At 31.9% G+C, this 52271-nt stretch overlaps 2 long non-coding RNA genes across 4 annotated transcripts; both read left to right on the forward strand.

The window, feature by feature from the left end:
• The first annotated feature begins 348 nt into the window (after positions 1 to 348).
• Positions 349 to 3870, forward strand: LOC149491684 (uncharacterized). Its single transcript, XR_016319315.1, has 2 exons — positions 349 to 672; positions 3503 to 3870. It is a non-coding gene; the product is annotated as an uncharacterized LOC149491684 (long non-coding RNA).
• A 6579-nt stretch (positions 3871 to 10449) lies between these two features.
• LOC149491685 (uncharacterized) lies at positions 10450 to 27062 on the forward strand. 3 transcript variants are annotated; one of them, XR_016319316.1, is made up of 4 exons: positions 10508 to 11135; positions 17589 to 17798; positions 24252 to 24461; positions 26798 to 27062. It is a non-coding gene; the product is annotated as an uncharacterized LOC149491685 (long non-coding RNA). The 3 variants fall into 3 exon arrangements; XR_016319317.1 differs by lacking the exons at positions 24252 to 24461; positions 26798 to 27062 and adding an exon at positions 20143 to 20407 and having other exon boundaries at positions 10520 to 11135; XR_016319318.1 differs by lacking the exons at positions 17589 to 17798; positions 24252 to 24461; positions 26798 to 27062 and adding an exon at positions 13480 to 13744 and having other exon boundaries at positions 10450 to 11135.
• Positions 27063 to 52271: the final 25209 nt, after the last annotated feature.

The raw sequence follows: 52271 nt of genomic DNA on the forward strand, positions 1-52271 counted from the left end.
AAAATTTTTCAAGGACTTGCCAGTTATTTTTCCAAATAGTGGGGATTAAGTAGTAAATCTAGTAATTTTAATATTTAATCATTCTTATTGCAAGATATATGTGTTTGACGACACGAAGAGGTAAAGAAGTTCTAGTTTTGCAAGAAAAAAGTTGTTCCCCAAGTGTTTCTGAAGTTCCAAATAATTTTAAAAAATATTCATAATAAAAAAAGGAAAGAAAAAAAATTAGAAACAGATTTGTGTTTTCAGATTTTTGTTTTAGCTTTGGTAGCTTATTTAGAACTGGTCCATGCAATTCTTATTTAATTTAAGTATTTCAATCTGGAATTTCATGATTGTCAAGAACTTTTAGTTTTTAATTTTAAAATGTTGTATAAAAAAAGACAACTGAAATCAACTAAGCATCAATCAAGGACTAGTTCGGGTTCGCTATATGAATTTGCTTTCTTCATTCCCCTTGAAAGTAAATATATATTTAAATGAAATGTGTTTGTTGCACTCTGCTAGAACATTGACAATGAGTGTCATTTCTTCTATTTTAAATTTATCTTTTGTATATATATATTTTTTCTCCTCCAGGGTGCAAGCTTTGCTGAAGTTATACAAATGACTGACATCTTCGAGGGTAGTATCATTAGGAGCGCTAGGCGACTAGATGAATTCTTGAACCAGGTAAATTGTTAAAATTTCTTGCTCTATAGAAAATTATGGATAACAGCCTACATGCAATGTGATTCTGTGGCCTTTTTGTGCTATTTCTCTTCAAGCTTTTACAGAATATTGCTTGCACAAGGTCTCATCTATTGGTTTGTTAGAATGTTGTATGTAAAAGTCAAGTCCTTATAGAAACGGGTTAATTGGTAAAACTTCCTCATGGTTTTTGTTTTGTATATTAGTATTGCTTTGAAGTTAGCAACTTTTAGTCCCTTATTTTGGTTGATGACTTAACTATAATCCTTGATTTAAAAATTGTAATATTTTTATTACATATTAATCCTTGTCTTAAATTAAACCATTGCTTGTTCGTTGAATTGTTATATTATAACATTTTTAGCCCCTCAAGATCTTGTATTTTCATAGATGGGATGGTAGTATGGGACTAAATTGCTAGGCTTTGAATGGTATTGATCAAAGTGTATCTTAAAGCAAATCTTAGAGTTTCTTTGTTTTTTGTGGGTAATTCAAAACAGGGAAGAAAAGGGGTAGGAGGATAGAGGAGGTTGATTTCGCTACTAACTTAGGATATGATTTGAAAGGGGTAGGCTCAGTTGGCTTGCTAGTTCAGATCATGATACGAGTTGAAGTATTATTCAGATCGTTTAGGATTTCTTTTTGGGTAATTCAAAAAGGGAGGAAAAGGAGGTAAAAAGAGGGGAGGGAAGAGAGAGAGAGAAGGGGGGGGGGGGGGGGGGTTTGCAGCAGGAGGATGAGTGGGAGATTGATTTCACTAGTAACTTAGAATATGATTTGAGAGGGGTAGGCTCAGTTGGTTTGCTAGTTCGGATCATGATATGAGTTGAAGTATTATTCAGATTTTTTTTTTTTTTTTTTTGTAAAAATATAGTGAAAATTATGTAATTTATAATGATTATTATTATTATTATTATTATTAGTTTGACAAAATAATTTATTTTTAATATATTGGGAAGAGGAAAATTTTACAAGGGTTGCATTTAAATAATTTTACATGGGACGTGCGTTCCAATTCATAGTACAAGGGGGACATGGCAAATCAGGTAATTGTGCTTTAGACTTTATAGGTTGGTAGGGAGAAAAAATGAAGCCTCATAAGAGGCGTCTTTTTGAGTTTCCAGCAGGAACACCTTGAGAAATGGATTATAGATTATATCTAAACTGATTCTGACCTATGATTATTTCACTTCATTGATTATCGATTGTTGCCTTCCTGAATGTAAATTGATAATAGTGATATTTCTTCCAAACAACTTTATCGCTCAAAGATCTAGTGTCTATTTTTTTCTTTCTTGAAATGCTTTGGGGGTTGGGGGGGATCAACTGTTGAGTATTACTTGCTAGTTGTTGATGTTCAATCCTCAAGTTTTCTTTGTTTTAATATAGCCATTGGCTGCTTTGTATAGTCTATGTAGAAAAATTGGTATGTATGCCAAGGCACTTGCCCATGCTTGAGGTAATAGTATCAGAGTTGGAATTTTTAATTCAGAGTTGTACCCTGAGTTCGTTACCTGCCAGGCACTTTACAATATTTCCTAGGATGAAATTTTCCACTTAGATAGTGTTTGATAACATCATTATTAAATTATAGTTGGTTGATAATGCTTATCCACATATCACTTAGAAGTCTCAACTAAACTAAAATCCACTTGAAATGATAATTCCAAAATGTCAACTTAAAGTTTGCAATGATTACTGTACTTAGTGGCCTTTTAAACAACTTTGCAATTTGAAATTTTAGCACTTGTATTTATGCAGTTCTTGAAAATTAGGTCTTCAACTATTTTTCCGATTTACTACATACCACCTTAGTATTGATACAAAATTGTCATTTAGTTAACAACCTTTGGTCAATGTATGTGATGATGGTCGAAGGATGGATATTATCTTGTAATTCCAAAATATCGTTAATTAACCGTTTAACTTTCTGCCTGCAACCAGAAAAAAAAGGAAAAAAGGAATACATGATATTTTCTTGGACAAAAATATAAATTAGAGATGCTAAAGTCCAGGTGAACAAAATCAACGGTCCCAGAAAATTGGCTGAGAAAAAAAATTAAACCAAATTGACCTATTTCCTGTAGGAGCAGCTGGCTGAATTGATCACGCATAATATATTTTCACTTAAAGATTCGAGAGAATACACTTTTTGACACCGAGATTCAAGAGGTGAGAAGCATATGTACACCAAGATATCCTAATGATAAGTGCATATATGACCTGATAATAAATGTAGGTTCAAATTCCCCTCTCCCAATACTCAAAAAGAGGTGAGAAGCACACTGATATTTATATCATAGTCTCAGAAGCCTGTGAGTCTTGGCTCTACCCTCTTCATGTTTCCTTGCTTCACACAATTTCAAACTCCTATTCTTCCCTTGAATATAAGATGTCGTGCTATTATCTTTTGCTTTCTTCTTTGCTCTGCCCCATTCATGCTTTAATGTCATTTTAGTCACTTCATTTGATTTTAAAGGAGGTACCAAAGTGTTCTTATTGTGAAATGTCAAGGATTTAGTTATTTACCCTTTTAATGGTTCATAGTTTCCCTCCTCCTGTTTTTCTCAAAGCGATGTTTCTTGCTAGTAATTCTCCTATTTCACTTTTCTTTATGCTAGAAAATGACACTATATGCTGACATTATGCTCTATGCTTGATATCCGTGTATAGCTAACCTTCTTAAGTCATAATGTCTTGCTGATGCATCCCTTGCCAATTTATATGGAACTATTCAAAGATAATTACCCTAGAGAAACTAAAGCTCCAAGATAATTTTCTGGACATATCTGATTGCCTGATCTTTTTCTAGCTACGTGCGGCTGCTGAAGCTGTTGGGGAAGTAAGTTTGGCGAACAAATTTGGTGCAGCCTGTGAGAGTCTCCGTCGAGGTATTATGTTTGCCAATTCTCTTTATCTGTGACCGAGTGACCTTGCAGGCTCTTATTCGTACAAGAGTTCATATCATGCTGCTGTTCTCCAATCGAGGCTACTTGAGATGTGCCAGGACATACAGATGTACAATTGTAGGATACACCCTCTTTTTGCATCAATTTTTTTTTTCCTCAACAGCAAAATACACATTTTCGCGAAAGTGTTCATAGGATATACAATTATGAAATGAGGAATATGTTTGTTTACAAGCTTCAGATTTAAATGAATATGCTATCGTTCTCTTGAGAGCTTTCTATTTGAATTTGAATTTCTAAATTTTATTTTATCAATCAAGTGTTTGAATGGACAAAAAAATTTTGCCAATATTCTTTTGCCTGGTGCTTTTTATTGTAGTTATTGTAGTTAACATGAATCATTTTGCTCAATTGATGACATTGCAACGAAAAATTCATTTCATTCACATCTTTTTTTTTTTTTTTTTTTTTTTTTTTTTTTTTTTTTTTAATGGAAATTGCTTTATATTGCCCTAGAGTTCAAGTCAATATGATAAATATTGTCATCTTATTTATCGTATAATTTTAAATTGCTTTTATATACCTTACATATTTGTGTACCACAATAAATGCACCCTTTAAAATAGAAGAATAAGTGGAAAAATGAGAATTAATTCTAAAATTTTGGTTTTTTAGAACTGGACATGTGTTCTGGGATAGTTTAAAAAAGTAATAGAGGACGATCCTTTTTGCATGTGCCAAGTGCAATTCCTTTTGCAGGCAGAAAAATACTGCATCCCAAATTGCAATTTTACATATCAATGAAAGTGCAGTATGTTTGTGGTTTTGGAGATGCTATAGAAGAACATAACTAAACTATTAGCAGTCATAAGTTCCATATAATGGGGCCAGTTAAACTGACTTGGCCCATTTAAAACATGTATATAACATTTGTACACCATTAGATTTATTGTTATTACACCTAAACCATAGATTTAAAACTATTGAGTTGTGTTAGATTGAGAATATATAATATTTCTTTTTTTTAATAACTGTGCAAATTTAATAAAATATCTTGTTGGATCTTTTTAAAAATAGTTAAAAATATGATGATGGGTCCAAATGAAGTAATATTTAATTATAGTTAATATAATCTTTTATTATGCAATTAAGCTAAATTATTAATTAATTTTTATTTATTTTAAGTACTAAATTATCTTTTTTTGAAGAATTAAATTATGTTAAATTATATCTCTTTAAAAAGTATTAAATTATTTGACTAAATCCACTTGCATCGTTCCTTAGCAAAATTATTACAGGTGATACTGTAGAAATTTTTTATATTTTCATTTTAAAAAATTTTTGTTATTCAAACATTACTTAACATTTATTTATTTTTTTAAAAATTTATTTAGTTTTTTTAGAATATAAAATTATACAAATTCAAATATATAGTAAGTTGTCACTACATTTTAAAATAAATTTAATTTAAAACTCAAAATATAATTTTAATTGGTGAAATAACTTTATATAATGAATCTTATAAATGATATTTCATGTTTTTATTTATGAAATCTTTCAAAAATATTACAAAAATAATAATTTTTAATTTAGAAAACAAGAGTATTACAACAAATAAAAAATTATTAAAAAGAAGAGGAAAAATGGCTAAATAAGAAAAGAATGTACAATACTTAATATAACTTATTAAATGTGATTTACATGTAAATGTGTCATTACCAGAAAACATGCTGTGATTTACATGAACATGTGTCATTAGTTATTGGATATGTTTAATTTTTTTTAGAAAGCGAATGTAATTAAAATTATTAAAATAAAATAAAAATAATTTATAGAGAGAAATAAAATATTTCTACCAATTTTTTAAAAATATTTATCCCAAAAGAAATTAAAAAATGTATATTTAAAAACAATGGCATATAACTTTTTTCTAAATATGTGATTTAAAAAGAAACTTTTTTCTAAAGAAAAAGAAAGAAATTTGCAAAAAATAAAAGAAAATTTTAACTAACCTATCATGTTTACCTGCTATAGTAGGTTAGTATCACAAATGTCACAAAAAGACAGTTTCTCTACCCATGCAAAATTTTTGAATTCTGTACTGTAGTAAAAGCCTTAAAACATATATACCCTTGATGTATTGCCTTTTGCAAGCAAAAACTAATATTTCATTTACCCAAATAATTGTGATCCACAACACAATCTGTGATAATATTCCAAACTTGGAGACGAGCATAATGATGATATGAAACCCTAGGAAGAGAATGGGCACACATATTGGCTTGTTTCCTAATTCACTGGACACAAACGTCAAACTATGATCTAGGGTACATATACAATCATAAATAATTAAATCAAATTCAGAAATGTCTATCCTAGAAGAGCATAAAACATGAACATAATTTGAGCCCACATACAACCTCCAATTTGGCATGTATTCAAATCAATCCATTGAAGACAATTCTTCGAGGCCAAAACTTAATAAGAGATCCACATCTCTCATTATAGCCAGATAAAGCCTCACCCTTGATCTATTGTCAACCAATAAACATGATTAAGTATATTTTTTCTCAATAATTATTATTGGATAATGTTTTCTGCCAAAATGGATGTATGTAAAGGGATTGATAGGTGGAGAGCGGACGAAAAGGATCACTTTTGCCACAAAATGTTACATTTATTGTTTGGATAAAATTTATTTATTTTATTTTCATTAGTAGATGATACATAATTCCAAACGTAAAATAATTGATGCAACTGAAAAATGATCTAAGCCTGATATTAAGCGACATGGTGAGGTATTAGTCATTTGCTATCGCTAACATGTTGGGTGGCATGAAAGTGTAAGCAATGGAGTTGATCAAACCAAATAAGATTTAAGCTCCTTAAATCTTTTCAGGGATAATTAAATTAGGCTTGCTTGATAGAACTAGGATGAAATAGGATCCCTTAGGTTGATAGATAAATGTGAATATTTGAATTATGTGGTGTGGAATATGTCTCTACATATATGGTATCTTCTATGCTAATACTCAGAGGTGCTCATAAGGAATATTTTCTTGTATGACGATTAGGGTATGCTCAGACTTGCATATAGGAATAGTCAATAACTTTGATTATGAGAATAGGATTAACATTTGGAAATGAGAGAGTGCCAAGGGTAGAGTTGGACTTCACACTTTAAGGTTTAGTGTGGTTTCTGTTAGCTAGTGTGCTATTTTTTTTTTTTTTTTTTTTTTGAAGTATTAGAATTAGATTCAGGAATCTCTTAGAAACTTCAAGGAGGAAGAAAAATGTCTACGAAAAAATATCTAATCCTAGTTAGCAAGACAATTACAACTACTCATGTAACAAACTCAACAAATTAAGAACAAACGCAACTGCCATTTCTTTTCTTTATTAACAAATTTGAAATTGGTGCGAGTTTGAGGAAGAAGAGAAACATTAAAGTGGCAAATAACTTAAAACATTGCATTTCATTAATCACTACAAAAATATCGGCCTTTATTCCATCGGTAAACATGGGAAATCGATCGATAAAATATAATACCTACGGAATACCGATACCACAATTTCGTCAGTAAACTTCTAGATGGTAAAATATATGCTGATGAATGTCCGTTTGTCAGTATTCTGTCAAAAGTACATTGGTAAGTGGACATGAAAACAATATCAAATTGTTGGTAATCCATCAATGATGGTTGGTAAGTCATCGGTAATCAATCGGGAAATTTTCATCACGTTTGGAAGATTTCATCGGTAATTCGTCAATAAATGACTAGCTGTTAATAAGATTCCGTCGATAACCGATCGGTAAATGACTGGTTGTTAATGATAATTCCATCGGTAATCTGTCGATAAATTAAAAAAAATAAATTTATATTTTGCAACAACAAAATTTTCAACTTGCTAAAATATATACAATTATAACAAGCAAACCATCAAGAAAACTCACAAAACAATACTATATGAAAGGAAAATCATTTTGTTACTGCAATGCAAAATAAACATAGAACAACAAAATATGAAAGGAAAACTATCTACAACTAGAAATTAGGATCAATAAGACTAGTATCCTCATTTGTAGTGTGCAGTGTTGGAGGATCTGTAGCAGTAGTGTGTTGTGCTGGAGGATCTGTAGCAGATGAAGCAGGTGCAACAAGTGTACGAAAAGTCCCTATAGCCTGCCGAAATAACTAGAGCATCTTGTGCTGTATATTCTATACTTGATGAATCTCATTTGCTTGTTACTCTCATCAGTCGCATCTTATCAGCCCGTTACTTCAGAAAGCGATCCTACTCCTCAATGCATTCCTGCATAATCTGGGTCGTCCTAGGATTGAGCATCTGCTGTGATTGTGATGGTGCACTAGAGCAGCTAAACCCATAAACTGCGGAAGCTTGCGAACCTAGTCTATAGACTCGCCTTTTTCTTCTCCCTCCAGTAGCCTCCAAATATAACTAGTCATTGATCTATGACAGTGCATCGAGGAGTCATTCTGTTGTTGAGTTTGTTCGACCAACATATTATTGAAGTTTTCTTGTAAATTTCCAAATAATATTTGCATGAACGTAGTATATAAACAGGTCAGCAATATCAAATAAACAAATGGTTCAAATTGGTATGAAAGGTAAACTTATAGAAACACTCCTTGCACACCCATCAATAAAGCAGTTTGGATTACCCTTCTTAGTATGTATGCGAGTGAAAATATCATACCAAACAATTAACTATTGTCGAAAAGCAACTGGAATTAAGCATTGCATGAATTTATGACAATCATGACTTTTCATACCAAACAATCTATACTTCTTTATATAAACACATCAGCTAAAATTGGATGCATATCCACTTAGAAATTTTACCATCGTTAACCATTCGAACAAAACAGCTTTTACTACTCTATCTAATGTGTAATAAGCCTTTGAGTATTTCCACGAGTAAGGGGGCACGATCTAATTCAGGTCGTCGACATATTTCTTTGGTGTCCTCTCTAGCTTTAGCATTATCTTTTGTTTCGCCATGAATATTCATAATTGTATTGAACAAATTATCAAACACATTCTCCTCAATATGCATCACATCTAGATTATGCTGAATCAGGAGATTTTTCCAATATGGTAAATCCCAGAAAATACTTCATTTTCTTACCCGTAAGTCTTAGCAATTACAGCATTGACAATATCGACTCCAATCTCGGTAAGGCCCAATTGTTCAATCTCACATAGAATTTCCTCACCCGACTTTGCCAAAGGGGCCACTTCTTCAACGATCCTGTTGTTAGATTATTTTAATAATCTGTATGTGGCCCATGTGATTAAAGGGCTGGTTCTAATTAAGGTGGCCCAAGATGATGGTTATTGGGTTTAATGGATAAGAGCCAGTTAGGGTTTTAATACCCTTCCTCTGCCTTGTAAAAGATAAAGGAATCAACAGATTAGGGTTAACACAGAAACAAGAGAGTGTGACGGCTCCCTCAAACACATACGAAGATAGTTTGTTTGAGAGAGCTCATAAAAGAAACTCCCGCAGCTGTTGATTATTCTCTGACCATTAAGACAGCACTTACGGACAAAAGGCCAGAGTGAAGAAACGTAGATCTGCTGTTATGGTGAGAATCGAATTGTCCCAACGAGGTAACCCATAACATAGATTTGCCGTTATGGATCAAGGTACGCTTCCGATTATTGTATATTCTTGTCAAACAAATTCTATGAACAATAGATCTGGGCTATATTAAAGTTTATTCAACATGTGGTATCAGAGCCTGTACCTGTTCTAGATTTGTTTGATAGCGTTTTGTTTGGCTTAATTAATGAAAATTAATTTCGTATTGTGAAATTGATTTATATGGTATAAGCGAAGCTAAAATTATAAAAATTTGAAAACTGTTTGTTTTCTTTATGCTTTATAAATTATTTTGTTATTATTTATAGAGCATGGTTATGACATATTATTGGGTTATGTCGTTAAAGTTTTGAGATATTAATTTAATCTCATAAAAGTTTTGCATAAATCAATGTTTAATGAATGGAAAACTTGTTAGTCACCAAAGTGGCCTTGTTTGGATTATTTTAGACATTGATTATGCAGTTTTCAATTGTTCATATTTGTGTGATGCCGTTATATGACATGAAAGTGAAAATTGAACAATTGAGCTCGTTGATTATAATTTGTTAGGTTACCCAAAGGTAGACCATTAATTATAATCAGTGGCATTAAAGAGACTTATCATTATACGAATTAATATGAATGTATATCCAAAGATAACATGCATATTGTATGGAGCATTATTGAATAGTTGAATGGAATAAAAAAAAAAAGGTAACTGGATTGCAGAAAGGAGCACGGGCGTGCTGCAATGAGCACGGGCGTGCTTCTCTCTGACTTGCATAAAGGCTCGCAAGTTGCTCCACAATGAAAGTCTATTAAAGTATTTTTCTTCTTGGCATCATTATTGATTAAAGCTATGCATTTAAATATTACCCAAAGGTGAATCTAGATGCATAATTAAAGTTGTTATTTGTTTGAATCCATTTTATGTTTACTCAAAGCATTAACGTATGAGTATATATGTAATGTTGCAGCTTCCTTTAACATGTTTGCTATGGGCACTGGGTTGATTAAGTTCAATGGATTGAACTATGCTGATTGGTCCGAACAAATCCATTATCAGTTAGGAGTTCTGGACCTGGATCTGGCATTAGTCTCTGAAAAGCCAGCAGCCATTACAGAGACCAGCACTGAAGCTGACAAGTCTCATTGTAACGCCCCATTTTTTTTGTGTCTGAAATAGTAAGTTATCGGTCTGTGAATAGTGCCATCGGTCCGGGAATAATATTATTTTGGTCCGGAAAAATTACTATCTATGTGTTATATTTTATTTAATATTTTTGGAGTATGTATACATTATTTTTATGGGTAGAAAGTAAGTAATGAATATTTTTTTGGAGAAATTAGAGAATTAGTGAATAGTGAATTATGTTGTTATATTAATTAAAGAAATTAGAGAAATTATTTTTATGGAGTAAATTTGAGATGGTGTTATATTAATTAAGGAAATTAGAGGAATTATTTTTAAGGATTAAATTTAAGAATTTTTATGGAGATAAATAATATTTTGAAGGAATTTAATTTGGAGAATATTTGTAGCCATTAGATTGAATTACATTGCTCAATCCTAGCCATCCAATTTTGGTGAAAGGACCAAATTACCCTTTAGTCAACTCCATTATTTGAGCTAACATATTTTCTTCCTTTTCCTCTCCATCTAACGTGACCTTTCTCTTCTTCTTCTTCTTCTTCTTCTTCTTCTTCTCCTTTAGGTCTTCAATTTTTACTTCCTAAACACATCAAATACACTCCATTCAACTTTGATTAAGTACTTAATCTTTGAGATTAAAGCTTGAGAAATGGTATTTGGTGAATAATTTCAAGTAATTTGGAGGACAAAGGGTGGAGAACTTCCTACCAAAGACAAGGGAAAACTAAGGCTTCAAGAGTTTGATTTAAGCTTGTTAGAGCTTATGTTTAAGGTTAGTGTTCATAAACACTCTTATCTTGTTTCAATTTTTGATTTTGTGAAGTTTATACTATTTTGTGAAAATTGGGAATTTTATATGAAATGATTTGATTATTGAATTTTGGTGGTATAAATGTGTTCTTGGGAGATTTCTAAGCATGCTTATATTTTGAATTGATAAGGAAAACAATTTCTTCTTCATTCTTCAAGAGTGGCAGAACCCATTGATGAATAAGGCCTTAAGTTTTCTTGTTATTATTTGTGGATTTATGATCTTAAGATGATATTTGATGAGTATTTAGTATGTGGTAGAAATCTCTACCTTGTATATGATTTAAGTAAGCTGAAATTAGGAAAAAGTGTTATTGGGTGTGATTAAGGACTGTTTTTCGATCCCTTTCATTTCCCATTAGTGTCTGAGTCCTTCATGAAAGTTGTAGGTCTGCTCCTTAGCTTTCCAACCCATCCTCTTGTGTCCAATTTGGATATATATAGCTCAACTTATGGCTGAAACACCCAAACTGACTCTGTTATGACGGGCTACATGCATCACTGAATTGAGTGCCCTTTTTGACCACTATAATGATAAGATTATGTTCTGAGTTCTTCATGAGAGTTGTTGCCCTGTGTCTTGAGACTTCTCTGGTTTTGGATTGGTGTGATTTGAGTGTCTGGATAAGTAGAACTTTGATAAACATTGAAATTAGTTCTGCTGAATCAGGTCTGGACTGTTGGTCTGTGTTCCTAGCTTTTTTTTGCCATCTTAAAGATTGATCTGGGCTGTGGTCCCTTCATAACATTTGTAGTATTTTGTTTTAGCTTTCTAATGAATCAAGCATCACTCAATTTGGAGACACAGAACTTAAGTTATGTCTTAAAAACCCAGCAAAGGTCAAGGTTATATTAATGCTGGAAATTTTCTATGTCATGAATCATAGGTTTATTTGGATAAATGAAGGTATGAATTATGTGTGATGAAGTTCTCTTCATTCTTTGTATCCTTTAAGATTTATTTGACAAAAATAAGACATAAGTTTGAAAAGTGTTGTTGTGGATATGTTTAAATGGATATAAATTGGAAAGGTGTGAAATTGATTTAGATAATGCATGATGAGGCTTGAAATTGATACTTTTGTGCATAAGAGTTGTGTTAGCATGCTTGATTGGAGAAGGAAATTCCTCCCCTTGGTACCACCTTGGTGTAGTAAAGCTTACTTAATTATTTTATATATATGACATAAGTATGATTATTTGATAACTTTTATATGTTTAGAGTTTTAACAAAGAAATGGGTATTTAAGGTGTATGTGCTTTGAATTTGGAATAAGGAAAATATGATTTCATTATGACTTTAAGAAAGTTTTAAAAGAAAAGGGATTTATGATAAATTTTCTATATTAAGTAATTATGTTGAAGTATATGAGTTACTTAAGTTCTAAAGTAAGCTTACATGTATGATTTCATATGATAAGAAATTTTCTATGTTCAGTAATTATGTTTAAGGATGAAATTTTCAGTTACTACGTTCTAAAGTAAGCTTACATTATGAATTTAAGAAGACTAAAGAATAAGACAAGTTTTATGATAAGTGTTATGAATTAAGAATTAAAACAAGGATTTTGGGCTCTACTATACTTAGTGTGAATTTGATGCGTGATTTGATTTTATTCTGTCTGATGAGCATGCTCGGCATTTGATGCCATTCTGATAAGAAGCTATGATCATATGCTAGACACGTGGGTGTCTTCTGTTCTGTTAGGGCGGACGCGCTCTATATGTTCTGAAAAGGTTGGCGACCTAAGGCCATTCTGAATCTGTATCTGAAAACCTATCTGCTTCTCTTTCTCCTAAGTGTATGCGAGCCCTATGGAAAATATCTGTAATACAATTAAACGAATGAGATCATATTATTTTAGTAAACATTACTTTGGAAATTACTGATTATGTTATCAAATGAATTTTCAAAGCATAATATTTCGGTACATGGTATTAAAAATAAAGAGTATATGTATTGGTATAATGTTTAAGTAATGAATTTATGATTTGAAAGAATTAAATTATTTATGTTATTAATTATAAGTTTATTTGAAGGAACCAAAGTATTTATGATGATAAAATGTCTTAAGTAAAGGATTTATGGTATAAAGAATTAAATTCTTTATGTTATTAATTACTAGTATATGTGCTATTTGTTTTGCTATAAATGGAAATGTATGTTGAATTTTAATGCATTTATGATTGTAAATAATTTTATGAAATTTGTTTTTAAGTAAGTTGTCATCGCAACTTTGGTAAGTATGTGAATTATGAGCACCACTGAGTTTTATACTCAGCGCGTCGATTTTTATCACGCGTAGGTTGAAGATCGTGGTTGCTACTTGAAGATTTGAAGAGTAATATCAAAGCAGAAGTGACTAATTTGGTAGTAGTCGATTGAGATTTATATAATGAAGAATGATGGCATGTATAATTGTTACATTTTCAGATATTATGTTATTTGAAATATAATTGAAGTATGTAATTACAAAGTATTTTGATGTATATATTTGGAGAGAAGAATAAGATTTATTAAATGATTGAATATGAAATATTTGAAGTCAGTTGATATGATTAGTTCATTAAGACTTGATAGATATAATGAATGCAATTAATTGATGGATCTAAAATACTATTGAGGATTTATTCAATTATGAAAGTATAAAAGTGTTGTTATGTTATAAAGATTATTTGGAGATGTTGGAAGTTTAGAGTTTAATTGGAAGTATTTTGTATTCACATGTTTGGCGAGCTCAGTTTTTAAAAGGATATTCTTACAATATTTCTGTAGGAATTTTCCCAATGTATATAAAAAAAATGCAAGGAAAATGAAATGAAATTGCTATTATAAAAATAAAAAAAAATTTACTCGCTAAACTTGTGAATACTCAATTACTTCTAATTCATAATTTTAGTTTTATGATTTATATGTTAAGTTAAGACGGTGTCTCCGGCACCGAATGTGGCATCCGCCGTCGGGTCTCTCGGGACTGGGCGGAGGGTGTTACATTTAGTGGTATCAGAGCCTGGTTTAGGCGGTTCTAGGACTATGTGTATATGTGTAGAAATTTATCTATTTTGAAGTGAGAGTATGAGTAATTTAAGTTAAATACATGCCATATTGGTTTGAATTGGAAACAACCAGCCATTGGAAAATGGTGTTGTGGTAAGCGGAGTATATTATTGAGGTTACTGCTGATAATTAATGGTTATATCATTCTGGACCATTGAATGAATTATGCTTGGAGGAAATTCTTAGAGAATAAGGGATAGAGATTCGATGTGGTGGTTATTGGAGATGAGATATGATTGAGGCATTGCAGATTTGTGTTCTTTTTCTTGAGTTGATATGATTTCTAAGTGTTATAAGAATATTTGAGATTTGACTTTTGAAAATGTGAATTTTGTTTATTTCTTTTGAATCCATAAGAAGCATATTGTTTTTATATTGCTTATGGATAAATGATGTTGCTATGAGGATTTTTTTTCCCTTCTTTTGAACACTTTGGATATAATAAAAAAAAAATTACATTAAATGAAATTAAATTTTCAAGTGTGGTTTTATAAACTTTTGATGAACAAAAAGATTGTTTTATAAATGAAAATGAATTCATATGTATAGATTCATGAACTATGAAGTATACTGGTTTACGAAGTAAACAATGAAAATGACATTTATATATAATTTAAGTATGGAAGATGAAGTGTGAACTTGTATGGTTGTGTGGGCAAAAGATATGTTAAGTTATGCATGGTTAAGATTATAAATGTTAAGTTGAAGTTAACTGATGAAAGTATATTATTTTTATTTAATACTTGTTGATTGTGAAATGCATACATAAAATGCATGAATGTGTCTATATGTGCCTGTAGAAGGAGTATGGTGAGAATGAGTTGCTAGTATTATCTAATAAGAAAATTAAATGATGTGGATTTATGGACAATAGAATCTATTTAGAGTATCGATTTTAATATATGCACTTGATGAAGTTTACATGATTTTGGCTAATGGCATTTAGTATGACTATTGTGATAAGCATTCTTTTGGACAGAATTGGTGTATTTACATAATGGATATTTATAAGGTTTAAATGATGAATAATTTGATGTGACTTGCTATAATAATGAGTGATGAGTATTTTTCATAAGAAATAATGCTGGTGGAATAAAACATTATTTCAAGCCATTTATGAGAAGTGATTTCTATTTATGAGCAATAATTACTACTTGGTGGAGTCAAGTATATTGTGGTATTCATCAGTTAGTTTTCAAATGTATGAATATCGGGAATACTATGAATTGTTATGGTTATAAAAAAAAAAGTAAATTGTGATTCTTAGTAAGAAATAAATTAATTTTTATGTGCCTAGTAGTGGATCTTGTATGAATTGTGGCACCTTATGGTTTAATATGGTATAAGTATGAATTAAATTCAAAGAGATTTAGTCTTTTGATGTTTCAAGTATTTGTTAAATTCTAGATGTTATATAAGTTATAAATAAGGATTTTTGTTTAATGAGAGATTCTATAATCCGAGGAAAAAGTAAACGACTCCTGTAAAGAAATTAAGATAATTATGTTATATAAATATTGGGCCCTGATGGTTAAGTGAATTGATGAATGACATCAGATATAGAGAGATAGTTGTCCAACTATTGAATTGATGTTATACCAATAAATTAGATAAGTAAGAATGGATCTAGTCATGTTATTATATTAAGAATCAATTACAAAAAGGTTAAGAATTATGAATCAGTATGATTTAAATGAGATGATAGTCGTTATTTAGAGTTTTAACAAATTAGGAATCATTGATTGTTCAGATTTGATGGACATAGAAGTAATGATATATCAGAGTATACAAGATAAGAATTTCCATATTTTGGGATTTCATGAATATGGAAAAAAAAAAAGTTATGGTTCGTGTTGATCTCACTGTGCTTATATGAGAATAAATTCTAACCCAAAATGATCAAGAGTTTATAAGTGATTATTGTTACAATAGAAAATTTTGGTTAATAGTTAATAGAAGTATTTACGAGTCATGGAAGATTTATGGAGTTATGTGAGATATCTATGATTAAAAAAAAAAAAAAAAGAGGTGGAATTGCTATGACTTAGTGCATTCTATTAAATCGTTATGGATAAATGGTTAAGTTGGGATAGTTTATATGACACATTGCATGGTTTGCATAACTTTGTGATTGTGTATAAATACTTTTATGTATTGAGATTTGAAACTTTGTATTATTTTTCTCTTGAGTGGACCTTGCAAGTGTGCATGTATGACTATATGTATGTATGCATGACAGTGTTTGAGATTAAGTATCATGATGGAATTGAGTTATTAACACTGTTATAAGAATAAGCTATATGATCTTAGGAGAATACTGTTATGAGAATAAGCTACATGATCTCAGTATATGTTCAGATAATCTCATCATGCTTTATGAGAATTGACTTGATGCAAATCTTCGAATATGATATTTAAATTAAATGCCTTGATATGTATCTGATATGATGATATGTTTGGAAAGGGAGTTATATAGGTCCTTGGATTGAGTGTTAGATAGAATAAGAGATGTTTATGGATTTTTCTTGTAAGGGAATTAAAGAGGATATTAAGGATCTAATCGGTGTTATGCAAAGTAAGTTTATGTTATACTTATGAGATTAAAATTTTTAAATATTGAATGGTTAAATTTACTATTATGGATCTTCATTTAGGAGAATCACTTATAGAATATAAGGATAGTAAGTGCTAGCCGATTAAGGAAGAATAAATTAAGTCGGAAAAATATTATGAGATTTGGAATTTCTTAATTCAAGTGAATTTCGAGGACGAAATTCTTTAAGGGGGGTAGAACTGTAACGCCCCATTTTTTTTGTGTCTGAAATAGTAAGTTATCGGTCTGTGAATAGTGCCATCGGTCCGGGAATAAGTATTATTTTGGTCCGGAAAAATTACTATCTATGTGTTATATTTTATTTAATATTTTTGGAGTATGTATACATTATTTTTATGGGTAGAAAGTAAGTAATGAATATTTTTTTGGAGAAATTAGAGAATTAGTGAATAGTGAATTATGTTGTTATATTAATTAAAGAAATTAGAGAAATTATTTTTATGGAGTAAATTTGAGATGGTGTTATATTAATTAAGGAAATTAGAGGAATTATTTTTAAGGATTAAATTTAAGAATTTTTATGGAGATAAATAATATTTTGAAGGAATTTAATTTGGAGAATATTTGTAGCCATTAGATTGAATTACATTGCTCAATCCTAGCCATCCAATTTTGGTGAAAGGACCAAATTACCCTTTAGTCAACTCCATTATTTGAGCTAACATATTTTCTTCCTTTTCCTCTCCATCTAACGTGACCTTTCTCTTCTTCTTCTTCTTCTTCTTCTTCTTCTTCTCCTTTAGGTCTTCAATTTTTACTTCCTAAACACATCAAATACACTCCATTCAACTTTGATTAAGTACTTAATCTTTGAGATTAAAGCTTGAGAAATGGTATTTGGTGAATAATTTCAAGTAATTTGGAGGACAAAGGGTGGAGAACTTCCTACCAAAGACAAGGGAAAACTAAGGCTTCAAGAGTTTGATTTAAGCTTGTTAGAGCTTATGTTTAAGGTTAGTGTTCATAAACACTCTTATCTTGTTTCAATTTTTGATTTTGTGAAGTTTATACTATTTTGTGAAAATTGGGAATTTTATATGAAATGATTTGATTATTGAATTTTGGTGGTATAAATGTGTTCTTGGGAGATTTCTAAGCATGCTTATATTTTGAATTGATAAGGAAAACAATTTCTTCTTCATTCTTCAAGAGTGGCAGAACCCATTGATGAATAAGGCCTTAAGTTTTCTTGTTATTATTTGTGGATTTATGATCTTAAGATGATATTTGATGAGTATTTAGTATGTGGTAGAAATCTCTACCTTGTATATGATTTAAGTAAGCTGAAATTAGGAAAAAGTGTTATTGGGTGTGATTAAGGACTGTTTTTCGATCCCTTTCATTTCCCATTAGTGTCTGAGTCCTTCATGAAAGTTGTAGGTCTGCTCCTTAGCTTTCCAACCCATCCTCTTGTGTCCAATTTGGATATATATAGCTCAACTTATGGCTGAAACACCCAAACTGACTCTGTTATGACGGGCTACATGCATCACTGAATTGAGTGCCCTTTTTGACCACTATAATGATAAGATTATGTTCTGAGTTCTTCATGAGAGTTGTTGCCCTGTGTCTTGAGACTTCTCTGGTTTTGGATTGGTGTGATTTGAGTGTCTGGATAAGTAGAACTTTGATAAACATTGAAATTAGTTCTGCTGAATCAGGTCTGGACTGTTGGTCTGTGTTCCTAGCTTTTTTTTGCCATCTTAAAGATTGATCTGGGCTGTGGTCCCTTCATAACATTTGTAGTATTTTGTTTTAGCTTTCTAATGAATCAAGCATCACTCAATTTGGAGACACAGAACTTAAGTTATGTCTTAAAAACCCAGCAAAGGTCAAGGTTATATTAATGCTGGAAATTTTCTATGTCATGAATCATAGGTTTATTTGGATAAATGAAGGTATGAATTATGTGTGATGAAGTTCTCTTCATTCTTTGTATCCTTTAAGATTTATTTGACAAAAATAAGACATAAGTTTGAAAAGTGTTGTTGTGGATATGTTTAAATGGATATAAATTGGAAAGGTGTGAAATTGATTTAGATAATGCATGATGAGGCTTGAAATTGATACTTTTGTGCATAAGAGTTGTGTTAGCATGCTTGATTGGAGAAGGAAATTCCTCCCCTTGGTACCACCTTGGTGTAGTAAAGCTTACTTAATTATTTTATATATATGACATAAGTATGATTATTTGATAACTTTTATATGTTTAGAGTTTTAACAAAGAAATGGGTATTTAAGGTGTATGTGCTTTGAATTTGGAATAAGGAAAATATGATTTCATTATGACTTTAAGAAAGTTTTAAAAGAAAAGGGATTTATGATAAATTTTCTATATTAAGTAATTATGTTGAAGTATATGAGTTACTTAAGTTCTAAAGTAAGCTTACATGTATGATTTCATATGATAAGAAATTTTCTATGTTCAGTAATTATGTTTAAGGATGAAATTTTCAGTTACTACGTTCTAAAGTAAGCTTACATTATGAATTTAAGAAGACTAAAGAATAAGACAAGTTTTATGATAAGTGTTATGAATTAAGAATTAAAACAAGGATTTTGGGCTCTACTATACTTAGTGTGAATTTGATGCGTGATTTGATTTTATTCTGTCTGATGAGCATGCTCGGCATTTGATGCCATTCTGATAAGAAGCTATGATCATATGCTAGACACGTGGGTGTCTTCTGTTCTGTTAGGGCGGACGCGCTCTATATGTTCTGAAAAGGTTGGCGACCTAAGGCCATTCTGAATCTGTATCTGAAAACCTATCTGCTTCTCTTTCTCCTAAGTGTATGCGAGCCCTATGGAAAATATCTGTAATACAATTAAACGAATGAGATCATATTATTTTAGTAAACATTACTTTGGAAATTACTGATTATGTTATCAAATGAATTTTCAAAGCATAATATTTCGGTACATGGTATTAAAAATAAAGAGTATATGTATTGGTATAATGTTTAAGTAATGAATTTATGATTTGAAAGAATTAAATTATTTATGTTATTAATTATAAGTTTATTTGAAGGAACCAAAGTATTTATGATGATAAAATGTCTTAAGTAAAGGATTTATGGTATAAAGAATTAAATTCTTTATGTTATTAATTACTAGTATATGTGCTATTTGTTTTGCTATAAATGGAAATGTATGTTGAATTTTAATGCATTTATGATTGTAAATAATTTTATGAAATTTGTTTTTAAGTAAGTTGTCATCGCAACTTTGGTAAGTATGTGAATTATGAGCACCACTGAGTTTTATACTCAGCGCGTCGATTTTTATCACGCGTAGGTTGAAGATCGTGGTTGCTACTTGAAGATTTGAAGAGTAATATCAAAGCAGAAGTGACTAATTTGGTAGTAGTCGATTGAGATTTATATAATGAAGAATGATGGCATGTATAATTGTTACATTTTCAGATATTATGTTATTTGAAATATAATTGAAGTATGTAATTACAAAGTATTTTGATGTATATATTTGGAGAGAAGAATAAGATTTATTAAATGATTGAATATGAAATATTTGAAGTCAGTTGATATGATTAGTTCATTAAGACTTGATAGATATAATGAATGCAATTAATTGATGGATCTAAAATACTATTGAGGATTTATTCAATTATGAAAGTATAAAAGTGTTGTTATGTTATAAAGATTATTTGGAGATGTTGGAAGTTTAGAGTTTAATTGGAAGTATTTTGTATTCACATGTTTGGCGAGCTCAGTTTTTAAAAGGATATTCTTACAATATTTCTGTAGGAATTTTCCCAATGTATATAAAAAAAATGCAAGGAAAATGAAATGAAATTGCTATTATAAAAATAAAAAAAAATTTACTCGCTAAACTTGTGAATACTCAATTACTTCTAATTCATAATTTTAGTTTTATGATTTATATGTTAAGTTAAGACGGTGTCTCCGGCACCGAATGTGGCATCCGCCGTCGGGTCTCTCGGGACTGGGCGGAGGGTGTTACATTTAGTGGTATCAGAGCCTGGTTTAGGCGGTTCTAGGACTATGTGTATATGTGTAGAAATTTATCTATTTTGAAGTGAGAGTATGAGTAATTTAAGTTAAATACATGCCATATTGGTTTGAATTGGAAACAACCAGCCATTGGAAAATGGTGTTGTGGTAAGCGGAGTATATTATTGAGGTTACTGCTGATAATTAATGGTTATATCATTCTGGACCATTGAATGAATTATGCTTGGAGGAAATTCTTAGAGAATAAGGGATAGAGATTCGATGTGGTGGTTATTGGAGATGAGATATGATTGAGGCATTGCAGATTTGTGTTCTTTTTCTTGAGTTGATATGATTTCTAAGTGTTATAAGAATATTTGAGATTTGACTTTTGAAAATGTGAATTTTGTTTATTTCTTTTGAATCCATAAGAAGCATATTGTTTTTATATTGCTTATGGATAAATGATGTTGCTATGAGGATTTTTTTTCCCTTCTTTTGAACACTTTGGATATAATAAAAAAAAAATTACATTAAATGAAATTAAATTTTCAAGTGTGGTTTTATAAACTTTTGATGAACAAAAAGATTGTTTTATAAATGAAAATGAATTCATATGTATAGATTCATGAACTATGAAGTATACTGGTTTACGAAGTAAACAATGAAAATGACATTTATATATAATTTAAGTATGGAAGATGAAGTGTGAACTTGTATGGTTGTGTGGGCAAAAGATATGTTAAGTTATGCATGGTTAAGATTATAAATGTTAAGTTGAAGTTAACTGATGAAAGTATATTATTTTTATTTAATACTTGTTGATTGTGAAATGCATACATAAAATGCATGAATGTGTCTATATGTGCCTGTAGAAGGAGTATGGTGAGAATGAGTTGCTAGTATTATCTAATAAGAAAATTAAATGATGTGGATTTATGGACAATAGAATCTATTTAGAGTATCGATTTTAATATATGCACTTGATGAAGTTTACATGATTTTGGCTAATGGCATTTAGTATGACTATTGTGATAAGCATTCTTTTGGACAGAATTGGTGTATTTACATAATGGATATTTATAAGGTTTAAATGATGAATAATTTGATGTGACTTGCTATAATAATGAGTGATGAGTATTTTTCATAAGAAATAATGCTGGTGGAATAAAACATTATTTCAAGCCATTTATGAGAAGTGATTTCTATTTATGAGCAATAATTACTACTTGGTGGAGTCAAGTATATTGTGGTATTCATCAGTTAGTTTTCAAATGTATGAATATCGGGAATACTATGAATTGTTATGGTTATAAAAAAAAAAGTAAATTGTGATTCTTAGTAAGAAATAAATTAATTTTTATGTGCCTAGTAGTGGATCTTGTATGAATTGTGGCACCTTATGGTTTAATATGGTATAAGTATGAATTAAATTCAAAGAGATTTAGTCTTTTGATGTTTCAAGTATTTGTTAAATTCTAGATGTTATATAAGTTATAAATAAGGATTTTTGTTTAATGAGAGATTCTATAATCCGAGGAAAAAGTAAACGACTCCTGTAAAGAAATTAAGATAATTATGTTATATAAATATTGGGCCCTGATGGTTAAGTGAATTGATGAATGACATCAGATATAGAGAGATAGTTGTCCAACTATTGAATTGATGTTATACCAATAAATTAGATAAGTAAGAATGGATCTAGTCATGTTATTATATTAAGAATCAATTACAAAAAGGTTAAGAATTATGAATCAGTATGATTTAAATGAGATGATAGTCGTTATTTAGAGTTTTAACAAATTAGGAATCATTGATTGTTCAGATTTGATGGACATAGAAGTAATGATATATCAGAGTATACAAGATAAGAATTTCCATATTTTGGGATTTCATGAATATGGAAAAAAAAAAAGTTATGGTTCGTGTTGATCTCACTGTGCTTATATGAGAATAAATTCTAACCCAAAATGATCAAGAGTTTATAAGTGATTATTGTTACAATAGAAAATTTTGGTTAATAGTTAATAGAAGTATTTACGAGTCATGGAAGATTTATGGAGTTATGTGAGATATCTATGATTAAAAAAAAAAAAAAAAGAGGTGGAATTGCTATGACTTAGTGCATTCTATTAAATCGTTATGGATAAATGGTTAAGTTGGGATAGTTTATATGACACATTGCATGGTTTGCATAACTTTGTGATTGTGTATAAATACTTTTATGTATTGAGATTTGAAACTTTGTATTATTTTTCTCTTGAGTGGACCTTGCAAGTGTGCATGTATGACTATATGTATGTATGCATGACAGTGTTTGAGATTAAGTATCATGATGGAATTGAGTTATTAACACTGTTATAAGAATAAGCTATATGATCTTAGGAGAATACTGTTATGAGAATAAGCTACATGATCTCAGTATATGTTCAGATAATCTCATCATGCTTTATGAGAATTGACTTGATGCAAATCTTCGAATATGATATTTAAATTAAATGCCTTGATATGTATCTGATATGATGATATGTTTGGAAAGGGAGTTATATAGGTCCTTGGATTGAGTGTTAGATAGAATAAGAGATGTTTATGGATTTTTCTTGTAAGGGAATTAAAGAGGATATTAAGGATCTAATCGGTGTTATGCAAAGTAAGTTTATGTTATACTTATGAGATTAAAATTTTTAAATATTGAATGGTTAAATTTACTATTATGGATCTTCATTTAGGAGAATCACTTATAGAATATAAGGATAGTAAGTGCTAGCCGATTAAGGAAGAATAAATTAAGTCGGAAAAATATTATGAGATTTGGAATTTCTTAATTCAAGTGAATTTCGAGGACGAAATTCTTTAAGGGGGGTAGAACTGTAACGCCCCATTTTTTTTTGTGTCTGAAATAGTAAGTTATCGGTCTGTGAATAGTGCCATCGGTCCGGGAATAAGTATTATTTTGGTCCGGAAAATTACTATCTATGTGTTATATTTTATTTAATATTTTTGGAGTATGTATACATTATTTTTATGGGTAGAAAGTAAGTAATGAATATTTTTTTGGAGAAATTAGAGAATTAGTGAATAGTGAATTATGTTGTTATATTAATTAAAGAAATTAGAGAAATTATTTTTATGGAGTAAATTTGAGATGGTGTTATATTAATTAAGGAAATTAGAGGAATTATTTTTAAGGATTAAATTTAAGAATTTTTATGGAGATAAATAATATTTTGAAGGAATTTAATTTGGAGAATATTTGTAGCCATTAGATTGAATTACATTGCTCAATCCTAGCCATCCAATTTTGGTGAAAGGACCAAATTACCCTTTAGTCAACTCCATTATTTGAGCTAACATATTTTCTTCCTTTTCCTCTCCATCTAACGTGACCTTTCTCTTCTTCTTCTTCTTCTTCTTCTTCTTCTTCTCCTTTAGGTCTTCAATTTTTACTTCCTAAACACATCAAATACACTCCATTCAACTTTGATTAAGTACTTAATCTTTGAGATTAAAGCTTGAGAAATGGTATTTGGTGAATAATTTCAAGTAATTTGGAGGACAAAGGGTGGAGAACTTCCTACCAAAGACAAGGGAAAACTAAGGCTTCAAGAGTTTGATTTAAGCTTGTTAGAGCTTATGTTTAAGGTTAGTGTTCATAAACACTCTTATCTTGTTTCAATTTTTGATTTTGTGAAGTTTATACTATTTTGTGAAAATTGGGAATTTTATATGAAATGATTTGATTATTGAATTTTGGTGGTATAAATGTGTTCTTGGGAGATTTCTAAGCATGCTTATATTTTGAATTGATAAGGAAAACAATTTCTTCTTCATTCTTCAAGAGTGGCAGAACCCATTGATGAATAAGGCCTTAAGTTTTCTTGTTATTATTTGTGGATTTATGATCTTAAGATGATATTTGATGAGTATTTAGTATGTGGTAGAAATCTCTACCTTGTATATGATTTAAGTAAGCTGAAATTAGGAAAAAGTGTTATTGGGTGTGATTAAGGACTGTTTTTCGATCCCTTTCATTTCCCATTAGTGTCTGAGTCCTTCATGAAAGTTGTAGGTCTGCTCCTTAGCTTTCCAACCCATCCTCTTGTGTCCAATTTGGATATATATAGCTCAACTTATGGCTGAAACACCCAAACTGACTCTGTTATGACGGGCTACATGCATCACTGAATTGAGTGCCCTTTTTGACCACTATAATGATAAGATTATGTTCTGAGTTCTTAATGAGAGTTGTTGCCCTGTGTCTTGAGACTTCTCTGGTTTTGGATTGGTGTGATTTGAGTGTCTGGATAAGTAGAAATTTGATAAACATTGAAATTAGTTCTGCTGAATCAGGTCTGGACTGTTGGTCTGTGTTCCTTTTGCCATCTTAAAGATTGATCTGGGCTGTGGTCCCTTCATAACATTTGTAGTATTTTGTTTTAGCTTTCTAATGAATCAAACATCACTCAATTTGGAGACACAGAACTTAAGTTATGTCTTAAAAACCCAGCAAAGGTCAAGGTTATATTAATGCTGGAAATTTTCTATGTCATGAATCATAGGTTTATTTGGATAAATGAAGGTATGAATTATGTGTGATGAAGTTCTCTTCATTCTTTGTATCCTTTAAGATTTATTTGACAAAAATAAGACATAAGTTTGAAAAGTGTTGTTGTGGATATGTTTAAATGGATATAAATTGGAAAGGTGTGAAATTGATTTAGATAATGCATGATGAGGCTTGAAATTGATACTTTTGTGCATAAGAGTTGTGTTAGCATGCTTGATTGGAGAAGGAAATTCCTCCCCTTGGTACCACCTTGGTGTAGTAAAGCTTACTTAATTATTTTATATATATGACATAAGTATGATTATTTGATAACTTTTATATGTTTAGAGTTTTAACAAAGAAATGGGTATTTAAGGTGTATGTGCTTTGAATTTGGAATAAGGAAAATATGATTTCATTATGACTTTAAGAAAGTTTTAAAAGAAAAGGGATTTATGATAAATTTTCTATATTAAGTAATTATGTTGAAGTATATGAGTTACTTAAGTTCTAAAGTAAGCTTACATGTATGATTTCATATGATAAGAAATTTTCTATGTTCAGTAATTATGTTTAAGGATGAAATTTTCAGTTACTACGTTCTAAAGTAAGCTTACATTATGAATTTAAGAAGACTAAAGAATAAGACAAGTTTTATGATAAGTGTTATGAATTAAGAATTAAAACAAGGATTTTGGGCTCTACTATACTTAGTGTGAATTTGATGCGTGATTTGATTTTATTCTGTCTGATGAGCATGCTCGGCATTTGATGCCATTCTGATAAGAAGCTATGATCATATGCTAGACACGTGGGTGTCTTCTGTTCTGTTAGGGCGGACGCGCTCTATATGTTCTGAAAAGGTTGGCGACCTAAGGCCATTCTGAATCTGTATCTGAAAACCTATCTGCTTCTCTTTCTCCTAAGTGTATGCGAGCCCTATGGAAAATATCTGTAATACAATTAAACGAATGAGATCATATTATTTTAGTAAACATTACTTTGGAAATTACTGATTATGTTATCAAATGAATTTTCAAAGCATAATATTTCGGTACATGGTATTAAAAATAAAGAGTATATGTATTGGTATAATGTTTAAGTAATGAATTTATGATTTGAAAGAATTAAATTATTTATGTTATTAATTATAAGTTTATTTGAAGGAACCAAAGTATTTATGATGATAAAATGTCTTAAGTAAAGGATTTATGGTATAAAGAATTAAATTCTTTATGTTATTAATTACTAGTATATGTGCTATTTGTTTTGCTATAAATGGAAATGTATGTTGAATTTTAATGCATTTATGATTGTAAATAATTTTATGAAATTTGTTTTTAAGTAAGTTGTCATCGCAACTTTGGTAAGTATGTGAATTATGAGCACCACTGAGTTTTATACTCAGCGCGTCGATTTTTATCACGCGTAGGTTGAAGATCGTGGTTGCTACTTGAAGATTTGAAGAGTAATATCAAAGCAGAAGTGACTAATTTGGTAGTAGTCGATTGAGATTTATATAATGAAGAATGATGGCATGTATAATTGTTACATTTTCAGATATTATGTTATTTGAAATATAATTGAAGTATGTAATTACAAAGTATTTTGATGTATATATTTGGAGAGAAGAATAAGATTTATTAAATGATTGAATATGAAATATTTGAAGTCAGTTGATATGATTAGTTCATTAAGACTTGATAGATATAATGAATGCAATTAATTGATGGATCTAAAATACTATTGAGGATTTATTCAATTATGAAAGTATAAAAGTGTTGTTATGTTATAAAGATTATTTGGAGATGTTGGAAGTTTAGAGTTTAATTGGAAGTATTTTGTATTCACATGTTTGGCGAGCTCAGTTTTTAAAAGGATATTCTTACAATATTTCTGTAGGAATTTTCCCAATGTATATAAAAAAAATGCAAGGAAAATGAAATGAAATTGCTATTATAAAAATAAAAAAAAATTTACTCGCTAAACTTGTGAATACTCAATTACTTCTAATTCATAATTTTAGTTTTATGATTTATATGTTAAGTTAAGACGGTGTCTCCGGCACCGAATGTGGCATCCGCCGTCGGGTCTCTCGGGACTGGGCGGAGGGTGTTACACTCATTATGAGGCTTGGGAGCGGTGTAACAGGCTAAGCTTGAACTTAATGAGGATGATAATGGCTGAAAATGTTAAGCCATCAATGCCCAGAACAGACAATGCTAGAGAGTACATGCTGAAAATTAAGGAATACTCCCAATCGGACATAGTTGACAAGTCCATCGTAGGATCCTTGATGAGTGAGCTGACGACCAAGAAGTTTGATTGGTCACAATCCATTCATGATCATGTGATTGGCATGCAGAATTTGGCAGCCAAACTGAAATCAATGGGAATGGATGTGAGTGAATCCTTTTTAGTTCAATTTATTATTAACTCACTTCCTCTTGAGTTTGGTCAGTTCCAGGTGAATTACAACACCCTTAAGAAAAAATGGAACATTCAGGAAATCAAGGCCATGTTGATACAAGAGGAAGGGAGATTAAAGAAATTGAAGGAACACTCCATCAATCTCACTTTTCATAATGGAGCTAGCAACAACAATAAGAAATCAGGGAAGAAAGGCAAGAAAAGGGACAGTGCCCCAATGAAGGTTAATGAGGGCCAAATCCGTAAGGAATTGAAGTGCTACTTCTGTAGGAAGAATGGTCACTTCAAGAAGGACTGTCCTAAAAGGAAGATTTGGTTTGAAAAGAAAGGTATACTTTATGTTTCAGTATGTTTTGAATCAAATCTTATTGAAGTGCCTAATAATACCTGGTGGTTAGATTCTGGTGCAACTACTCATGTGTCTCATATTATACAGGGATTTCTTTCGATCCAACCCATAAATGAAACTGAAAAGTTCCTATCCATGGGAAACATAATGAAGGCACGAATAGAAGGAATTGGGACTTATAGATTGATCCTGGACACTGGTCGTTATCTGGATCTTAAAAAGTGTCTCTATGTTCCTGAATGTGCTAGAAATCTAGTTTCTATAGGGAGGTTGGATAATGTTGGTTTCAGTTTTAAGATTTGTAATGGTGTTTTTTCATTATACAAACTTAAGTACTATTATGGTTCTGGTACTTTGATTGATGGTTTGTATCGTTTTAATCATGATGCTGAATTTATTGAATCCCTGTTTAATGTTGAACATAATATAGGTATTAAACGTAGTGCACATAATGAATGTTCTGCTTTCTTGTGGCATCAAAGGTTAGGTCACATATCCAAAGAAAGGATTTTGAGGTTAGTGAAAGGTGGAATCTTACCTCAATTGGATTTCACTGACTGGGACGTGTGTATAGATTGCATTAAAGGTAAGCAAACTAAGCACACATTAAAGACTCCAGCCACAAGAAGCAGTGAATTGCTTGAACTTATACACACTGATATATGTGGCCCTTTTGATGTTCCCTCTTGGGGTGGTGAAAAATATTTTATTACCTTTATCGATGATTTCTCACGGTACGGTTATGTATATTTACTGCATGAAAAGACTCAATCAATGGATATCCTTGAGATATTCATTAATGAGGTAGAAAGACAGTTAAATAGAAAAGTTAAAGTGGTGAGATCTGATAGAGGTGGTGAATATTATGGTAAATTTAATGAAAATGGACAATGTCCAGGTCCATTTGCAAAGTTCCTTGAAAGTCGTGGCATTTGTGCGCAATACACAATGCCAGGTACACCTCAATAGAATGGTATAGCTGAAAGGCGGAATCGTACTCTTATGGAAATGGTTAGAAGTATGCTAAATAATTGTACTGTACCTTTATCATTATGGATGCATGCATTAAAGACTGTTGCATATTTACTTAATAGGGTTCCTAGTAAGGCAGTTCCTAAGACCCCTTATGAACTGTGGACGGGAAGGAAACCTAGTCTGAGGTATCTTCATGTTTGGGGTTGCCCAGCGGAAGTAAGGATATATAATCCACATGAAAAGAAGCTTGATGCTAGAACGGTTAGTGAATTTTTCATAGGATATCCTGAAAAGTCAAAAGGGTACAGATTTTATTGTCCTAACCATAGTACGAGAATTGTTGAGTCTGGTAATGCTCTGTTTATTGAAAATGGCCAAATTAGTGGGAGCAGTGAACCACGTAAAGTGAATGTGCAAGACATTCAGATTGAAAATCCAACTCAGATGGATTTTCCTAATGTCTCTTCTTCGGTTGTTGTTCCACTTGTTGTATCACGGTTTAACAACATGGTTGAACAACAAAACAACATTCCGAACCCACAAAATGACCATATAAATGATGAACCAGCAAATAATGAACAATTCACGAATGATCAAGTGGTTTCACAAGAAATAGAATTACAGAGGTCACAAAGGCAAAGAAGGCCAGCTATTTCTAGTGATTATGTGGTTTACTCACTTGAGCATGAATGTGAATTGAGCATTGATAAGGATCTAGTCTCTTTCCAGAAAGCCATGGAATGTGATAATTCTGAAAAGTGGTTTAATGCCATGAAGGAAGAAATGCAATCAATGAGTGACAATCAAGTCTGGGATTTAGTCGAGTTGCCTGAGGGGTCAAAACAAGTTGGTTGTAAATGGGTTTTTAAGACCAAACGGGACTCTAAGGGCAACATTGAAAGATATAAGGCCAGATTTGTTGCTAAAGGTTACACTCAGAAGGATGGCATTGATTATAAAGAGACCTTTTCTCCAGTTTCCAAAAAGGACTCTTTAAGAATTATTTTGGCTTTGGTGGCTCATTATGATCTAGAGCTTCACCAAATGGATGTAAAGACAGCCTTTCTTAATGGTGACTTAGAGGAGGAAGTATATATGGACCAATCAGAGGGGTTTGTGGTCACAGGAAAGGAAAACTTGGTGTGTAAGTTAAAGAAGTCAATATATGGACTGAAGCAAGCTTCCTGTCAATGGTATCTTAAGTTCAATAATACCATCACTTCATATGGTTTTATAGAAAACACTGTTGATCGGTGTATTTATATGAAGGTCAGTGGGAGCAAGCTCATTATGTTAGTCCTATATGTTGATGACATTCTTCTTGCTGCGAATGATGTTGGGTTGTTGCATGATGTAAAGGGTTTTCTCTCTAAGAACTTTGAAATGAAAGATATGGGAGAGGCATCCTTTGTGATTGGAATAGAAATATTCTGTAATAGATCACAAGGACTGTTAGGATTGTCTCAAAGAGCTTACATTGATAAGGTATTAGAGAGATTCAAAATGGAAAAATGCTCCGCAGGAATAGTTCCAATTCAGAAAGGAGATAGGTTCAGCGAAATGCAATGTCCTAAAAATGATTTGGAACGTAAAGAGATGGAGTCTATTCCATATGCGTCAGTGGTTGGGAGCTTAATGTATGTTCAGACATGTACTCGTTCGAATATTAGTTTCGCTGTAGGAATGTTAGGGCGATATCAAAGTAATCCCGGGATGGACCATTGGAAAGTTGCAAAGAAAGTACTTAGGTATTTACAAGCCACTAAGGATCATATACTCACTTATAGAAAGTCCAGCCATCTAGAACTGGTGGGATACTCGGATTCAGACTATGCCGGTTGTGTAGATTCGAGAAAGTCTACATTTGGCTACTTCTTTTTTCTAGCCGGAGGAGCAGTATCATGGAAAAGTGGAAAGCAGTCTATCATTGCTACTTCCACTATGGAGGCTGAATTTGTGGCATGCTTTGAGGCCACTGTTCATGCATTGTGGTTGCGAAACTTTGTCTCAGGTCTAGGCATTGTCGACAGTATAGCTAGACCGTTGAGAATTTACTGTGATAATTCCGCAGCTGTCTTCTTCTCTAAGAATGATAGGTACTCTAAGGGTGCAAAGCATATGGATTTAAAGTACCTATCTATGAAAGAAGAAGTGCAAAAACACAAAGTGTCAATTGAGCATATCGGTACTGATATGATGATAGCGGATCCGCTAACTAAAGGCTTACCGCCCAAAATCTTCATTGGCCATGTTGATAGGATGGGCATTACAGATAAGTCCTTGTTAGCATGATGCTTAAACTTGTATATATATATACATATGGTTATTTTGCTCATATTATTGTGACACTTGGGAATTCAATTAAAGATGTGTTTTGCTTATTTATGTGTTATCCACATTATAGATGTATACAATAATGGTTTGAGTGAGATAACAATAACAGTTGATTGTAACAATGTATTGATTGTTGAATAGTTTCTCCACTAAAGTTTTATGAATTGAAGTGGTCTGTGATATATGGAAGGAATCATGTCGTTCAATGACTTGTGACCGCCATAATCCGATCATCTTAATTCAAATTAAGGTAAACATGATAGACTCAAGAAATGCACATGGGCCAAGTGGGAGATTGTTATATTATTTTAATAATCTGTATGTGGCCCATGTGATTAAAGGGCTGGTTCTAATTAAGGTGGCCCAAGATGATGGTTATTGGGCTTAATGGATAAGAGCCAGTTAGGGTTTTAATACCCTTCTTCTGCCTTATAAAAGATAAAGGAATCAACAGATTAGGGTTAACATAGAAACAAGAGAGTGTGACGGCTCGCTCAAACACATACGGAGATAGTTTGTTTGAGAGAGCTCATAAAAGAAACTCCCGCAGCTGTTGATTATTCTCTGACCATTAAGAGAGCACTTACAGACAAAAGGCCAGAGTGAAGAAACATAGATCTGCTGTTACGGTGAGAATCGAATTGTCCCAACGAGGTAACCCATAACATAGATCTGCCGTTATGGATCAAGGTTCGCTTCCGATTATTGTATATTCTTGTCAAACAAATTCTATGAACAATAGATCTGGGCTATATTAAAGTTTATTCAACACCTGTTTCTTTTAAACTAATCACGCTTATGCCTCCATGGATGATCTATTGGTAGAAAATTTCAGTGACATTCAAACCATGATTGTTTCCCACCTTAGCTAAGGGAAATCCATTTGTTGTTTCCATGCAATTTGTCTAGCTGTACTCCAACCAGAAAGCATTGCCATGGCTGGGAAATTACTTACAGTCCATAGTAAAGTGCTCTTAATGTGAAATTTTGCTTCAAAATTACATCATATGTTTGACATTCAACTTCCCACAATTCTACCAATTTTGCAATCAATGGTTGTAAAACACAGCCACTTTGAAATTCGGATTCTTTGGTTTAGGTATAATAGTAGTTAAGAACATGTACTTTAACTTCATACACATCCACGGAGGCAAATTATATGGTATCACAATAACTGGCCAAGAAGAGTATTGTTGTCCTGATTGTTTAATGGTTGAAATCCATCGGTACTCAAAGCCAATATAACAATTCTGCTTTCAGTTGTGAATGAAGGGTACAAATGTTTAAAGTGTCTCCAAGCCTTAGAATCCGATGGATGATGCATGGTACCATTCAGACTTATATGCTCGGCATGCCATCTCATGTGCCTTACTGTTGCATCAGAAGCATACAATCTCTGAAGCCTTGGAGTCAAAGGGAAGTTGTACATCTTCTTATATTGTTGATCAACTTTTCAGTTATTTTCAACATAAACCCAAGATTTATACTTAGGGAGATGAAAAAATTTACAAGATTGCCGTTCATTGTCAATTCCCCAATAAAGCATGCAGTTGTTTCTATAACAATCTTTGAACTGGAAGCCCTAATCTTTGAACCAATTTCTTTTCACTATAGAAATTTTCAATCATTACATTATTGGACGACAATGTATCTCTCGCAAATTACACGATTTCATCAAAACATCGTTCTAACAAATGGTGTTCTGACTTCATGTGAAGCAAACGAGCCATTGCAGGCAACTTAGAGTTCTTTGTGCAATTTGGACAAAGCTCTTGTTTTGCTGCACTCAACATGTGAAACAACTTCTGTACATCTCGATTTGAACTTTCTTCAACCGGGCCCCAATAAAAATCCGGACCAGTAGCATCTATACAATTTCTTCATATATGTGCTATTTTCAGTTTCAAATCTAGAAGAACTTCCAACTTCTACAATGATACTAGAGCCTGCCTGCTAATTGTTCCCATGCAGACTCTAATAATAATAATTGGGAATGAATCCTTTTTGTAATAAGTGCAACTTCACGATATCCGACTCCCAAAAATTCCTATTTTGACATTTTCTATCTTACACGGACATCTAACCTTACTTCCATCCGTAAAATCATGATTAGCAATGGCAAATTGGATGAAGTTATCAAACCCTTCAATATAAGCAGGATTCTACAAATCTTCGATTAGTTGTTGATACATCCATTGCCGATTTGAGTCCATCTACGACAATTTTTTTTGCAGCATTTCATCTATATATAAGCCGGTTTTTCAATGCACACAACAATAATATAAGATAAACCTTTGGCCTATGATGATAATCTAATAATCATTTTCTCCAAAATAAGGCTAAAAATAAGAGAAAACCACATTTTAATAGTAATTGTCAAATTGATTGAATTAAATCAATGAGAATGATATTTGTTAATAAGACTAACAAATCCTATGCAAAAGACCAATTCTTAATAGTTTACTAAATAGTTATGTACTAAATAAATTCAATTAAATCATATTATGATCAATTAAAATATAACAGATTAGTACCAGTATGTTGTGACTAATTGTGACAAATTTTTGTTATTGGTGGGGGTTTAGAATTACATAAAAAGCGATACTATTAAAACAATTAAGTCCCAGAATTTACTGTTATTTGTGAACCCTTTCCCCGAAAACACAGGCATGTAAATGCATATGACTAAGGGCAGAAATGCACGTGAATGTATGAGTCGCCACATTGTTTAATTATTTTAGGGTAAACTAGGAAAAAACCCTAAGTGACTCCAATTTTAATTAACCTAATTACTAGATTAATTATCCCAATGTTAAGGCACAATCTGGGAACCCGAGGTGGATCCCGAGACCATGTCATGCTGATGAACTAACCAATGAATGAATGCTTTGCAAAGAAGATGATGTAATTGGACCAATGAAAATGTTTGTGTGATTTCGACTTGCCGCCCGGGGTTAAATCCCGAACGTGCCTACGTACTTTCGTTTGAATGGAAGATCAAAGTCAAAGTAGTTCGATAGGCCTTTTTAAAAGGGCTTTGAATGGGTATGCTTAATGCATGAGTGTGTGTATGCTTCGTGCATTTTGTTTAGGCATTTTGCCAAAAATTGATTGATTTGATTTAGGCATTTGTTGCCACACATGTTGATTTAAGGCTTTTAGCCAAAAAGATTGATTTAGGCAATTGTTGCCAAAAATTGATGTGATTTAGGCGATTGTCGCCAAAATTTGATTATTTGAGGCTTTTAGCCAAAATGAGTTGATTTAGGCAATTAGTTTGCCGAAAGGTGTTGATTGGGCGATTGTCGCCAAAATTGATTGATTTGAGGCAATTTATTTGCCAAAAGTGATTATTTGAAGGCTTTTGCCAAAACTTTGATTTAAGCGATTTGTCGCTAAAAAAATGGTTAATCTACTTATAGGCAATTTGTTTGCCAAAGAGATCAATTGAATTGCAATGTAGGCAATTTATTGCCAAGAAAAACGTGTTTAATTAAGGCTATTTAGCCACAATTATTGATTAATTGGACTTAAGCCGAACTGTTCGAAATAAAGGCGATCGCCATAGCTATTGATTAACTAGGCTTTAGCCAATATTGTCGGATTTAGGCTTTAATACCACGATTATTAATTAACCGGGCATCTAGCCTAAAATTATTTAATTGAGGCAGTTTATTTGCCTAATGATGACGTGAATGCATTTATGCAATTGTAGAATTAGGAGTAGAAGAGAAGCATGCATGAAGTGCTAAAATTAAATAGACAGGGTTTAGTTATTACCTGATTTATTCGACGGCCGCTTCTTAGCTTCAGCTTGAAAACTCCGGATTAAGCTCCTCGTTTGGGGAATATTAATTAATTTAATTCAATTTAAGTGACCAAATTATCACAACAACACAATAATAAAAGCCTATGCTAATGCAGAAAAGCAGTAAGAATCGCAAGGAGCGTAAGGGAGAAGGAGCGTCTGTCAACACAGACTGAATGAGTCAAAACGGAGTGCCGGGGCTGTATTTATAAGCAAAATTCGGACGGAAGGGCGGCAGCTGCCGCCGGTCAGGGCGGCCGCTGCCGCCGTATCCTGTCCATTCGCCAGTTTTTTTTCGTTCCGACGGCTTTTTCGGGAGTTCCGGACCTCCAAAAAATATTCCGAGACCAGTTCCGCGATCCTCGCGACGTCCCGGACGTTTTAAGTACGATATTGGCATACTTCCGGTAAATTTCCAAAATGACCTCCGGTCCGGCCGGACTGTTTGCAGTCCGGGAAAACTGGCTTTTTGAGTCTCAAAATTTGAGTATTCACAATTATTGCATAGAAAATCAATGCTTTTCTTCATAGTTCAAGGAATAAGAATTTGCATATAAGACATGCTTCTAAGTGAAATTGCTTTGTGTGTATAAAAATTTATCATTTCTTCTCAAACATTCAAATAATTTACTTGCAATTATTTATACATCCTACATTCAAGACCGATTCACATTCAACAGATTCAAAGCAATAAAAAAAATTGCACAATAAAATTTACAATCAATCCAACCACAGTCCATAAATATTCAAAGTAATAATAGCCTAAAAAAAAAGAGATAACTCGGGCAATCAGATTGAGGGCGTGGCTGCCATGCCCTGACTTCCAACTACAGGAGCAGTTGGCAGCTGTGCTAATTGGAAACTCAATGGGACCTGTGTTTGGTGCTGTCAGAAATAAAAAATGGGAAATAAATGAAATGGGCAGTCACTAGCTTACTTAGCTGCCAGTGGAGGGAGTGAGCGGTGCTGTTGACCCTTACCTCGACAGTGAGTGACTGAGAGAGAAGAGATGTGGGCTGGAGAGATCAATGGCAGAGTGAAGTGAAAAGTTGAAGAATAGAAAGTCGATAAATACCCTAATGCTTACCGATGGAAAATTTTGTCGGTAAATAAATTAAAACAAAATGACGCCATGTGTACCCTTTCTATCTGTAAAAATCTCACCATTATCCCAACATCCATTGGTATTCCATTAGTAACTCTGTTAGAACATTTACAGGCGACAATTTTCATCGGTAATTTACTGTGCCAAAATTTGATTCCTCACCAAAATTCTATTGCTAAACTATCGGCAAATCTCCCTTAACCTCACGCCAAACTTTACCGACTGCTAGCGTTCCATTAACACTCATCGACAATTATGTAGTGGTATTTCGATGGTAAATCACCTGCCTAAATTTGGCACCAATTTGTACCGACAGAAGTATTCGATCAATAATTCATCAATGTTTCATCATAGAATTTATCCAATGATTTTTTTTGGAAGAGAATTTCCTCGGTAGTCATTGCTAATGCGTTAGTAAATATTAATGCTATTGTGTCTGTAGGTAAAGCCCAATTTTTTTCGTCATGCATAAACAAAATTTTGGCACTTCATTTTGCATTTTGTTCATTATTTAGCTGCGTTTTGGATCCTAACTCCCCCCCCCCCCAACAAGTTGGGGAGTGGATGTTGAGCATACCCAACTTGAGAATCAAGGAGGAGAAAATTGATGGAGATAAGCCTTAGTGTAGATCTAGGAGCTGAAGATGAGTGGAGATGGGGACAGATGAATTAAACCATTGGTAAGTTTATCTCACACCATGTGACAGTCCAATTGTATATGTTTAGTGTGCTCATGAAATGTGGCATTGGTAGCAATGTAAATGCACTTTGATTATCACAATAGATGTTGATTGGACTAGCATGTTCTATGTGAATATCATTAAGTAAAATTTGATCCACTGAACTTCACATGTCGTTGCAGCAAGAGCCCTATACTCTGCCTCTGAGGAAGAGTGGGAAATTGTAGTTTTCTTCTTAAAGCAAAACTGATCAAGAAGTTTCCAAGATAGACAACATAACCCATTATTGATTTTCATGAATCAGGGCAAAACAATCCAATCAGAGTCACAAAAAGGCTCGAAGAACAAGTTTAGGGTCTGAGAGAAAGAAAAAACCAAAAGTTGGATCTTTTTTATGTACCTTTGGATACGATGAATAGCCTGTTCATGAGCAGTAGGAGTTGACAAATACTGACTTAATTGATTGAGTAAGTAATTTTGGGCCTTATTGTAAGATAGCAAGTTACCAATTAATTTGTAATATCTAGATAATTAGACAGTGGCTTACTAGAAGAATGGCTTAATTTGGAATTGTAGTCCATTGGTGTGTGAGAAGGTTTAGTAGTTAGATAACATGTCTCCTCAAGTAACTATAATGCATATTTACATTGGCACAAGTGAATAACTTTGCTTGATCTGACAATTTCTAAGCCAATAAAGAATTTTAAATTGCCAAGGATTTTCATATGAAATTTAATATTAAATAGGTGCTTCACTCTTGTGATCTCAGCTAAGTCATTCCCTACAAGTATTATATCATTGACATAGTTGAGTAGAGCAGTAAATGAGCTTTGATGATTGTGAACAAAGAGAGAATCGTTAGAATAAGACTGAGTATAGCCATTTTGATCAGAAATTGAGTGAGCTTGAAGAACCATTGTATGCTGGCTTGTTTTAAGCCATATTAAGCTCTTTTACAGCTTATAAACTAGAGAGGTATCAACATTTAAGCTACAAGGAGGAGGCATGTAGACTTTCTCTTTTAAACCTCCATGTAAGAACGCGTTATTTACATCTAGTTGATGTAAAAACTAGTTATTTATTGAAGAAAGTGCCAAAAGTAACCTGATTGTGGTCATTTTGGCCACATGAGAGAATGTGTCCAAATAATCGAACCCTTCCACTTGTGTACCCTTTTGCCACAAGTTTGGCCTTATACCTCGCAATGGTACCATCAGACTTAGATTGACTTTATATACCCATTAGCCTATGGGTGTCTTGTGAGAGGGTAAGGGAACAAGAGACCAAGTTATTGTTTTGCATTGCCTCTGACTCTGAATCTATAACACTTCTCCACTCTTCAAACTTAACAGCCTATTTGTAGGTTTTAGGTTCAGGCATAGAGGAGATACTAAGTAAATAATAAGCATATTGAGGAGATAAGGAAGAGTAGGATAGGACATTACAAAGAGGATATTTGGTTTGAGAATAAGAAATAGTTTTTAGAGTGTAGCAGATTACAATGATAATTTGCTAGGTAAGAGGGAGCTCTCCTGATTTGAGTTGAGTGTCTAAGTGGTGGTTACAAACAAATGGTTGTGGGAAAAATAGCAGGTGAACTATGTAAAAGGGTGTCGAGTATGATATTTGATGGAGGTAAGGGAGCAGTAATAGTAAGAGGGACAGGTGAAGGTGTTGATTCTGAGTAATCAAAATCTGAATTGTCTATTAAGTGGAGAATTACTGGTTCAGATTTGGATGTGGCAAAGGGGAAAAAGTTTTCATAAAAAAATACACATTCCTTGTGAGAGAAATACTTCTAATTTGCACATCCAAAACCACATACACTTTTGTACCTGCTTTATATCCCAAGAATACCCACTTCCTAGCTCTTGGAGCTAATTTATTCTGTGAGCAGACATAGTTAAGGCAAAGCTTAAGAGCCAAAACTCTCAATTCCTTGTAATTTGGCATATTATTGTATAAGAGTTGGAAAGGGGACTTGTCATGGAGAAGAGTAGGGATTCTATTAATGAGAAAAGCAATATGAAATACAACATAGGACCAATAAGCTTATGGCAATTGTGATTGGAAGAGAAAAGCCCTTATGACATTCATAATGTGCTGGTGCTTCCTCTTCATTATGGCATTTTGTTGTGGTGTTTTAGGGCAATGAAGTTTGATGCTATATGCCATGATCTGCATAGAAACTTGGCATCTGAAATTCCAGACCATTGTCACTTCAAAAAGCTTTAATTTTAGCTCCAAATTGAGTGTTAAAATGAATTTAACAAAATCTTGAATTTTAACTTTAGATTTTATCTTCAACAAATGAATCCATAAATGTCCATCTATGATAGTAAGGAAGTATTTATGCCTATGAACTGAATGAACAGCCAAGGGACCCTAAATATCCATATGCAAAAGATCAAATGCATGAGCTGTGGTTGACTTACTAACAAGAAATTTCATTTTTCTTTTGCTTAGCCAAATGGCATACATCACAACGTGAAGAGTCATTAAACTGTACATCAGAAGATTGATTATGCAAAGTAGTTAATCTAGCATTTGACAAATGCTTAAGCCTGAAATGCTAAAGATTATGTGGATTGAAAGCTGCACTTGAAGCAAAAGTGACATTATTAATAGAAGTTGATATTGCACCATCTGATATAGCAAGGTATTGAAGAACATAGAGACCCTCTTGAATTCTAGCTGTACCAATCATCCTCCAAGAGTTCTTTGCTTGAATCTAACAGTCATTATCTAAGAAATGTAAGCTACAATGCAGTTGAGAGATAACCCTTTGTTACTGATATAAGATTAAAGGTAAATGTTGCAATATATAGCACATCAAGCAAATAAAACTCCTTAGTATGCACAGTACCAGAATAGTATGCTATGACACAACTCCCATTAGGCAATTTCATTGAAATTGGCTTAATCCTTTTATAGAATGTGAACAAAGAGAGAGAAACAAATGTGATCTGTTGCCCTAATATTTGAAATCCACATTTTGCTATGTGATTGAACAACAGAATGCAAATTTGATACTTAAGTGCAGTGAGGATGCTTGATTGAAAAAGCTTAGGGAGTCTATCATAGAGTTATTAATAGAGTGACTTATTAATTGCAGAATTGGCATTAGTAGCAGTATTTGGATCTTGAATCAAAGCAAGAAGTTTCTGGTACTGTTCTGAGGTGAAGAATGTTGGAGAAGAAATCAACTGAGGCAGATTGAGGCTCTGCAGTATTATTGAGTGATTTGGATAAGGAGATCCCAACATTACTACATTAATTGAGGAGTTCTTGAACTTGAATCTAGGTGGATATCCATGTTTCTTATAACATGTTTCCACTGTATGGCACTCTCTTCCACAATAAGAACATACTTTTACTGCCTTGATTGAGCATTTCTGCCTTGATAAGGAGAATTTGAATGTGATGGCAAGGGCGGCCTAAAAGAACTATTAAGAAATGCTTTAGTTTCAACTTGAGTAGCATACTGGAATTGCCTTTAATGCTAAAGAACCAATAAGAAAACCTTATTAACAGGAGGTATATGTTCTAGCAATCATAATTGGAGACTTAACATCTTGATCATTCTCCATATACTCTCTTATTTTTCCAAGAGCACCACAAGAACAAGGAGCACGACATGAACATGAAGGAATTGGGTGAAAAATGAACAACTCATCCTAAAGAATTTTTAACTGAGTAAAATATTCCGTCACAGATAGCTCCCATTGCCTAAAATTGTTGATTTCTTCTTGTAAATCTGAAATTCTAATCAAATCTTTTGAGGAAAACCTATCCTTCAAATCTCTCCAAACTTGAGATGCTTTGTCAATCCACAAAACACTTTGAGGTATTATAGTCGATAAGGATTGGTGATCCAAGAAAGCACCATAGTGTTGCATCTATCCCAAGTGTTGTACATAGGATCAATTATATATGGTACAAGAGCGTGCCATTAATAAAAGCCAGTTTATTCTTAGAAGATAATGCTTTTTTCATGGCCCTAGCCCATGAATGATAGTTTGGACCAGTGAGAACCGAGGAGACAAGAACCAAAGCAGGATTCTTGTTTAGATGAAGAAGATTTTAAAGATGATCTGGAATTGGAAGCAGCCATTAAAAGAAGATTGAAAGAGAAAAAGCTTTGAATTGAGAGATAATCAAATGGAAAATTACAAAGGAACTCAGAAGAACAAGATCACCTAAGGAGATTAACGAGTTGACTACTCTGATACCATATTAGAATTGATGAAGATAGACAACTTCATTCATTCTTCACTGATGAAAGTAGAGTGCATATATACAAAATTATATTCAGGAAGCTCATAGAAGCTTTAAAAAGGAAGAAAAATATCTAAAAAAAAAAAAAAAAAAATCTAATTCTAGTCAGCAAAACAATTACAACTACTCATTTGACAAACTCAATGACTTAAGAACTAATGCAACTGCCGTTTCTTTTCTTCATTAAGAAATTTGAAATTGGCGCGAGTTTGAGGAAGAAGAGAAATAGTACAGTGGCAAATAACTTAAAACGTTTCGTTTAATTAATGAAAAAAACGTCGTCACTTCATTTTGCGTTTTGTTCATTATTTAGTTGCATTTTGGATCTTAATAGAAAAGCAAATCAAGAAGATTATATTAATCATCATAATAAAGTAATAAACATTGTGGAATCTACTCCCACAAATGAAACGAGCATAAGAATATGAAGCTCTAGTTAGAGAATGAGCTATAATATTGACTTGTCTACTGACCTATTTAACAGCCACATTTGGCCTAGAGGCTAACAATTTTTACAATCATTAATTGTTAAGTCATATTCTGAAATATCTATAAAACGAGAGTTCACAGCACAAAGAAGAGATTGACAATCTGTGTAGATGCATCATAGATTAAGCATATTATCCTGAAGCCAATGTGAAAAGGACCAAAGAGCCAAGGCTTTAACTAAAAGAGGATCTCTGTATGTATAAAAAAAATTCAGAAATTGCCGAAATAAAAGTGCCTTCATCATCCTCAAAAAACAATGCCAAAGCCTGCTAAACCTCAAATCTTTTAATATCGCACCATCTGCGGTGCACTAATCATGAAGAAGTCTAACACTTGAACAACAAATGATTCAAGACATTCTAAATGATCTGGCCAATATCTTCTCCCATAAAACAGAAGCTACATCTTGAATTAATAGTCATCCTCTCTCCTTAAGTTTATCTCTTGTAGGCACTATTCCTCTACACACTCTCCAAAAAACTATCATTTTTGGTGTAACATCTATTCTCTAAATTTTCTTCCCATAGTCACTTCCTAATTTCGTACCACCTTGCCTTAATACCCGAAGAGCTAAATAATAAAATGATTTCACACTATAAATTCTCTTCATCTCATAATGCCAAATCAACTTATCTTCTCTATTTTCCAAACTCAATAGATGTTTAAGAATGACTTGAATATCTCAAGTATTAAACATCTCAACAATTTTATCAAAGTCTCATCTCCTTTTATTACTTAATTTTTTGCGACAGCCACAAGTGTTAGAATGCAGGAGCATTTGCTTGGGCCGAATACATAAATTTACTTTTGAATTTTATAATTTTAATTTTTTGGCACCCTTAAACTTTATGGATAACCTATTGTGCACTTAAACTTATAAATTTTAATAACATTATATACTTTTTATACTAACAACAATAGTTTTTTAAGATTTTTAGTTTTTATATATAAAATATTGATTTGATATATAGTTAGCACAACTTTCGGAATAATAATTTTCACAATTTTTAACTATTTAATAGGTGTGTAATTTGATTAACTTTTGCAAGTTGAAATGCTTAATGAAATGATTTTGCAAGTTGAAATATTTAACTGTGTGATTTTATCTGTTGAAGCCTTTTATTTGCTAGAATAAAAGTTGGAGACGTAAAGAGGTTAAAATAACAGATTTCAAAGATGAATTTATGTACTTAACCATTTTGCTTGTTAATCCATTATGAGTTGCATCATGTCCATTATAATGATCATATTCATTCTCTTTTCATATATTTAATTAGTTAGGAGTTGATATATTATTACTTGCTATTAGTGACGAAGCTAGGATTTTTTCTTAGGCGGCGAGATATGTTTATCATTCCATATCAACAATATATATTACAAATGGTCAAAAATTTTTTAATGAAGACAATAATCACAAAATATTAAAGATATTTAATATAAAAAATAACTTTCAATGGAAATAAATAATGGTTTCTTAAAATTTTCATACTAGAAATTATAATAAAAATAACTACTAGTGCTTAAATTTTAAAATGTTATTATATTTTTTAAAATTCAATTTTCATTAAATTAAGTATTTTTTTTAGCAAAGATCCAGCTTATGTCTTTATTTTTATTGCATTTCGTGTATTTATATTTATTCTTCAAAAATGAATGGTTAACATTGAAAATATATATACAATTTGATATTGACGTATTATTATGGAAAATCTACTGCCTATCATGTAAACTATATGAAGTTATAATTTACCACAGTTTTTCAAAATATTAATTTTAATTATATATTAGAATTTATTTGATAATTTTATTAAAATTATTAAAAAAATATTTTTTTAATTTTTAAAATTTAAAAATACTATTTTAAAATATTTGCTAAAACAAATGAAATTATGAAAATACATTATAGACTATCATTGACTGTAAGAAGAAAAAAATCAACTTTGAATAAATTTAAAATTTGATCAATTTAATCTCATATTATTAAAATAGAATCATGAGTTATAATATTAAAATTTTCTCTTTAAATAAATTAAATATTATGTATTTATTCAATAAAATTTTAAGATTTTACAAGTTAAGTTTTAACTAAATAATCAATAATAAACAATGAATTGGATTATAAATTTATAATACTAGTTTTATAATTTAATATTTATGCGACCTTTGTGTATTCATTGTATTCATAGAATAAACTCGAACCTAAAACTAAAATTAAACAAAATTCAAAATCAAAATTAATGATAAATGGCGATTGAAAATACTTATTGGTTGCTTTCTTTAATTTAAAAGTTTACTTTTTAAATTTAAATATTTACTTTTCTTCAATAGTTTATAAATAAATTACTCAAAAGGAAAGTACGATTATAAAAGAGAAATAAGGTTCGTTTTTATTACAATTTTTAAAGATCAGCTAAAAATAAAATATTATAGAATAAAAGACCAACTAAAAGAAAAAAAAAAATTTGGAAAAAGACTACAGCACCACTAAACCACGGAGGAGCTTGTGTGAAAGCAAATCCGCAAATTCCCTTCCTTCCCTCCTCCGCTGCTTGCTATGATAATAATGCTAGGAAATTTAGGTGCCGAGTTTTCTTCAATAAGTTACATATGAGGGAGAATGTAATAATTTTTAAATAAGGTCAAAGACTATAATCTTGAGTGTTTTTAGTACCCTCTTAGTGAGGTTATTAATTTCTCTCCTTGTTAAGGAATATATTTTACATTTATTTGTTGCCTTATTTTTCGTGTATCTTTAGAGATATGATATTGATTTTTTCGTAGACCTTCCTTACTTGTAGAAGCCATCTCTTACTATATTTACATGCGTCTTCCTATTTAGTAATTAGAAGTTGTTATGTATAAACAGGGCTGCTGTAAGTTGATGAATGATATAAAATAAAAGAGCAAATTATTTCTTCAGTATTTAAGTTTTGACATGGTATCAAAGCCATAGTTTTTTTTTTTTTTTAACCATGGCAACTGAAAACAGCTCCACAGCTATTATACCTGCACATTTTTCTTCTTCTCATCCCATCATCTCTACAAACCATTCTTTTTCAATCAAGCTTACCCCTAAAAATTACCTCGCATGGAAAACACAATTTATTCCATTACTTAACTATCAAAATCTCATTCATGTCATTGATCCCACTCATCCTATTCCCACCGAAATTGTATCATCCTCTACCAACGCTGCCCAACAAGTTGAAAATCCTGAATATGCTTCTTAGTTTAAGAAAGATCAAATGGTCTTATTTTGCATCCTTTCTTCCTTAACTGAAGAGATTTTACCCTATATTACTAGTCTTACATCTGCTTCTTCTGCTTGGATAGCTTTGGCCAATGCTTTTAGCTCCATTTCTCAAAACTGTCAACTTCAGATTCATATCGAGCTCCAAGAATTAAAACGAAATGATTTATTTGTTGCTCCATATTTACAGAAGGCAAAAGCTCTTCCGGATGAACTTGAGGCAGCCGGTCGTCCTATGCCTCCAGCTGCGTTCAAATTGAGCAATATTGGTCATGAGTATCACAGTATTATCACTTGAATTTACGTCCTGATCCTGTTTCTTTTCATGAGCTCTTTGGCCAGTTAATAGCACATGAAATCTTGATTAAAAGTTCTCTTGAACCACCTATGACTAATATGGCTACTGTTGCCACTTGTTTGCCCTCACCATCTCCTCAACAAGCTGGAAATTTTGGTCCTCGTTGTCCTAATTCTGGTTCTAATTACTGTTCTGGTCAAAATAATTTCAGGCCAAGAGGGCCTTAGCAGATTTGCAACATGAAAGAATCACTCTACTTTCACTTATAAGCTACATTATCAGCCTAACTATCAATCTCGCCCTCCTTTTCAATCACAGGCAAACTTTGCCCAGACACATACTAGCATTCAGCCACAAGCTAATTTTTTCTGGGTCTTCCATGACTACATCAACATATCATGCTTCACTCCACCGATTTATTATCTTGATACTGTTGCCAATTTTCATTTTACACTTGATTTTTCTAGTTTGTAAGCACCTGTTCCTTATCAAGGTAATGGTACCCTCTTTGTTGGCAATGGGCAAGGATTGAACATATCTCATACTGGTAATATTGCTCTTCCCTCTATATATGGTTCCTTGCATCTTACACATACACTTTGTGTTCTTTCCATTACTAAGAATCATTTATATATTCAAAAGTGTGCCTTTGACAATTCTATTTTCTTTGAATTTGGGCCATCATATTTTTTGATAAAAGATTAGGTGACCAAACAAATACTCTTCAAAGGCCCCAATGAGAATGGTGTGTATGCTCTTCCAACCAAGCAAGCTATGACGACAATAGTTCCTTCTTTTGATGATTGGCATGTTCGATTGGGTCATCCCAATTCTCGGCTTCTCTCTCACTTCTTCGCACATCTAATTTAGCTACATCCTCTTTTAAATTAAGTCCTTGTTCTGCATGTTGTTTAGGCAAATTGTCTAGGGTTCCTTTAGCATCTGTTGAACATGAAAACACTGCTCCTTTTGATATTATTCATTTGAATGTTTGGGTCTAGCCCCTATTTTGTCTACTTTGGGTTTTTCATTATATGGTATTATTATTGATGATTTTACAAGGTATTTATGGATTTATTTTTTAAAGTAGAAAAGTAACATCTATTCTATATTTATTCAGTTTCAAAATTATGCTCATCGTCATTTTAACACTTCCATTAAAGCCTTCCACTCTGATTGGAGCGGTGGAATATCAAAAATTAAATCAATATTTTAAAAATGTGGGTATTGTTCATCATATTGCATGTCGATATACACATGAACAAAAATGGGATTGCTGAACGTAAAATTTGACACGTTGTTGATAATAGTTTAACATTACTTGCTCATGCTTCTCTTCCTTTAAAGTTTGGAGCTATGCCTTTGAGGTTAGTGTTTCATTAATAAATACTTGCCTTCAAATGTTTTAAATAAAACTTCTCCATTTTCAACGCTCTTTGGTAAAAATCCTTCACTCATGAATTTAAAACCATTTGGTTGTGTAGTTTATCCATTCTTGCGTCCCTATAATAAGCATAAATTTTCATTTCGGGTCTGCACCTTGTGTCTATTGTGTCCTAGTCCATCTCATGCTACATTTTGTTGTTTAGATGTCCCCAGTAATCATGTCTATCTTGCTCGCCATGTTATCTTGCATGAAAAAATTTTTTTCTCTATAAATCTCTTGCTCAGTTAGGTCCTTCCAGCTTGTTAGAATGACCATCACCTTGGCTTACTATCACAAATACAACTTATTCTTATGTGGCCTCTGGAGGTAATTTAGGTTTGATCACTCCTCATTCCACTTCATCCCTCTTACTATGCATTTCGCCTAATACTGTCTCTCCTCCAACTTCATCCATCTCACCACCACCACTTAACTTAGTTGTAGACTAACCAGTTATCCGACATCCTTCACTCAATCAGACCCACCTCGTATTCACTAGATGACCTTATGCCCCACCACAATGGCCCAACGCGAAGCACACTTTGCTTATCGTTAGAAAGACTATCTCCATCATGAGCCCCAAACCTTTAAGCAAGCAAGCAAGCCCATATATAAAATGGAAGAGTGTTATGAAGGCTGAATATGATGCTCTTCTTGCCACCAAAACTTGGAGTTTGGTTCCTCATCCTCTTGATAATACTGAGTTAAGCATTATAAGGCGTGACTAGTGGCTAAAGGCTTTGCCTAGGAATCTGATATTGATTATAATGAGACTTTTAGTCCGGTTGTTAAAATGACCACCATTCGCATTGTTCTTGCCTTGGCTACAATGCATAATTCGCCTATTCACCAATTTAATATATCCAATGCTTTTTCTCAATGGGTTTTCGGATCATGAAATATTTATGGAACAACCTCAATGTTGTATTAGTGGTACTCATTTTTATTATGTTTACAGGTTGAATAAATCTTTATATGGTCTCAAGCAAGCTCCAAGGGCATGGTTTCATCGTCTTGTCACTTTCTTATATAGTCTTGGCTTTATTTCTTCTAAAGCTGTCCAATTCTCTATTTATTTTGAATAACGTTGATTTGAACTTTTATGTCCTGGTTTATGTGTGATGATATGCTTGTTACTTGTTCAGAAGTTAGTAAACCCGATTGGCTTCTTCACAGTATTCAGGGTACTTTTCCAGTCTGTGATCTTGGACCATTGAATTTTTTCTTACACATTGAGGTTCACTCGACCGAGGGGGGGGGGGGCTGGTTCTTACCCAACACCATTACATTGGTGATCTGCTTCTTCGGCATGGCTTAAAGGCTTTTAGGCCATGCACCACGCCCGTGGTTACTAGCCCAACTTTATCTAAGATGTTTGGCTGCCCATATGATAATCCTCAGCTATATCGTCAAGTTCTGGTGCTCTTCAGTATGTCACTTTAACTCATCCAAATTTAGCCTTATGTGTTAATAAAGTATCACAATTTATGCATAGTACTACTGATGAACATTGGAAAACTATTAAAAGGTTGCTTCGTTATCTTAATGGCACTCATAATTATGGGTTATTCTTTACAAAGTCCAGTGATCTTGCTTTGCAATTATTTTCAGATAGTGACTGCAAAGGTTGTCTGGATGATTGTCATTCTACAAGTGGTTATGCTATTGTTTAGGCTCCAATTTAATATCCTGGCAATCCAAGAAACAACCAATCATTACTCGCTCTTCCACTAAAAGTGAGTATAAGGCTATGGCCAATACTACTATAGAGATGATGTGACTTCGCTCTTTGCTGCATGAACTTGGTGCCATTTATTTATGTGTTAATCCTGTCTTTCATGCTTGCACTAAACATATTGAGCTAGACTATCAATTTGTGTGTGAACAAGTTCAGTTGCAACATATCCAAGTTCCTTTGAATGATGATCAACTTGCAGATATTCTCATAAAGCCTCTTAATCAGCATGTCTTTGAACTTCATCGTGACAAGCTTCGTTTTGTGCCTTCCCCATCTTCAACTTAGGGGGGGGGGGGTTAGTGTTAAGGAATATATTTTACATTTATTTGTAGCCTTATTTTTCGTGTATCTTTGGAGATATGCTATTGATTCTTTTGTAGACCTTCCTTACTTGTAAGTCTTTTCTTAGTATATTTACATGCATCTTCCTATTTAGTAATTAGGGGTTGTTATATATAATTAGGACTGCTATAAGTTGATGAACGATATACAATAAAAGAGCAAATTATTTTCTTTAGTATTTAAGTTTTGACACTCCTTTCATGGGGTTGTTCCTCTTTGTTGAGGAGTTGGATCTTTTATTTTTGGACAGTTGATAGGTGTTATTTTCTAGTATTTTAATATAGTTTTTATTAGGATTTTAGTATTTTAATTACTTTAATTAGTTTTTATTAGTTTTATTTATGTTTTGTTCAAAGCTTCCTTGAATCATATTTCACTTGATCTTGAGGAATTTTGTTAGAATTTTTATAGAAAATCAGCCAAAATGCAGAAAAGACTGCACCCAAGCCGTGCCAGATAACATGCCCGTGCTGAAGACCAGATTTTTGCATTGGGCCGAGAATGTCAGTTCTAGCCCATACCGCTTGCATGGACCCGCATGAGATCCTTTTCTGAGGTACCAATCAAGTTTAAATCCTATTTAGACGCTAGGAGAGTCCTAATTTGGAAGAAATACAAAGCCTAAACAGTTTCTATCTCCAAAAGTTTTTTTACTCAATAAAGATTCACTTTCTTAAACGAACACGAAAATATTCAAGAAAGTCTATAAATAGAGAACCTAGCCGTAGTCAAAAGGATCCATTCATTGTATATTCCAGTCTTTTGTTCTATTGTTTTCTCTCTCTCTCTCTCTCTCCAAGACTTCAAGTATTCTAGATTTGTGTCAAGATTCAAGAAGCCGCCCAAGCCAATCATTAACTAGTTTTTATTTCTAAACTCTTTTCTTGTTTTATTTTCAATATTCATGTTGATTATGAGAATATTTACAAGTTTAATTGAGTTTTATTTAATTACTATATTGAACTAAAACTCTCATACTAGAGATTTGATGTAGCTTAATTTTGATTACAATTTATAATATTAAATTTGTTTTTCCTTATTCATGATATAATTTATTATTGAACTTAATGCTTCCAGGCAGAATTTCTCCCCTGGATTGATTTATTTCATTAATCACTATCGGGAGAAGGGTTTTCGATATGAAAAAGGTAATAAATTACATGAGAATAATAGTTTAATGCAGAAGCTATATAGTTTTACTTATGGGGGTTTTCATAAGTTAATGACCTTAGGTTATGAATTCACAAAACAACCATAAAACTTATGATTTAATTCATGTTTGATTGCGCTATTAGAAGATAGGTAATTAGACTGGGTTAAAATAGCTAACAATACATCGGGAGAGCTTATTAGTGATTTTAGGGTTGTTTCCCCTACTTGAACAATTAAAATTGATTATCAAACTAATAAAATAAATTGGATAGAATTAAGTGAAGTCAAAATCCCTAATAAATTTAAATCCTTGATATCTTTTCGTCAAATATTCTTGCTTGATTTCTTTTTGTTCTATTTTATTTGTTTAATTTAATTTCTTAAAATAATTTCCCTTATTGCCGTTTAAATAATAATAGGTTAACATAATTTTGGTACTTGGTATACAATCCTTGTGGATACGATACTCTACTCATTCTATACTACTCGTTACGATTTCGTACACTTGCGAAAATTACTGTCAACAATTCGAAAGACAAGATGGATTGTTGATTGTTTGCAGTTGAAGACTTCAGATCTTCAAGTTCAGGTAAAGTTCTTTTATCAATGGAGCCTAGTAGTGTGGTTAGTTTCTCTCATTAAAGTTTGGATAATTAAACTCTTCTGCGGGTATCAGTTGTAACAAATTTCTAAAAAAATAATGTTCGAGACAATATTTTGGAAGGTTTCTTTTGTTATCTCATTTGCAAATAGATCAGTTTTACACAGAAGATTAGCATCTTTGGCCAAGATCAAGAAGAAGATTTTAATTTTTTTATATTATATTTCTTATTCCTATAAGAATATTATGATGTATTGAATTTATATTCATTATTAATGAATTTTTAAGTTTTGTAAAAAAAAAAAAAAAGCAAACAAAATAGACATTATAGTTTTGCCATATTAATTTATTTCGATAAGAAATGACCACACACTTTTTTTGCCGACATATTATGTTATAATCACTAATGAACATAAAAGGGATGGAAAGCACTCACTATCCTTCTAAAATTTTATTTTTAATAATAAATTTTCTTTATAAACTCTTATAATCTTTCAGCTTTAAAATTAAATCTCAAATATTTTTAAAAATTTAAAAAATTAGTTAAATTAGTTTAAATATATATTTTTTTCATATATATACTCAAAAGAATGTGTATTAATAATTCTTTAAAACTTTTAAAATATAATGAATAGTTAGTATAGTAAATTTTAAAATTAATTATCTTAAATCGTTTTCACCTCTGTCCAGTAAATTCAATTAATTCTAATTATTTACATAAATTATTATATAAGATATCATGGAAAAGTGAAGAAAAATGGTATAATTATTTTAGGACGGCCAAAATAAAAGTAAGACTACAATTTTAGAATAAAGAGAATAATAAATTTAAAAATACAAATAAAATTATTATTTTAAGACGCTATAAAAAGATAAACTATAAATTAATAAAAAAGAGGGAATACTAAATTGAAGGATAAACAAATCCGTCACTACTATGATGCTGTAGACATAACATTATTATTATCGAAGATAAGATTGACACGGGCAGGAAACGACTCGTTTACTTGTATATTTGGGTCAAAAAGTTGATCTGAAATGGACAATGGAACCTATGTAATGGATAGAATGCACTCAATCAGTGGTTTGTTTAAATCCAGGTTTTGCCACCACACCATCTTTTCCATGTGTCAATATATGTTACAGTATGTCGGTGATCTTTAGGAGAAGCTTTGTCCATGTTGAAAACCGACGAGTTTAGCTTATTCGTCGTTCTATTTCTATTTTATAATAATTGTTATATTTGAAATTTTAAATTTTTTTTAAAAATTATTACATTTATTTAAGTTTATAATTATTGAATAAATTGACTATATTATTTTTAATTTAATGCTAATTTTATAAGAAAATCATTAAATTAAAGTGGTAATTATTGATCATATAAATGGTAAATATGAAAACGTATTTAATATTCCTTGAAATCATATATGTGATAAATATTTTAGAATAAATTATTTTTTCAACTGTAATAATATTATGGAACAGAGGTAGTAAAGTAGAGAATTAAATTTGAATTTCAAAAATTTTATTCCCTCTCTTCTTATAACTATTACCAACCAACAAAAAAAATTAAATGGATGAGAATTTGAATACACTTATAACAACAGTTTTGTATCATTAAATATTTTTATAACCATTAACCAAGATATTT

Source organism: Jatropha curcas, unplaced genomic scaffold (assembly GCF_041381405.1).
Source record: "Jatropha curcas cultivar XTBG-Jc1 unplaced genomic scaffold, XTBG_Jcur_1.0 HiC_scaffold_860_pilon, whole genome shotgun sequence".
Taxonomy (NCBI): domain Eukaryota; kingdom Viridiplantae; phylum Streptophyta; class Magnoliopsida; order Malpighiales; family Euphorbiaceae; genus Jatropha; species Jatropha curcas.